Genomic DNA, 72,089 nt, shown 5'->3' with positions numbered 1-72,089 from the left:
AAATGGCCTTTAAGATTATATAATGCCGAGTAATACTGTCTGAAGCAATCAGTGATGCCCACCGGATCATGAACCTCACCGCCCGAGGGAGAAGTAATTTTAGGGATATACGACGCCTGGGTGCGAGGATGTAGTATCCGTGCCAGAGACCTACCACATTTGTCTGCAAATTCGTACGAATGTTTTCGCATCCGGTCCCTGAATCGAGCGTGTGACTGGTCTATCAGAGAACGCAAGGATTCTCTCGCTGTAGTAAGTTCCGCAAATATCTGTGAGGACAGAACACACTTATGACGGGATTCAAGGTCCCGTATCTGAGTAAGGAGCCGCGCAATAGCTACCCCTTTTTCCCGCTTCAAACGTGCCCCATGTTGGATCAGAACTCCCCTAACTGCACACTTAACTAACTGCGCCTCCCACTGTAATGGTAATGGGGTGGTGTCATGTGTATGCACCTCAAAAAAGCCGGTTAGCGAGTCCTTAAGGGCTGACACACACACTGAGTCACGCAATAAATTATCGTTACGTTAAGTTTCCAAGATTGGAAATTGGGTACCGAGCTAGGAAATGTGAGTGTCAGAAATACGGGGGCATGATCCGACCAAACCATAGGGCCCACCTCAGAGGTAGGATGCCAGGTAAGCAAATGGTGGCTAATAAGAAAGGCGTCCAGCCGACTGTACATATTATGTAGCGGGGAGAAGTAAGTATATTCTCTTACCTGAGGATGCAGAATCCTCCACACGTCAATCAATTGCATTGAATGCATCACAGTTTTCAAGGTTCCCAAGTGGGACTTCGTAACAGCAGACCTGCCCGAGGAGGTGTCAAGTCTGGAATCGAACGTCAGGTTAAAATCACCGCCCACAATCAAGACTCCCTCCGTGAACTCCTCCAATTTCCGCAAATACGCGCAGCACTGGATGTACAAATTTAGAAATGACTCAGATAGGAGGGAGATGAGGGGTCTTAACTTGTTGAGGCGATCATGGCCTGGGTCACTTCTTGGGGGGATTTGGGAGTTGTCTGAGAAGTGCATGAAACGCATTAGAGTCTTATAGCGCGTTCGGGCCATGACAGGAGCAAATACAGGGGTGCTGTGGATAGCGCTGGTAGCCCAGTAGGAGCGGATAGAAGGTTTTTATACTATCCCCATGTTTAGTGTAATTCCCCCAAAAAATTTAATCTCACAGACGGTTGTGGGGATCCATACTCTGGCATAGTAAAACCTGGGATTTTGGGTGACAAATTGCCTGGCGTATAAATTTGTCTGCAGGACCTGATCGCCTATAAACAAATTAAAAAAATTATAGGGGGTAAAATTTGCGACATCAGTGTTGATGCCTGGAGTCGCTGTAAATGGCGGAATTTGGGGGGGGAGAAAGAAACTGCAGGATCCCACATTGCAGGAGGGACTGCATTACTAGGCCCTGCTCCTGACCCTTCACCGGTGACAGCTGCGTCCACCACCATAGGGCTGGGGGGTCCAGTGGCAGAAGCAGAACTTGTGTCGCTTTCTGAGCCAAATTCTGCTTCTGACGCAGTGTCCGTAGCCCTCCCGGAACTGTAAGGCTGGGTTCACACGACCATGTTACGTTCATAATGTACGGAACGTATTTCGGCCGGAAGACCCGGACCGAACACAGTGCAGGGAGCCGGGCTCCTAGCATCATAGTGATGTACGATGCTAGGAGTCCCTGCCTCTGCGTGGAACTACTGTCCCGTACTGTAATCATGATTACAGTACGGGACAGTTGTCCTGCAGCGAGGCAGGGACTCCTAGCATCGTACATAACCATGATGCTAGGAGCCCGGCTCCCTGCACTGTGTTCGGTCCGGGTCTTCCGGCCGAAATACGTTCCGTACATTACGGACGTAACATGGTCGTGTGAACCCAGCCTTAGAGCACAGCATGGCGTATGCCTGCTCTGCAGAGAACATTCTGCGGCTTCTGCGGTTCATTTTTTTGTAACACTAAACTAACAAATACATTTTTTTTTTTGTATTTTACATTTTTGAGTATTTTTATATACAGTGAAGGAAATAAGTATTTGATCCCTTGCTGATTTTGTAAGTTTGCCCACTGTCAAAGACATGAACAGTCTAGAATTTTTAGGCTAGGTTAATTTTACCAGTGAGAGATAGATTATATTTAAAAAAACAAAAAACAGAAAATCACATTGTCAAAATTATATATATTTATTTGCATTGTGCACAGAGAAATAAGTATTTGATCCCCTACCAACCATTAAGAGTTCAGCCTCCTCCAGACCAGTTACACGCTCCAAATCAACTTGGTGCCTGCATTAAAGACAGCTGTCTTACATGGTCACCTGTATAAAAGACTCCTGTCCACAGACTCAATTAATCAGTCTGACTCTAAACTCTACAACATGGGCAAGACCAAAGAGCTTTCTAAGGATGTCAGGGACAAGATCATAGACCTGCACAAGGCTGGAATGGGCTACAAAACCATAAGTAAGACGCTGGGTGAGAAGGAGACAACTGTTGGTGCAATAGTAAGAAAATGGAAGACATACAAAATGACTGTCAATCGACATCGATCTGGGGCTCCATGCAAAATCTCACCTCGTGGGGTATCCTTGATCCTGAGGACGGTGAGAGCTCAGCCGAAAACTACACGGGGGAACTTGTTAATGATCTCAAGGCAGCTGGGACCACAGTCACCAAGAAAACCATTGGTAACACATTACGCCGTAATGGATTAAAATCCTGCAGTGCCCGCAAGGTCCCCCTGCTCAAGAAGGCACATGTACAGGCCCGTCTGAAGTTTGCAAATGAACATCTGGATGATTCTGAGAGTGATTGGGAGAAGGTGCTGTGGTCAGATGAGACTAAAATGGAGCTCTTTGGCATTAACTCAACTCGCCGTGTTTAGAGGAAGAGAAATGCTGCCTATGACCCAAAGAACACTGTCCCCACTGTCAAGCATGGAGGTGGAAACATTATGTTTTGGGGGTGTTTCTCTGCTAAGGGCACAGGACTACTTCACTGCATCAATGGGAGAATGGATGGAGCCATGTGCCGTCAAATCCTGAGTGACAACCTCCTTCCCTCCACCAGGACATTAAAAATGGCTCGTGGCTGGGTCTTCCAGCACGACAATGACACGAAACATACAGCCAAGGCAACAAAGGAGTGGCTCAAAAAGAAGCACATTAAGGTCATGGAGTGGACTAGCCAGACTCCAGACCTTAATCCCATCGAAAAATTATGGAGGGAGCTGAAGATCCGAGTTGCCAAGCGACAGCCTCGAAATCTTAATGATTTACAGATGATCTGCAAAGAGGAGTGGGCCAAAATTCCATCTAACATGTGTGCAAACCTCATCATCAACTACAAAAAACGTCTGACTGTTGTGCTTGCCTACAAGGGTTTTGCCACCAAGTATTAAGTCTTGTTTGCCAAAGGGATCAAATACTTATTTCTCTGTGCACAATGCAAATAAATATATATAATTTTGACAATGTGATTTTCTTTTATTTTTTTTATATAATCTATCTCTCACTGGTAAAATTAACCTAGCCTAAAAATTCTAGACTATTTATGTCTTTGACAGTGGGTAAACTTACAAAATCAGTAAAGAATCAAATACTTATTTCCTTCAATATATATATATATATATATATATAGACACAACACTAACAGAAAAAAAAAATACTGTAAACCGCAGTTAATAACCTCAACTAAAACGAAATCAGCGGAAAAAAAAAGGATTACGGAGATAACAAGTAATTACAGGTAATTTGGGGTGATTTACGGGTAATCTGGGATGTGATTACGGGTAATGTGGGGTGATTACGGGTAATCTGGGATGTGATTACGGGTAATATAGGAACGTGAATATCTGGTGTGTTTTTCACAGTAAGGGTATGTTCACACGAGGGCGTCCGTAACGGCTGAAATTACGGGGATGTTTCAGCCTGAAAACATCCCCGTAATTTCAGCCGTAACGGCATGTGCAGGCGCTTGAACGCCGCGTCCATTACGGACCTAATTGGCGCTGCTATTCATTGGAGTCAATGAATAACGGCTCCAATTACGGCCAAAGAAGTGACAGGTCACTTCTTTGACGCGGGCGTCTATTTACGCGCCGTCATTTGACAGCGGCGCGTAAATTACGCCTCGTGTGAACAGACAAACGTCTGCCCATTGCTTTCAATGGGCAGATGTTTGTCAGCGCTATTGAGGCGCTATTTTCGGACGTAATTCGGGGCAAAAACGCCCGAATTACGTCCGTAATTAGTGCGTGTGAACATACCCTGAGGCTGGGTTCACACGACCTATTTTCAGACGTAAACGAGGCGTATTATGCCTCGTTTTACGTCTGAAAATAGGGCTGCAATACGTCGGCAAACATCTGCCCATTCATTTGAATGGGTTTGCCGACGTATTGTGCAGACAACCTGTTATTTACGCGTCGTCGTTTGACAGCTGTCAAACGACGACGCGTAAATGGACTGCCTCGGCAAAGAAGTGCAGGGCACTTCTTTGCCACGTAATTTGAGCTGTTCTTCATTGAACTCAATGAAGCACAGCTCAAGATTTACGAGCGTCTCAGACGGCTCGCAAAATGCGAGGAGGAGCATTTACGTGTGAAACGAGGCAGCTGTTAACAGTCTGTCTTTTCACATGTAAATGCCTCTCATCGTGTGAACATACCCTTAAACAGCACAAGATTGGTATAGTAGTTCTCTCTCCTCTCACAGATCAACTACAGTGAGAGGAGGGAGGGAAAGAGCACAAATCCGGTGCTGTATTTTGTAAATATGGGACTATGGTCACTGTGATAGGTATATCACAGTGACCATCTGATCAGGGACCAATTATAAGGGTATGTGCACACACACTAATTACGTCCGTAATTGACGGACGTATTTCGGCCGCAAGTCCCGGACCGAACACAGTGCAAGGAGCCGGGCTCCTAGCATCATACTTATGTACGACGCTAGGAGTCCCTGCCTTGCTGCAGGACAACTGTCCCGTAGTATAATCATGTTTACAGTACGGGACAGTTGTCCTGCAGCGAGGCAGGGACTTCTAGCATCGTACATAAGTATGATGCTAGGAGCCCGGCTCCTTGCACTGTGTTCGGTCCGGGACTTGCGGCCGAAATACGTCCGTCAATTACGGACGTAATTAGTGTGTGTGCACATACCCTAAGGGTCCCTGATCAGTTTCTATTTACAGGCAGAATAGCTGCCTTACACTGACAGCGCATGCGTGCGCCATTTTTAGTTTTTTCCTTGTAGTTAGGGGTTGGGGGGGGCAAGGGGGGACAAGGGGGGGCACGATCGGTGGCAGCGGCGAGCTAACAAGTAGTTTTTTTATCTCCTCTCACTTAACATACATGGTGAGGAGATAAAAAAAACTCATTTACATCGGCACATACATTGTAACGGCGGTCGCCGGTATTCGTTGAAGAGCGGCGTTCGCCCGTATGGGGACCGCAAACAGCGGTCCCCAGTCACTGCTCCAAGCCCTCAGCTACCTCCGGCAGCTGAGAGCAGGGAGCTAAACCTCCCCCCGGCGGCGCTACTTTATTCCGATGCAGTGACGTAGAAAGTCAATGGCAACGGAATAAAGCCCGTTTGTGACCGACGTAGAAACACTATGGGGCGGTCACTAACGGGTTAAAATAACGTAAAAAATACAAAAACATAATTAGCATTGCTGCAACCGTGAAAGTCCATACTGGTACAATATAATGCTAGTTATCTTGCACGGTGAACACACCAAAAAAATACCAGAATTGCTGTTTTTCGATCTGCTTGGCTCCCACTAAATATGGAATTAAAAGGGATCAAAATGTTGTTTGTACTTCAAAATAGTACCAATAAAAACTAAAGCTTGCCCCGCAAAAAATCATGTCCTCACTTAGCTCCATCGACCATAAAATATATAAAAGTGATGGGTCTCAGAATATGGCGACACAAAACAAATTTTTATTTTTTTAACAAATTGTTATTATTTTATAAAAATAGTAAAACGTAAGAAAAACTATATAAAATGGTATCGCTAGAATCATATTGACCCGCAGAATAAAGTTAACATGTAATTTTTACTACATGGGGATTGCCGTAAAATCAAAACTCAAAAAACACTGGGGGAATTGCTGTTTTTTCCCAATTCCACACAACAAACTTTTTGTTTTAATTATTTAATGGATACTATATGGTTCATTAAAAAATACAAAAAACAAGACCTCATATGGCTATGTCAACAGAAAAATAAAAAAATTATGACGAAAATTAAAAAATGTAAAATGGCATAGACCATAATGGGTTAAACCAAAAAGCATTTACATATCATTTATATTTACTGCTTATTCCTTCTTATTTTAAAATTTCTGCTAAAAGCTTTTAAAAACAAAGTCATGTATCTGAGAACAATAACAAGTTCAGCTATAAGACATTGCTATTACATGACTGGCACAAATATTCCTGGTTTGCAGCTGGTCTATTTTTGAGATGAATTACTTGCAAACACAGCCAAAGTGTACAAGTTAACAGAGGACGCAACCTAGATCAAACACATAGTGAGGATGTTGATTTAACATTTCCCAGTAATTTCTTCATGTGCAACGGACATTCAGAGGTAGTAAAAAAATCGAACCACTTTAACAAAGAAAGCTTATAAAAATTTGAATCACTGATGGCCACATGCACAGAATAAGGTTGGGTTAAGATTTATTTTATACATACCTTTCAATACCACTCAATAACCCATTAAAATACATTCTTCATGAAAGCTCTTGAACTTGATCTAAGTTATTTGAAGAATAGTATATGCTTAATCAAGTCAGAGGTTGCTTTTCCTATCCATGACCACAGTATTTAATCTTTGAGAGGAGAAACCGCCTGGTAGTGACATGGTCATTGCATATTGAATTATTTCCATGTGCATCTTTTAACATCAATGGGTCGAAGTAAACAGACACATGTGGGAGCTCTAGGGCAGACTAAATCTAGGTCAGCATAGTTTTCTATACTGCCCTGAGCATCAGCCTGATTTTTTGTAAATATTATCTGCTTTCCCTGTGCTGTCCTTTCAAGGTTTCCTAAGTTAATTACAGACGGTAGTACTAATAATGTGGGATACAATACTGATACAATAGTTGCAAAGTTTATCTAAAAAAAATTGCAGCAAAGAAACGACTTTCTTCTTCTCTGTGCAGAATTGTAACTTTTACTGCCTGCTAAATGGATGTTTATCACATAAAAGCCAAACTCCTAAGGGCACGTTCAGATGTGGCGGAAATTTACTGCTGCAAACGGCAATTGCGTAACGAATCTGCATATATTGCATATTTGACAGTTGGTCCACACGTGGCGGATCTCAACGCAAACTTGCTGCAGATTTCAGCCTTTGAATTGCAAAGGCTAAAATCTGCACTGAAAATCTGCTGCTTCTCCACATGTAAATTCCACACTGTAAGCTGGTTTCCACCCTGTTCTTTTTTGCAACATCTGCACTAAGCTACCTAAATATAACTTAGAAACCAAAGGAAAAAAAAACTCTGCTGTGGATTTCCACTACAGCCTGTCCGCAGCGGAATTCCGCAGCAAATCTGCCACATCTGAACGTGCGCTAAGAAGTCCTGATCATCCAAATTAAATTAGTCTTAAATATCTGAGGAACCAAGTAGAGAACCATTGCTATATATAACATACAGTGTGCTCTCGCTAACAGCTTCTGAGCACTAAGTTTAATGTTCACAATATTTGTTTCATCATGATACCACAATATTTTCTCTTTAAAATCCATAACTACAATGCAGCGGCACCTAAATATAAGAAGCTGCAAAGTTCTTTTAAAGCAAAAGCTCGGAACAGCCTGTATAATTTCCACCCAGTAAAGACACTTCAACATTGAACGTAAACTGCGTTGGGGCAATAGAGTTGATAACTTTTATGAACAAAGGGCAATGTTGGATGTGGGCTTATTATACCATGATGTTGTTTTCAAGGAAATTTGTCCATTATGCATTTTTTTTGTTATAGTATATTGCCCTTTGTACAATAAAAAAGGCGCTCAAGAGAGAGCAATTTGTGATCTACTTATTGCTCACTTCCAGATAGGCTTCTGCAGGGAAGTGACTACCTTAGATTGAGCAAACTTAATAGTAGCTTTAGCACAAACCTAAATCCTGTCTCTGGTCATGTACCTACAGAATAACTTACACTCAATTCCAGGCAGCCAGTGATCAGTGGTGGACAAAGACTGCAGAGGGCCCCTGTGCAAAGAATGTGCTTGGGCCCCCCAATAACCTAACCATGCCCGCACGCATATAAAAATATACAAATCTATAGTGCACATTTTATTACTAGTTTAGAACACAAGTAACAAACATAAATAATGCAAATAATTTCCATATTTAACCCCTTAGTGACCACTAATACGCCTTTTTACGTGATTCACTACTGGGCTTTAGGCTAGGCTGACGCCTTTTCACGTCAGCCTAGTCTAAGTCCTGCACGGGTCTCCAACGCCCAAGTTTACTTCGATCGCGGCCGTTTAACCCGTTAAATGCCGCCGTCAATAGCGACCGCGGCATTTAACTTTGTTTACAGAGGGAGTGCGCTCCCTCTGTCACCCATCGGCGGCCCGCGAATGCAATCGCGGGTCTCCGATGGGGTGTCATGGCAGCCGGGGGACTGATAAAAGCCCCCAGGTCTGCCCTGGACATATGCCTGTTAGGACGCGCCGGAGGCACGTCCTAACAGATTGCCTGTCAGATTTACACTGACAGGCAATAATGCTCTGGTATACGAAGTATACCAGAGCATTATAGCAGCGATCGGAACATCGCACAGTAAAGTCCCCTAGTGGGACTAATAAAATCAGTCATCAAAGTGAAATAAAGATTATTAATAAAAAGTACAGTAAAAAAATAAATAAAACCATTTTTTTCCATAAAAAGAAGTTTTATTTAGTAAAAGTGTAAAAAAAAAAAAAAAGTACACATATGTGGTATCGCCGCGACCGTAATGACTCCATTAATAAAGTTAATATGTAATTTAAACCGCAAAGTGAACACCGTAAAAAAAAAACGCCAAAAACTATGGCAAAATTGCAATTTTTTTCCATTGCCCCCCAAAAAAGTCATAATAAAAATGAATCAATAAGTCCCATGTACCCCAAAACAGTACCATTCAAAACTACGTCTTGTCCCGCAGAAAACAAGCCCAAAAAATGACTACATTGATGGAAAAATAAAAAAATTACTGCTCTTGGAAAGCGACGATGCAAAAACAAATAATTTTAGTTCAAAAGTGTTTTTATTGTGCAAAAGTCGTAAAACATAAAAAAACCTCCACATATGTGGTATCGCCGTAATCGTACCGACCCATAGAATAAAGGTCACATGTTAATTACGTCGCACAGTGAACGGCGTCAATTTAAAAACGCATAGAACAATGGCGGAATTTCAGTTTTTTTTTATAATCCCCCCCAAAAAGGTTAATAAAAGTTAATATAAAAATTATATGTACCCAAAAATGGTGCCATTAAAAAGCACAACTAATCCCACAAAAAACAAGTCCTCATACAGCTATGTAGACGAAAAAATAAAAACGTTATAGCTCTTTGAATGCGACTATAGAAAAACGAATAAAATAGCTTGGTCATTAAGGCCTAAAATGGGCTGGTCACTAAGGGGTTAACAACTGAGTATAACACAAAGCACTTATGTAACTAACTTATAATGACTTTATCTTGCTCATTGCACTGTCACTTTCTAATGCCTTAGATGTCGTGGTCCCTATTAACCATGGCATCTAAGGGGTTAAACGAGTGGGATCCCAGTCGAGTGTTGGCTTTATTATACAGTGGACACCCCTGTTATATGGAGCGGGCTCAGCCCATGAACCCCTTCCATACTTACCCTACCCATCTATGATGTAAGTATACGTCAAATGTTGGGAAGGGGTTAATTACATTATTATGGGTGAAATGGACAACACCCTGAATAAGTGTATTTCTGGTGGTGAAGTGGGGGTGGCACCCCATACAGTTCTTGAGTAGGCCACCACAGTGTGGTGACCACACAATAAGTGAAAACTTTAAAGGGGTTTGCCCATCTTGGACATTTATGGCATATCCACAGGATATGCCATAAATGTCTGATAGATGCGGGTCCTAGCTCTGGGACCCGCACCTATCTCTAGAACAGGGCTCCCTAAACCCTGTTCTGCCATTCTCAGCTCCCACTGCTTTCCGGCCACTTCCTGATTAGATGGTCGTGCGTTACGAAAATAGCAAGGCTTGCTGAGCTACGCTGTTTGCGTAAATCCCATAGAAGTGAATGGAAGTTACGGAAGCAGCGTAGCTGCCGTGCTACACTGCTTCCGTAATTGCCATTCACGTCTATTGGTGTTAGGGAAACAGCGTAGCTCAGCAAGCCTTACTGTTTCCGGAACTCCCGACCATCTAATCAGAAAGTGGCCGGGAAGCAGCATGAGCTGAGAAAGGCAGAACGGGGTTAGGGGGCCCCTTTCTAGAGATAGGCGCAGGTCCCAGAGGTGGGACCCACATCTATCGGACATTTATGGCATATCCTGTGGAGATATACAGTAAAAGCACCGGCAGGCTCAGGGGGCGGAGCAACAAGAACCCTAACATTGATTGGCTGAGAGGCTCAGCTAACCAGTATTATGCTTAATTTTAGCAGCGCTGCTATCCCGGATCAATAACTGGTCCGAAGACAGCAATGCTGCTTGCTAGGTGCGGCATGCTCTATCTGGTGATCTTAGTCACCTAGTGAGCATCACTGTCAGATGTTGCACTGCATCTGACAGTGACGCTGGTTACTAGGCCCCTTCCCTCCTAATACGTTTTCTAAGTAATAGAGATGGAGGGGGCTCCGTCCCGCCCTGTGCACTTTCGGCAACTCACAGATTAATGGCATCAATAACATATGTGAAGGAAGGGGGCCCGATCTTTGAGTTGCCGAAAGTGCACAGGGAGGGAAGAGTGCCTCCCTTCGTCTGCCGCACAGCTGTGCCAATTTATGTGCCGATCTATGGGCACAGTGTTTAGGGCAGCTAAGCGGGCTAAACCGGCTGCACCGGCGATATGTCCTCCCCTGTAGTAGCTGCCTGTCTGGGAAAGAGCAACATGCTGAAAGCATGAAAATAGAGTAGTACATTGCAGACAGGTCCCCCTTAATTTAAAGGGGACCTGTCAGCAGGACCCTACTCTATTTTTTATTTATATTTAAAAAAGAAAAAGTATACATTTAAAGGCATTAGGCTCTGTACACATCTCATTTTTACTTTCGGTCAGAGGTATACGTCTGGATTATTTTTCATAGCCATACAGTGGCATATGCCGCCATTAGGTTTCTATTGTAAAAAAAAAAGTATATCCTGGTGGATATGTTTTTTTACTGTATGCCTTCCTATAGAAATGCATAGAAGACTACACTTTCCTGTACAGTGAAAAAAGGTGTGCCGACCCATAATGGCCTGGCGGATGACAAAAAGACACTCGTTTGGCATATGGCGGTTGCATGAGGCCCTTTGGATAGTTTGGAGTATGTGCTAAGAGCTTTTCTGACGCATATGCTAAGCGGAGTTAAAAACAAGATATGAACAGAGCCTTAAATGTATTATTTTTTTTTTGTAACATAGATAAACACTAGCATACAGAAATTCAGAATCATTAAGAAATATCTTTACTTTTAGGGTATGTTCACACTGGCTATTTTCAGCCGTTTTTTGGGCCGTAAACGTCCCGAAAAATGGCTGAAAAATCGGAAGCAGAACATCTCCAAACATTTCAATGGGAAAAACAGCGCTCTGTTTTGAAAAACGGCCGCGTAAAAAAACGCCCTCGAAAAGGAAGTGCATGTCATTTCTTGAGCCGTTTTTGGAGCCGTTTTTCGTTGACTCAATAGAAAAACAGGTCCAAAAATGACCGTAAAAAACGCAGCGAAAAACGCTAGTTTGATTAAAAAAATGGCTAAAATCAGGAGCTATTTTCCCTTGAAAACAGCTCCGTATTTTCAGCCGTATTTTGTTAAGCGTGTGAACATACCCTGAGAAGAGTTCACTTTGTTTTTATAACTATAACTTCACTATTAATGATTTATTATTCTCTTATCACTACAGCAGCCATTACACCAGTGACCATCTTTTCTATTTAATTTTTGACCCATTAAGGACCCGGCCTGCGCAGTTCGGAGTACAAATAAATTACTGTGTAATTCATGTAATTTATTTTTGCAGCGTGAATATATAAAAAAATGATTTTTGGCATTGTTTTTTTTTTGTTTATATTTTATACCTTTCAGGTTTCACGCTAAATAACCTGTTAAATTAATTCTTCAGGTTTTTAAGTTTGTGTAGATACCTAATATGTCTAGTTTTTCAGTTTCTGTATAATGTATGAGCAATCAAATATATTTTAGTATAAAATATAATGAAATGTATATATATATATATATATATATATATATATATATATACATACACACACACACACACACACACACACACACACACACACACACACACACACACACACACACAATGATCGCAGCACTCCAAAAATTGGTTTCAAACAGAAATGTGGTTTATTGTTCTATGTCAAAAAGCAAGCTACGTTTCAGTCCTCTCGCAGGACCTTTGTCAAGCAAAAGTGATATGTGTAAAGCAGGGTTTTATACATAATCAACAGTAATCAATGGCAAAAACATACGAATTCAGGCAAACATGTGGCTAAAAAAACATATCAAATATATGAAACTTTGTATATCGTTGTTACATATATATTGGACCCATTGTGACATAGAAAAAGTGATAAAAACGGTATAATATATTTAATTAATCAAATATCAATAAACATACATATTCATGAGGAGGAGGAGTTTAGAGCCACTCACCAATCGCCGAACCACGGACACATGTTAAAAATAACTTTCCTAATGATTGTCTATAATGTTCCGGCGTCTTCAACAACCAACAGCGCATGCGTTACTGAACGTAATGCAAAGCAAAGGCCGTAGGCCAATCAGATGGAAGCTGTTACCATGGTCGCCATCTAGGAAAGCCTATCAAAGCGAAGTGAAACACGTCGTCTAGACTACAGGGCCGCTCATTGCAACCGCACTTGCGAATTAAGCGCTAGCACACAATAGTTAAGATCAGATGCATACCGCAACCCAAATCAACCAAATTACGTCATCATACACCGAAGTGTCTATAATGAAAGCTCCATGCCTGGTATGGCATACCATTTACACTTCTGTGTGATGGTTATCCATTATAGGCATAACGGTCAAATATGCATATTTTTAGAGGGCCTATAAAAGTTACATCATCATATTGTAAAAAATTAGGCGTATATGTTAGCGGCACCAGACTGACGTGCTAAAAAGAAAATCGCTGGAGGCAATTCATCAATCCGTTGATCGTCGATAGACATTGAAGGAAATCACTATATTCATGTGTCATTTATAGTAATTGATAATGCTAAATGTCTGTTGTTCTTAGGTGGTGTGTGGCTCCTCCTTATTCAATATCCAAAATCTGTACGTAAAAAATAAAAAAGGAAAAAGAAACAGATATTAAAATGACTTTGATCATATCACAATTATATTTCACCATAAGTCGGCAGAAAAATTGTGAGGTTCAAGAGCAAACCCCCTCAAAAGCAGATATACATCCTCGAGAGTTTATCTAGACATCAGCCTAGACACTTGATAATCAACATTGAGACCTTTTAGTCTCAATGTATCTAATCTAAAAATCCATTCTAGTTCACGTTTTTTCAAAGCAGTGAGCCTATCACCTCCACGTTTTGGAACAGGGACATGGTCAATAATCATGAAACGTAGATCACGTTCACAATGTCCTTTTTGAAAAAAATGCTTAGAAACAGGTAAGTCCTTCCTTTCCTTACGTATAGTATACCTATGGTTGTTTAGGCATGTTTTCATGTCGCACATTGTTTCAGCACTATATAGAAGATTGCATGGGCACTAATCACATACACTATCCAATCTGAATTGCAAGTAAAAAAATGTTTGATATTTGAAAACGTTTGATTTTGTTTAGTATATGTGTGTACAAAAACCTTACCTTTGTTCATCAAAGAGCAGTTGATACACCCGAAGCACGGGAAACTACCCATGTTTGGGCATTTCAAATGTAATTGTCGTCTTCCAGTCTTAGTTTTGATGTCAGTCTTAACTAATCTGTCCTTTAAATTAGTAGGGCGTCTGTATGACATAAGAGAGCAGATCTTAAACTGCTCAATCTCTCTATGACATCCCTTACTACTGGCCAATGGTGTCTGATAATATTACCTATCTCATGGCTCAAATCATTATAAGTTGAAACAAAAGGCATCCTACTTAGACCATCCCTTCCGCGATTATTATGTAATGCTTGTTCTCTTGTATATTGATTTATCATTTTCCTATGCTTATTCACAATTCGTTGTGGATAGTCTCTTAACAAAAAATTGTTGATCATGATCCTCAAGGTGGGATCCACCTTTTGCTCCTGGTCAACAATCCTTCTGATGTGTAACATTTGTCTAAAGGGTAAGGAATCTATGATTCTTCTCAGATGACAACTATCATATTGAACCAAAGTGTTACGATCAGTAGTCTTGGTGAAAAGTTCAGTATGTAACTTAGTAGCAGAAATGATCACTTTGGTATCCAAGAATTGTGTTGATTCCCTCGAGAAAACCAAAGTGAATTTAATATCAGGATCTATCTCGTCAAGAAATTTATGGAAGTCCAAAAGTTGGGCTTCTGTACCCAGCCAAATGAGGAAGATGTCGTCGATGTATCGCCACCACCTCAGCACCAGGCTGAAGTGGTGGGACACATAGACCGACATTGTAAAGGATCTGCCAGACACAGCTTCTGTGTCGACGCCCGTGGTTAGTCAGTCTGCTCCTGCTCCTAAGTCTGATCGAGTGACCCCTCCTTCTACCAATCAGGCTGGGAGGCTGAGGAGTGGGAGAGCCTATCACAGCCTGGCCAGACGGAGCTAGCTCCCGCCCTCTGTCTATTTATACCTTCACTTCCTGCTCCTCCTTTGCCTGTGATTCTGTCGGTTTCCTGGCTCTGCTGCTGCTGCTTGTACTTTTGTCCTCTGCTCCATATAGACCCTGGCTTACTGACTACTCTCCTGCTCTGCGTTTGGTACCTCGCACACTCCTGGTTTGACTCGGCTCGTTCACTACTCTCCTGCTCTGCGTTTGGTACCGGTATGGAGAATGTCGTACTATTTTTCTTTTTTTGCGGCCCGTGTATGGGAGCACGGAACGAAAATGCGGCCCGAGACCCGCGGGTGTTGGCAGGGGGCAGGCCGTGATTACGGGCACAGCCGTGTGCATGAGGCCTGAGATTGTGTAGAAACTAAAGATTTCATACAAATATGTTCACTACTGTCTTGAGAATTGGAAGGTCCAGGTAAACATTTGCACAAGAGGATAAGTACATAAAAGTTTGCAGTTTTAAAAAAAAAAAATTATCTAAAGAAGCCCTAATTGGAGACTACAAATGCAGTAAAAAATAAAAAAAATAAAAAAAAATAAAAGCACGTTCTTACTAATTGATGTGTGCAAGGGTAAATATGTGCACTGTTTATTCAGCACCCCAACACACATTCAGCTGTAACTAGCACATCCACAGGCTATGGGTTGTCCTGAAACTAGCCTCTACTCAAAGCTCCCTTCACTTCCCTGTACAGCTTTCATAGCATGCACACTCTGGCTGCCCCTGTGAAGAAAACAGTATCCACATATAGCAGCCATGTCTGTTGGCATGATGGCATCCAAACCAAACACCATGACAGACATAGAAGGGTTCATATCCACTAAAAGATATTGAACCCTAATTAAGAGATATTGAAAAAATAATTATTTTACAATTTTAGATGAATTATAGGGGCTATTCCATACATCTATTTCGATTTAAGATGTCAGAACACGCCAGCATGTACATTTTAACAATTTACACCCTATTAAAAAAAAATCTGTGCTGAGATGTTCAACTTACTTTATTGCTATAGTGCCTTCTTGTGTTGGGTCTCCTCAACATTAAGTGCATCTACCTTCTGTAGTGGTGGCATACGCTGTGTGGCCTCTTCACTGAATCCATGGCAGTTGCGGAGGCATCCCTGTTGGTGAGCCGGCTATAGAATTAGGCTGTGTTCACACTGAGTTTTTTTGCAGGAGGTGGTTTGACAAAAATTAGTCAAAACACTCGTCGAGGCGTTTTTTCCCCGTTTCTGACTGATTGAAATGGGGTTTTTGAGGCGGAAACCGCCTCAAGATAGGTCATGTCGCTTCTTTTTACCGCGATGCGGTTTTTCCGCTCGTGGTAAAAAAACTCGTCCGCCTCCCATTGAAATCAATGGGAGGCATTTTCGGGTGGTTTTTGACGAGTTTTGTGGAGCGGTTTCCACGCCAAAAAACTCATCAAAAAACGCTGTGTGAACAGGGCCTTATAGTTGACTTCCTCTCTGCTTTTTAGAGAAGAAAATGAGCAGATGCAGTGGTATCCTCAGCTTCTCCGACAAGCAGAGAAGAACCAGAACCTGCACAGTAATTGCCTTTTTCTCTGTTTGACATAAAAATGAATGCCAATCTTCTACTACATGGTCCAGAGTTGTTGCCCGCCCACAAGCACAAACTGCTCAATGATTTATAGCCTTCCCTGTGTGAGTTTTCATACAGAGGTATCTGTCAATCTCTTTGGTCTTTGATCAACACTATCATACAGTCATGGGAAAAAGAAAGTACAATTCTATGTTTTTATTCATCAGGGCCTACATAACAATTGTGGGTCCTCACCAACTTTTGTAAACAAATAAACAACCTCTAGTGGTATAGAAAAAACACAATAGATTTCAATGTGTAGTCATTTTTTCCCAAAAGTCAATCAACATTTACAAACCAGGTGCACCCTATAATCCAGTAACATGCACAACGAACATTTTCTGTAGGAGTTTATCATTCTCTTACATCGTTTTACAACACTGTTTCAGTTCATTGATGTTTGACACCATTTATTTATGCTCAGTTCTCATCAAGTAGATCTGTCAGCTGAAGATGCAGCCCTAGGTAAGGCAGCTTATTACAGGGACAGGTCCGTTCTTCTATTAGCCAAAATGGCATGATAGTTTTGAGTCCAGTGTATTCATGAGGGAAGCGATCCCCCGCCTCTCTTACGTGTTGTTAACTGGCTGCAGTGTATGCATATACACAGCAGTCAGCCGTCAATTGCCGTTGAGAGGGGGGGGGGGCAGGCACTGTGCACAATGACCAAACGTCTCCACCGGGGTCTCTTCAGCCCATAGGATACTATTCCAAAACCTCGTTTTGAGATTAAAAAACTTAAGTCATATTCTTCAATAAAAGTCAAACTTGTTTAGTCTTTTTCCAATTCTGCTGTCATGAGCATAAACATAGGTCATGTGATGTAGCTCTTGGTTTTTTCTTTAAATCTCTGAGCATAAAATGGTTTGACTGTAGACTGAATTTGTTGAGACGCCCATACCTGGAAAGATTGGCGACTGTCTTGAAGGCTTTCTATTTGTAAACAATCCTTATCACTTTAGAAAGCTGAATTTCAACTTGTTTGGATATGGAGATTGATGAGCAGCAAAAATTTCTTCTCTGGAGTCAAGTCTTATGTCCTTTCTTCTTGGCATGATGTAGACGCACACAAAAGGCTATGTTCCCACAGGCAGGATATGCTGCAGGTTTTCTGCAACAAAAAATTTGAAGCAGAAAAATAAAGGCCGAAGGTATTTCAGTCACTGCAGCAAATAGTGCATTTTTGATGTACACATTGCTGTGGAAACGTTGTGTTTTTTCCGCAGCAGTTTAACCTGCGTAGTTAGTGTCAAGCATGGATTATAGAAAACTGTATGTACACCTGCGGATTTCCAGTGGTTTTTACGGCAATTCCGTTGTGTAAGGGCAGATTCACACGAGCGTTGCGTTTTTGCGCGCGCAAACAACGCGGCGTTTTGCGAGCGCAAAAACCATTTGACAGCTGCGTGTGTCATGCGTGTCTGATGCGCGGCTGCGTGATTTTCGCGCAGCCGGCATCATAGAGATGAGGCTCGTCGACGCCCGTCACTGTCCAAGGTGCTGAAAGAGCTAAATCTTTCAGCACCCTCGACAGTGAATGCCGAACACAACAGCGAAAAACCTGTAAAAAAAAAAGATTAAGTTCCTACTTACCGAGAACTTCCCGGCCGTTGCCTTGGTGACGCGTCCTTGGTGACGCGCCTCTCTTGACATCGGGCCCCACCTCCCTGGATGACGCGGCAGTCCAAGTGACCGCTGCAGCCTGTGATTGGCTGCAGCCTGTGCTTGGCCTGTGATTGGCTGGAGCTGTCACTTGAACTGAAGTGTCATCCCGGGAGGTCGGACTGCAGGAAGGAGACAGGAGTAATCGGTAAGTTAGAACTTCGTTTTTTTTTACAGGTTCATGTATTTTGGGATCGCAAGTCACTGTCCATGGTGCTGAAACAGTTTAACTCTTTCAGCACCATGCACAGTGAATGTCTCCCGACGTCGCGGACCGGAAATTTTTTTGCCGGGTTCGGCCAAAACGAGTTTGGCCGAACCCGGTGAAGTTAGCTTCGGTTGTCGGGGTTCGCTCCTCGCAAAGACACTCCGTTTGGATGCTTGGAAACAGAAAAGCACGTGGTGCTTTTCTGTTTCCATTCATCCTTTTGACAGCTCGTGCGCTGTTTCAGTCGGTTCGCACGGAAGTGCTTCCGTGCGACCTGCCTGGTTTTCACGCACCCATTGACTTCAATGGGTGCGTGATGCGTGAAATACGCAGAGTAAGGGGAGATTCACACGAACGTTGCGTTTTTGCGCGCGCAAACAACGCAGCGTTTTGCGAGCGCAAAAACCATTTGACAGCTGCGTGTGTCATGCGTGTCTGATGCGCGGCTGCGTGATTTTCGCGCAGCCGGCATCATAGAGATGAGGCTTGTCAACGCCCGTCACTGTCCAAGGTGCTGAAAGAGCTAAATCTTTCAGCACCCTCGACAGTGAATGCCGAACACAACAGCGAAAAACCTGTAAAAAAAAAAGATAAAGTTCCTACTTACCGAGAACTTCCCGGCCGTTGCCTTGGTGACGCGTCCTTGGTGACGCGTCCTTGGTGACGCGCCTCTCTTGACATCGGGCCCCACCTCCCTGGATGACGCAGCAGTCCAAGTGACCGCTGCAGCCTGTGATTGGCTGCAGCCTGTGCTTGGCCTGTGATTGGCTGGAGCTGTCACTTGAACTGAAGTGTCATCCCGGGAGGTCGGACTGCAGGAAGGAGACAGGAGTAATCGGTAAGTTAGAACTTCGTTTTTTTTTTACAGGTTAATGTATTTTGGGATCGCAAGTCACTGTCCATGGTGCTGAAACAGTTTAACTCTTTCAGCACCATGGACAGTGACTATCTCCTGACGTCGCGTACCGATAATTTTTTTGCCGGGATCGGCCAAAACGAGTTTGGCCGAACCCGGTGAAGTTCGGTACGCTTGTCCGGCTTCGCTCATCGCAAAGACACTCCGTTTGGATGTTCGGAAACAGAAAAGCACGTGGTGCTTTTCGGTTTTCATTCATCCTTTTCACTGCTGTTGCGCGAATCACGCTCGTCCCACGGAAGTGCTTCCGTGTGGTGCGCGTGATTTTCACGCACCCATTGACTTCAATGGGTGCGTGATGCGCGAAATACGCAGAGTTATTGAACCTGTCGCGCTTTTTGCGCAGCAGACAAACGCTGCGCAAAAAGCACGGACTGTCTGTACTGCCCCATAGACTTGTATTGGTCCATGCGTGCCGCGTGAAAACCACGCGGCCCGCACGGACCGAATACACGCTCGTGTGAATCCCCCCTTATTGAACCTGTCGCGTATTTTGGGGCAGCGAACAAACGCTGCGCAAAATACACGGACTGTGTGTACTGCCCCATAGACTTCTATAGGGCATTGCGTGCCGCGCGAAAACCACGCGGCCTACACGCTGCCAAATCACGCTCGTGTGAATCCCCCCTAAACGCTGTGAAAACCGCAACAAATCTAATCTGTTGGAGAATTTATGTTCCACATTCAAGCCTATGGGTCAAACATGCAGCATGTCCACACAGAACCCGCAGCATAAATTTAAATGTTGCAGAATTAAGAGTCGCACCGTAGAACACTTCCCTTACAACTTTTTTTGCTGTGTTTTCCGCAGCGTGTGGCTGCGATTTGCTAAATCTCATTCACTTTGCTGCTACTGTAAATTATGTGGGATTTCAGCATAGAATTCTGTTGCGGAAATACTGCAGCGTTTACGCTGTTTGGGAACCCAGCCTAAGGACTCCAGAACACAAAACTGCAAAAAGACCTGCTTTTAGGCCAGGATCACACACAGTCTTTTAGCTGTTTTATGTGCAGTTTTTGATTCAATAGGAAAAAAAGGTACTGTATAAAGAAAATACTGATGCCTCCCCTTTCTTTTGTGTCTGATATTGGGTTTGATTAAAAAAAACGGCACCAAAACTGCGTGTGTGATCCTGACCTAATAGAGGTAGTTACACTTCTTGATTATTAATACACCTGGCTGCTAATTACTCTCTTAATGATTGTGGAAACTAAGCCCTGTTGTGCCGTTGCAGATTTTCCCTGCACAATGATGTCCCCAGACACCCGCTGTGCAGGGAACTGCAACAAAGCCTCATTTACTTGAAGTGAGATGCCAAGGGTCCTCAATCCCTTAGTTCTCAGGATTGGCGGGGATCCCAGAGATTGGACCCCAACCGATCATTATGTTATAGCATATCCTATATATATGCCATAACATTACAAGCATCTGCGCCAAAGGCGAAACATGTAAGCTGAGTAAGTATAATAAAATAACAAAATATTATTTATTTATTCCTTGCTCTAGTGGACTTCTTCTAAGGGGAGTTCACACAGAGTTTTTTTACGCAGAAACCGCGTCGGAAAAGGCGCAAAAATATGGCTGAAAATGCCTCCCATTGATTTCAATGGGAGGCGGAGTCGTTTTTTTCAGCGAGCGGAAAAACCGGCTCACGGGAAAAAGAAGGGACATGCCCTATCCTCGGGCGTTTACGCCTCTGACCTCCCATTGACATCAATGGGTGGCAGAGAAAGCGTATTTCGCAGCGTTATTTGACCGTGGCGCTCAATGGCCGTGGGCGAAAAACGCCGCAAAATACGGCGTGCAGGCAGAGCAAAATCTGCCTCAAAATTCCAAATGGAATTTTGAGGCAGATTTTCCGCCTGCAAAAAACTCTGTGTTAACCCAGCCGTGTATGTTCACAAGGAGTTTTTTGCAGGCAGAAAATTTTGCCTGGAAAATCGGCTCCGGTTTTTTTAAGTGGTTTTTCACCACACGCGTTTTTTGCCGTGATTTTTGCCGTTTTTTTTTTTTTAAGCTTTTTTTTTTAGCTATCTCTTCGACAGAAAGATGGAATAACCACAAGCGTTTTTTTGCCGAAAAATGCATAAAAAATTGAGGCAAAAAATGCATAAAAAAAAACGTCTACCATTGATTTCAATGGGGTTTTTGAGGCGGAAAACGCCTCAAGATAGGGCATGTCGCTTATTTTTACCGCAAGCTTTTTTTCTGCTCGCAGTAAAAAAAACGCCTAAACCTCCCATTGAAATGAGAGTCAATTTCAGCCGTTTTTTGACGCGGTTCCTGCCGCGGTTTTTGCCGCGGTTTCCGCTGTAAAAAAACTCAGTGTGAACAGGGTAAAGGGAAATGTTTTGGATAGACTAATTATTTATCAATACTATACACAAGCTGCAAAAGAAAATCAGAATTGCAAATTATATATTTTAAAAATGGAAATATCAGACTTTATTGACAAATTCAGCAAATCCACCACCACCAACATTCTGAACGACTCTCCTATTTTAGCTGAGAAATCCAAGCGTGTCTATCTGAAAAGCCTAGTGAAAGAATGTATTAAAATTATATTTCAACTCCTCCAAAAGTTCTTCCAAGGATGCTGAATTACAGCTGTACCTAGTAATAATGGCTCACGTAGATTCTCACGCATCAGCATGTCTTTACCTTTCATAACATTGACTGCAAGTTACTCAGATACAAGATTAGCATAAAGTGTGTGTGTCAGAGACACTGACTAACCCCAGACATTGACTAACACAGTACAACAGCTGAAAACGACACTGATCAGAATTCAAAGGGGAGAAATGTGTGACTAACATGTGAACAGGGATACACACAGAAGAGCAGATGCTTATTTTATTCTGAAACCATAGTACTATAAAATGATATTGTTCACAGAAGTATCCCCTTCTTCTTACATGAATAGTAAGCTGGCAAAGCACAATGTTTTAGGTTGGGCAGCACTTTTGTGACAATGTGATTTTGAGAAATGAATTCCCCCAATTCACAAGCTGATTACCAGAAGAAACATGTGAATTAAAGAGGACCTGTCAGCTCTCTTGACATCTCTGCTTTATTAAATACCTGTAATCTTCATAAAATAACAATTCTGGATCATCTTTTCTTAGTACTCTGCAGTATGCTGTTCCTCTATTATTCCTCCTGAAAATTTATGAATACATTGGCAACTGGGTGTTACCATTCCCCTTGTTTATAGGGTGATACTGTCTGCACTGATTGGACAGTGTAAGACTATGTAGGGACACACTCCTTTGACAATCGGAATGGTAACACCCATGTCAATTTATTCATACATCTCCAGAAGGAATAACAGAGGAAAAGCACAATCCAGAGTTCTAAGAAAGATTCTCCCGAATTGTTATTTAATGGGGAATGTAAGTATTTACTAAAACAGTCATATAAGGAGAGCTGACAGCATTTTACTAATCGTAGATAAAGGTAAAAGATCATCTACAACAGGAAAAAATCATTCTAGCTGCATGTAAAATACACTATGATAGTAGCAGACATCAAAAAAAGAAACACGTAGTTTTGATGCTGGCAAAACCATGTGCCACAAACCAAAGATTCCTATCCAAACATCTCCTGGGATCATGGAGCTAGAATAATCATAGTAAAATAACCTACAAAAACACTCAAGAAATTACCTAAAAAACAGATTGAGCGTGTAAAGAATCGCAGTGGAACTTCGCACATGTTTGCTGAATAGAACCTCTGGTTTTGCACTACAACAGAGTGCTGCTGTTCTTACAATTTTGAATGCATAAAAGGTTGTTTGGGCTGAAAGTATACCGCGGGCATCCTCTCTCTTGATATTTAGTTTTGGGATTCCTTTATACAGTTGTGCTGCTGACCTTGGAAACTCTCAAAAACAAACCTGAGAGCAGTCATTTGCATTTACTGCACTTACAAATATCCAATATCAGAGACAGAGTGAGACCACCCTGGTCCCCAGATTGAGGCTAGTGAAAACTTATTTCCCATAGTAGCGACATCATTCAATAGAGAAGAAAGTTATATGTTCCCGCTGACCGCTTTAGGAAGAAGTTCCCGCTGACAGCTTTAGGAAGAAGTTCCCGCTGACAGCTTTAGGAAGAAGAATACCACAGGGCTCTATGTGCTTGGAGAAGGATCCTGATTTGCCATTGGTCATTGTCTGACTCAACGCCTTAGCCTTTGCCAAATAATAAGTACACTTCCAGAGGAACATTATCCTGGAAAGTTGTTCTTTGTAGCTCATAAATGCAACCCCTTCAACACTATGCAAATGAAAATAGACCCTTTTTTTCTTATTTTCTCCACAATCACAATTCAGTTTTTTTATAACTTCTCTTACAGATATAAACACGCTTCCCAAAACTCTGAACAGGTTTTCCTTTACAACATATTCTTTTATTTCTTTGCAACCAAAAAGCCTTGAAACTGTCCAACCACACAGAGATGGATTCTTACAAGTTACCAGAAGGACTTACACACCCTTGTAAGTATTATTGCCAGCTTACCAATAGTCTCCTCTCCTAACACAAAAAAGCGGCTTATCAAACTCCTAAGAGGACACATCTTCAGGATCTGTCCAATCGGTACAGACTGATTACATTTAACCTTGTACAATTCAGGCAGTCAATCTTCAACTATAATATATGTTTAATTATAAAAAAAAAAAAAGAAAATAAACTATAAAAATTGGGAATTATTATTGTGAAAATTTCAGATAAATATATATTTTAATTATTGGTCAAGATCTTTATTAACCAAATAATAGTAAAAAATAGTTTAACAAACAGTCCAAGACTTCTAGGAAATGATCTTCAATTTCTAATGAAATACTACATTTGTATTATATTGAGCAGAAACTTTTCCAAACAAGAATAATACAGCTTTATTTAATATTAAACTGAAGCCAATGAGACTTCACTTGTTTAATAGAGAGTACTTAATTACATTTCATAGCGGCCCCTCACTCTGTCGCCAATATTTTTCTGGCTCATGACAACCCATCTTAGCGGAGCCTTTAGGAAATTTGGTAGCTATAAGAAGCTTATTGAATTTACAGGGGCCAAGTAAACTCACATTAGCGTAAATGACTAAACCTCCAAGTGATGGAACTGTCAGCTGTCTAGAGGGATTGGTATAACAAACATACGTCTAATTCATAGCCAATATTTGTAAAATTCTCTGCAAATGTGAGTCACTAGAATAAAATACAAGTATGGGCAAAAAAGAAATATAAAATAAAAAAACACTCACATATTTTAAAAAGTATTATATATATTCCTTAAAGACCAAATCATCTGTAGGAGAATGCATTTAGCCTATATGTCACTTTCTGTGCTCGTAATATTAATTGTAATAAACATAAAGAATAATTAAATGGATGAGAAAATGCTCTTAAACTATTTTTTAATCTATGCAAATATATGCAAGTACGTTTTAAGCACACCTATTATTACAGCAAGGTTTGTCCTATGATGGTTATACTTTTTAGCATTTTTTTTTAAAGTGTACAGATAGTGCCAGGTTTATCTTGACTCTGATAACTTGTTGCAGCTTGATATCACGCAACAAAAACCATTGAAAAGTCATTGAAAAAGTCAAGTTAAAGATTCTTGCCACTGTGTATTTAATCCGTTAAGAGTCAAGATAAAGATGGCTACATCTGTAAATTACTAACAGCGTTTATATGAAGATCACATCAACAGCACAACCATATACACAGTTCATACTACCTACAGTTGCCTGAATTATTACTATGATTTCTGTAAAATAAATCATTATTAAATAATTTATTACGTTTATTGTATGTGTACAGTTAAATAGCCAATAGCATGAGCAGCTGGCCTACGTACACCCTACTGTAAACACTAATGTCAATATCTATGTAATGATGGGGAAGGGAGACAGACTGGTGAGCCCTAATCTACCCGCCACTCAGTCCCTGCCTACTTGCAACGGCCCATCCTAGGCGAAGGCGTACAACTGGGCGACGGTCCCTACGCTCAATAAGTGCACGACAGACAAAAAGACAAGGCTACACAGAAGCTAGGGAAATGGGGCAGTTGCCCACGGCAACACCGTGAGCAACAAGAGTAGTGAACGAGCCGATTCAAACCTGGAGTGTACCAGGTACCAAACGCAGAGCTGGAGAGTAGTGAACGAGCAGAGTCAAACCAGGAGTGTACGAGGTACCAAACGCAGAGCAGGAGATTAGTCAGTAAGCCAGGGTCAATATGAAGCAGGGACAAATAGTTCAAGCAGCAGCAGAGCCAGGAAACAGGAGAATCACAGGCAAAGGAGGAGCAGGAAGTGAAGGTATAAATAGACAGAGGGCGGGAGCTAGCTCCGTCTGGCCAGGCTGTGATAGGCTCTCCCACTCCTCAGCCTCCCAGCCTGATTGGTAGAAGGAGGGGTCACTCGATCAGACTTAGGAGCAGGTGCAGACTGACTAACCACGGGCGTCGACACAGAAGCTGTGTCTGGCAGATCCTTTACAGTACCCCCACTTTTATGAGGGGCCACTGGACCCTTTCTAGGTGGACCTGGCTTATTGGGGAACCGAAGATGGAACCTCCTGAGCAAAACTGCAGCGTGAACATCCCGGGCGGGTACCCAAGTCCTCTCCTCAGGCCCATATCCTCTCCAATGAACCAGGTACTGGAGAGAGCCTTGGACCATCCTGCTGTCCACAATCTTGGCCACCTCGAATTCTACCCCTTCAGGGGTGAGAACAGGGACCGGAGGTTTCCTCGAGGGAGCCAAGGACGGGGAGCAGCGTTTCAGGAGGGAGGCATGAAACACGTCGTGTAACTCCAGTCAGAAGGAGACAGGGTTAAGGACTTCAATGACCTTTTACGGCCCTATATACCGGGGGGCAAACTTTTTGGACGGGACTTTAAGGCACAAATTTTTTGAAGACAGCCACACCAGATCCCCGACCACAAACAAGGGGTAAGCAGAACGTCTTCTATCTGCCTGAGTCTTTTGTATGCTCTGGGACGCCTCTAGGTTCTTCAGAACCTGGGCCCAGACTGTGCACAGTTCCTGATGAACGACATCTACCGCAGGATTGTTGGAACCACCAGGAGAATTGGAGGAGAACCGTGGATTAAACCCAAAATTACAGAAAAAGGGGGAGACCCCTGACGAGTTACTGACCCGGTTATTAAGGGAAAATTCGGCGAGGGAAATGAAGGAGACCCAATCATATTGACAGTCAGAGATAAAACACCTTAAATATTGTTCTAGAGACTGATTAGTCCTCTCCGTTTGGCCATTAGTTTCAGGATGGAAGGCTGAGGAGAAGGAGAGATCAATCTTCAACTTTTTACAGAAGGCTCTCCAAAACAATGAAACAAATTGTACCCCTCTGTCAGAAACAATATTGACAGGAACCCCATGGAGACGCAGGATGTGTTTGACAAACAAGGTAGCTGACGTCTTAGCATTGGGTAGTTTCTTGAGGGGCACAAAATGGCACATCTTACTGAAGCGGTCTACTACAACCCACACTACCGACTGGCCTTGAGATGGAGGCAAATCGGTGATAAAATCCATGGAGATATGGGTCCAAGGTCTCTGAGAAATGGGCAAAGAACATAATAAGCCCGCTGGTCGGGACCTGGGAGTCTTGGACCTAGCACAAATTTCACAAGCGGCGACGTAGGCCTTAACGTCTCTAAGCAACCCAGGCCACCAATAGTTTCTGCCAATGAGATGCTTGGTACTCAGGATGCCTGGATGGCCAGATAGTGCAGAGTCATGATTTTCCCTGAGTACCCTTAGCCGGAATTCCAGGGGAACAAACAGCTTGTTCTCAGAAAGGTTCCCGGGAGCTGAACCTTGATCAGCCGCAATTTCGGAGACTCGGTCAGAATCAACAGAGGAAATGATTATACCTGGGGGCAAAACACAAGCAGGATCTCCCTCCGATGGAGGGCTTGCCATGAAGCTACGCGACATCAGCTAGTGCATCAGCTACGCGACAGTGCATCAGCTTTAATATATTTAGACCCAGCCCTATAGGTGACCAAAAAGTTGAATCTAGTAAAAAATAACGCCCATCGAGCTTGTCTCGGGTTAAGCCTCCGGGCAGATTCTAGGAAAACCAGATTCTTGTGGTCGGTAAGGACCGTTATCTGGTGCCTAGCCCCCTCCAGGAAGTGGCGCCACTCTTCAAATGCCCATTTAATGGCTAAGAATTCGCGGTTGCCGATATCATAGTTACTCTCAGTGGGCGAGAACTTCCTGGAGAAGTAGGCACAGGGACGGAGATGGGTGAGGGACCTGGTACCCTGGGACAAGACAGCACCCACTCCCACCTCGGAGGCGTCAACCTCCACGATGAATGGCTCCATTTGGTTAGGCTGAATCAGCACTGGGGCCGAGATAAAGCACTTCTTAAGGACCTCAAAAGCCTGGACCGCCTCTGGAGGCCAGTGGAGGAGATCAGCACCTTTGCGAGTAAGATCCGTAAGAGGCTTAGCGATGACCGAGAAGTTAGCAATAAATCTCCTGTAATAATTAGCAAACCCCAGGAAGCACTGTAACGCTTTCAGGGAGGCAGGTTGGACCCATTCAGCCACAGCCTGAACCGTGGCAGGGTCCATGCGGAATTCATGAGGAGTGAGGATTTGACTCAAAAATGGTATCTCCTGCACCCCAAACACACATTTTTTGGTTTTAGCAAAGAGTTTGTTTTCCCGAAGGGCCTGGAGCACCTTCCTGACATGCTCAATGTGGGAGGACCAGTCCTTGGAAAACACAAGTATGTCATCAAGGTACACTACAAGAAATACCCTCAGATAGTCTCTTAAAATATGTATCTATGTATTCATTATTGGACATTAACATTGGCTGGCATACAGGAAAGTGCCATATACCTTGTTTCCTACACCACCTTTACAGATGAAAATATATTCTCCTAAATACCAGCTTGCATACTTCTTAATAAGCTTTTATTTGTTCAGTTACAGTAAATGAAGGGAATGCATTTCACTAACTGCAAAAGACATCAAACAGGGCAATAGATTTCCAATTTTCCAATAAAGTCAGAGTTAATTAAAAGAAATAATAAAATAAAAAGAACACATGATAAAACAAATGTACATTAAAGCAACACTCCAGGAAGAAAGCATCCACTGTGTCAATCCTGATGCAGGGCCTTAGAGATGGTGCATGACACAGGGATTCTCTCTTGGGTCTTCATTGAATCCATGTCCCGCTGCACCACCCCCTAAGGCCCCGCCCTAGGATTAACACACCAGATCAGTTTTGTATAGTGTTCCCTTAAATTTTAATAAATTCTGAATGTAGTTTTGTATGTAAAATACAACAAAAAATGCCATAGATCAAATTGCAATGTGTCTAATTACTGCAAAATATGTCAAATGATAATATGAATTATAATTTTTTGGGGAGGGACACTAAGGATTTTACCAGGTTATATAAAGCTCGCTATATAAAATGGTATGGTTTCTGTTTCCTTAGGTGACTCATAATGTGTTATGTATACACAACAGAATGTAATGTAAACTTTTTATTTAACAATTATCAACTCTTCATGTCTCTTTACAGAGTATATGAAAACGCTTTGGCTCAACACATTTATTATATTTGCCGAGCAGTGAAATTGAGGAAAAGTGGACTTTATGCTATGACCTGCATTAATTCTAATGTTTCGTTAAACCTGAGCTAAGTATCCACAGGAGGTTTTGGCCAGAGCTGAGGTAGGACAATAGTAATGTGCCAGACATGTGCTCACCTTTTCATTGTTGTACTTTTAGAGTGCTTCGATTAGTCTCAGTACATGGATACTGGTGTTTACAATAAGGAGTTCTATGTAAGCCTGACAAAAATCTGTCACATTTCTAACTGTTCACAAAATAAATGTGCATATAGTAAAGAGGACGGACAGAGGAAATCAGACACCAGAAGACAATGTCCTACACAATGGAGAATAATGAGAATATAACAATGCTCTAAAACCCATATATAAATATCCAGGGATAGTGATATTAATCCACCATAACAAGCTTTCCTGTGCGATGGAATATGTTGTACAGTAAAAATAATCAACGTTAAACCACAAGTAAAATTTCCCTGACAGTTCACTTTATGCCAAACCCATCTACGTCTTCTATCATGCAGGAGAATGTTTGATATACTACTGCTGTAGAGCTGCATTATCAATGTCTGTATTGCTGAATGACTGGATATCTATCTATCTATCTATCTATCTATCTATCTATCTATCTATCTATCTATCTATCTATCTATCTATCTATCTATCTATCTATCTATCTACAGGGTGGGCCATTTATATGGATACACCTAAATGAAATGGGAATGGTTGGTGATATTAACTTCCTGTTTGTGGCACATTAGTATATGGGAGGGGGGAAACTTTTCAAGTTGGGTGTTGACCATGGCGGCCATTTTGAAGTTGGCTATTTTGTATCCAACTTTAGTTTTTTCAATGGGAAGAGGGTCATGTGACACATCAAACTTATCGAGAATTTCACAAGAAAAACAATGGTGAAGAAGAAATGCCTCCCGATCGGACCCCCTTAGACTTTTATCTTTGGGGTCATTTGAAGGCAATTGTCTATGCTGTGAAGATATGAGATGTGCAGCAACTGAAACTACGGATACTGGAAACCTGTGCTAGCATTTCTTCTGCGGTGTTGCTATCAGTGTGTGAAGAGTGGGAGAAGAGGGTTGCATTGACAATCCAACACAATGGGCAGCACTTTGAACACATTTTATAAGTGGTCAGAAACTTGTCAATAACTCATGAAAGAATAAAGTAACGTTAAAACCAAGCACACCATTGTTTTTCTTGTGAAATTCTCGATAAGTTTGATGTGTCACATGACCCTCTTCCCATTGAAAAAACTAAAGTTTTTTCTTTTACATAAAAAACAACTTTATATTACTAATTTTTACTTTTTTTATTAGTCCCCCTAGGGGACTTCAACCAGCGATCGTCAGATTGCTTGCACTGTATACTGCAATACTAATGTATTGCAGTATAATGTTTTTTCAACAGGCTTCTATTAAGCCCTGCCGGAGCACAAAGATGGCGGACCTGGGGCCCTTCATTATGCCCCCAGGCAGCCATAGTAACCATCGCCACCCCACGATTGCATTGCGGGGCATGCGATGAGCTGTTAGAGGGTTCTCCCCCCTCTTTCTAACAATTTAAATGCCGCGGTCGTTATTGACCGCGGCATTTAACGAGTTAAATGAGCAGGATCGCGCTTGAGCGCGATCCCGCTCGTTACTCTGAAGTGTCGGCTGTAACATACAGCCGACACCAGCATCGTATGGAGCGGGTTCACTCCGTGAGCCCGTTCCATACTTCCCCTACCCGACTTTGGCGTATGGATACGTCAAATGTCGGGAAGGGGTTAAAAACGTATCAACTATTCAGTTTTTCATGGGCATTTTGCATCAATGTGTCTCCAAATTTTCATCCATTTCCAGTCCATCTTTTAGTTTTTAATGGCTGTTTGACATAAAGTGATGAATTTCATTTGTCAGACAAAAAAAGTCCCAACGCCCTGAAAACACACAAAGGAAGGTCACATGTTCACCTAGACACTATTTACAGCCTCCCTGTAGATGATGCCACACAGCCTCCCTGTAGATGATGCCACACAGCCTCCCTGTAGATGATGCCACACAGCCTCCCTGTAGATGATGCCACACAGCCACCCTGTAGATGATGCCACACAGCCTCCCTGTAGATGATGCCACACACCTCCCTGTATATGATGTCACACAGCGTCCCTGTATATGATGCCACACAACCTCCCTGTAGATTATGTCACGCAGCCTCCCTGTATATGCCACACAGCCTCCCTGTATATGATGCCACACAGCCTTCCTGTATATGATGCCACACAGCCTCCCTGTAGATGATGCCACACAGCCTCCCTGTAGATGATGCCACACAGCCTACCTGTAGATGATGCCACATAGTCTCCCTGTATATGATGCCACACAGTCCCCCTGTATATGATGCCACACAGCCTTCTTGTATATGATGCCACACAGCCTCCCTGTAGATGATGCCACACAGCCTCCCTGTAGATGATGCCACACAGCCTCCTTGTAGATAATGCTACACAGCCTCCCAAAAGATGATGCCACGCAGACTCACTGTAGATGATGCCACACAGCCTCCTTGTAGATAATGCTACACAGCTTCCCAAAAGATGGTGCCACACAGACTTACTGTAGATGATCCCACACAGCCTGACTGTAGATGATGCCACACAGCCCCCCTGTATATGATGCCACACCGCTTCACTACAGATGATGCCACACAGTCCCGATGTAGATAATGCCACACAGCCACCCTGCATATGATGCCACACAGCCCGACATTTATTAATAAACTTTCGGATGAATGCCTTACACACTCACCGATGCAGTGCCGTCTGCTTGAGATGTGGCCTCTAGTCTTCATGGGATCTGCCTTCGCAGAACCCGCGAAGACTAGAGACCACACCTGAAGAAGACGGCGCTGCATCGGTGAGTGTGTAGGGCATTCAGCATCATCGCGCTGCCAATAGCCAGCAAGAGAACCAATAGTTCCCTTGCTTCTTGAATCCCCATGTCACAGATCCGTTTTTAACGGTTGTTACATGTATTGACGGTCGTTAGAAACGGATCCATTGACTTCTATGGGGGCCGTCTGAGGACATGTCCTATTTTTTGATGGCAAATATTCAGGGGGCCGTTAAAAAAACAGCCGTGTGAATACATCCACAGAATTCTATTGTTCTAGAAAGGGTCGTGTGAATGTAGTCTTATACTGCCTTAGTACTGTGCCTCCGCTGCTGCAGAACAACAAAATACACACCTCAGATGCTGCAGACCTTGTTTTTAAAAAGGAGAGTTTCTTATATATCAATCAAGATAGACAAAAATCTTCCCACTTAGGGTATGTTCACATGCGGCAGATTCATTGCAGAAATTTGTGTGACTAAGGCCGGTTTCACACGTAGTATAAATACTGCGCATTTTCCGCAACAAATTTAATTGCGGAATACCCGCAGCATAATACAGTAGCAGCAGAGTGGATGAGATTTGTTGCCTTTTTTTATGGAATTTTTTGCGGCGTTTTTTTTTCAGAACAAATCATGTGTTGCAAAAAGAACTCTTTGAGTCACATGATCTTTAAATCGCATGACTTGCAATGTGAAAAACAGCACCTAATAAAATGCAGGTAGTGAAACACACTACTTGAAAAAAATGCCATAAAAACCGCCATAAAACATCGCATGTACCATTTTACTGAAAAAAACGTTGGCCAAAAAAGCGCACACAATGCTTTAAAACATGACCATTTGCTTTGGGAATGAAAATATACGTACAATTTTACATGTTATCATCAGAAAAAACTAGAGAAATGAATAAATAAATGAAAATGAGAAGCATGAGCATTTTAACAAATGAGAAAAGAAACATTTTGTTGATTATGGACTTTCACTTCTCATAATACTGTATATACATATACAGATATGATTCATTTTTTAAATGGCTATAACTGTATATAATATAATTTGTTTTTTTAAATGGCTATATCTGTATAAAATATGATTAGTTTTTTTAAAATATCATGTCGTTATACGTACAGTGCTGTAGTTATATGGCTTACAGAATGTAAATAAACTCTTTTGTTTGTGAACCCAGAGGCTCCTCTGTCACAATAAATGGTTGCTGTGCCATTACAAGAGCAGAAAGCAACATCTGACATACATACGGTAGCTTGAAATTTGCAAGCCATGGACACAAGGACGCCGTAATAACTATCAGTAAGCAACCCGTCATGCCGGCTCCTCCTTGACTGCATTGATTGCTCAGATTCATTGCTTGTAAAAACAGGCTTTGTCACCACATTATAAGTGCCCTATCTCCTACATAAGGAGATGGGCGCTGTAATGTAGGTGACAGCAGTGCTTTTTATTTAGAAAAACTATCTATTTTTACCACGTTAGGAGCGATTTTTAGCTTTATGCTAATTCGTTTCTTAATGCCCAAGTGGGCGTGTTTTTAATTTAGACCAAGTGGGCGTTGTACAGAGGAGTGTATGACGCTGACCAATCAGCATCATGCACTTCTCCCCATTCATTTAGTCCGCACATAGTGACACTGAGGGAGGGGTGCTGGAGAAAATACTGCCTGTTAGGCTAAATTCACACGAGCGTATCAGATTGAAAAACGCGAGTGAATCTGGTCCGTGTGTGTTGCGTTATGCATCAGTGTGCTTTGCGAGTGGCATGCGTTATTCGCGCACTCGCAAAGCACATGTTTTTTTTTAATTATTTTCAATTGAATTGATGTGCAAATCACGCACCGCACATGCATGTGCATCCGTGTGCGGGGCGTGGTTTTCACGCACCCATTGACTTTAATGGGCGCGTAGGCACATGAAAACGCACCAATATAGGACATGCAGTGAGTTTCACGTAGCGGAATCTCGCTGTGTGAAAACTCCTGCATGTGTGAACGGCCCCATTGAAATCAATGGGTCCATGTGCTGTGCGTGATTTCTATGCGCAGCACACGGACGTTATTCACGTTAGTCTGAATGAGCCCTTAGCTTTTGCTGCTCATTCGTCTACTCTACTGAAGACAATGGACATGTTACAAACATATGACCATGTCATTAACCTATTCATTTTTTGTTTCACGCTTAATGTTTTCCTGTACATAGCAGCAGTTGTGATCAAGTTGAACAAAAGGAAAAGTGGTTATTTTCATATGAATGAGCACAACATTTTATAAAGCTTTGCAATTGACACTATATTTCAATGCAGTCCCCAAACCAAGATATCAGGTATGACATCTGTACAGAGTTGCTGTATATTGCTTGCACATGCACCTCTGCACTGGTAGTCTATAGGTACATAGATGTCAACATGGAATACAACCTTTTTGATTGTCAAGATGGCTACCAATAACAGGCCAAAAGACAAATTTCCATATAGTATTCCCACAGGTATAATGATAGGCAGCAGCTTAATTTCCATTAGTTGACAAAATCCCTAAATTCAAGTGTATGTTATCAAATATAAAGAGATCATCACATCCATGGAATTTCAGATATTTTCTTTTCTTTTAGCTTGCATACCTTCTTTTGAATGTTGCAATTTTGCTTCAGGGTTGAAAAGTAATTTGTAAAATGTTAACTAATGTGTAATACTGTAAGAGAAAGTGTCAGCAGGTTGACATAATCACTCATAAGCACACACGCTCAGCGCACCCTTACTCATTTAAGCCATAATGATAAATTTGTTATTTTACCACAGCTCACTTATCGCTAACAGTTGTTAGACAGCACTGATGACACGAGTTATAATCCGATCCGGGTAACGTGTCAAATTGTCTATTGATTTCTAGTGAAAAAAGTTAACACAACATCTGCAGGAAACAAAAGTAAATATGGCATGTTACTGCAACTTCTGGCCATTTCTTAATGCATTGTTTACATTGGTTTGTTTGCTGAATTTATCATAGTGTAAAATATACAATTTGGTAGGTGCAAAAGTTTTTCCATACTATTATAAAAAAAAATAGTAACACCCACTTTGGCAGAAATCACAGCTTCAAAATGTTTCTTGTGGTTGAGTTTGAAGTATGTTTTGAATCATTATTATTTCCAACTACATTTAGCTTCAGTTTCTTCACTGACCCTAGAAAACGGACTTGCAGGATTTGTTGATATTCAGTAGAATCTTTTCTTCTCACTATCAACACAATATTTCCAGTGCTACTGACTGCCACCCAACCCCAAACCATGACAAAAGTACCAGAAGCTTAAAGAGGATCTGTCACTAGATCATATAAGTTGAACTGGTTACCTGACCTAAATAGCACTGTCTCCCTAATTCCAGCACTGTTTTTCTTTTTTTCCTGAACCCCCCTGTTCCAGAGATATGGCCCACTGCTGTGTTGGCTCACTGCACAGTCGAGTCACATTATTATGACCTCCTCCTACTTTTGACATCGGCAGCGCATAGCCCATGAAGGAAGTGATGTGGCATGGGCTGGATTGGTGGGTATATATGGTGAGCGATAGGCTGTCTGAACACGTATCATTCGTTGTTGCCATGGGTGAAACAGGCGTTTTATCAGAGTTGGAATCAATAGTGCAGTTGACTGCGCTATTGATTCCGTCAAAACGACGGAACCCCTCAGCGGAAACTAGCGCTGATGTGGACACACCCATACATGCCCAATTTGTGGTGTTCATAGTTTCAAATTGTTAGGGTATGTGCCAATATTAGAGCAGTGCCCGTCGGAGGTAGTATATAATGTACTGTAAAACAGGAAAAAAATTATTTGTGGAGTGGAAAAAAACAACAGCAATTCCTCCATTGCCTTTTCGGTTTTGTTTTTACGGCATTCACCAAGCGGTATATATGATGTGTTAACTTTATTCTGCGGATCAGTACGAATATGGCGAAATCAAAATGATACCGTTTTTTATACGTCTTACTACTTTTACAAGATAAAAACAATTTGTAAAAAAAAAATTGTTATGTGTCACCATATTCTGAGAGGCATCATTTTAAAATTTTGAATAATTAGCTGTGATTATTATTATAATTTTTTTAGGGGTATACATTTGACTTTTTATCACTTTTAAAAAAAATAAAATAATAATATCTGGAGACTAAAAAGCATCAATTTATTAACTTTTTTTTTTTTTTAACAGTGTTCACCCTGTGGGTTAAAAACTAAATAATAGTTCAGACTTTAACGAATAAGGCAATCCCAATTAAATATATATATATATATATATATATATATATATATATATATATATTTATTTATTCTTTTTATTTTTTATTTTTACATTAAAATGTGAAGAGGGATTTTTTTGGAACTCTCAAAATTAGTATTTTTTTGTATATTATTAAAAAAAAAATTACCTTTTTAATTTGTCCTACTAGGGCACTTGAAAAAGCGATCGTTAGATCACTGGTACAAAACACTGTTAAGTAATGCAGTTTATTGTGCTTTTGGCATACTCCTATTAAGCTCTGGCAGTGCTTAATAGGGGGACCAGGATGGCAGAGCTGGGGGCCTTCATTAGGCCCCCAAGCTGCTATGGCAACCATCTTTAGTGCCTTTAGTGCAAGTGTCAGCTGAATACACAATTTTAATGTTAGCTTCCTTTCACTGTAAAAAAGTAGCTGAATCATTGTGGCTATTTAGAACTTTTTTAAGTAATCTCAAAACAAAACGGAGAGAGATCGTTTGGTAAATGTTTAGTCAACATCCCATCCACGCGCTCAAAAGATTTTATAGAAAAGTAGAGCGTGACTCTGAATCTTGTGCAAACACTACAGCAAGGATGTTCTGCAGCAGCTCGGTACTAGAGTAGTTAATTCTTGTGTCATAATTCTATTCAACAGAAATGAAAAGCTATGGCAGGCAATCTTTACGTAAACTATAGCGAAAAACACCTCATAATTAGCACCTAATTTTGTAAGCTCACACAATGTAAGTAGATCATGGTGACCCAGACAATGAGAGAACCATAAGTTCTTGCCAACTCAAGCTTAGTGTGTGTAATACGGACATGGAAAAGAGTCACCATAGATAATACTGATAAACACCTCAGTGTACAAATCACAGGGACATTCAATAGCTTGGTTCATACCTAAGTCTTTTATAAACAGATGGTGAAGAACTCATTGTTACACCATGTAACCACTTTTGTTCATAATTGCTATTGAGCAAACATGTCAAACAAGTTCCAACAAGTGCGGCTCAATCACTTGAAAAGAGCTATCAGGTCACAGTGCTGAAATCTTGTCACACCAAATACCTGAAGCCACTGTAAAGAAATCGTTGCATGTTAGTGGCCAGGCCAAACAGGCTTCTTAAAGAACAAAAGGAGCCTTGTCTTGCAATAAGGTGACGATTCCTAATTGAAATCAATGATTTTTATTGTGTCTCTGATAAGTCTGTTTGCATAGCTGCACACTCAGGGAAACGGTTAGACGTAACCAGGAACATTTAGCCATAAGTTACACTCTTAGGCCTTGAACTATGGCTGGGCGCTTGCACCATGTTTACTCTTCATCATCCTTGGGGGTAGTGTTGAAAGTTTACAACACTAATGAATATATTACAATAGAGCCAGGCGATTTCATTAGGTCTGAATACATTTATGGAAACGTACTCAAACTGCCCAAGTTGTCATTTTTTCCTTGAGCTTCTGCCAACACATGCCCTAAGGAAGGCATCCAATGAGAAGAAAACTGTTAAAACAATTGTTTTATTCAGCTTACTTATTTCCGAACATATGGGGAATATTAAAATATTATGGCCCACAAAACAGACCTATAAAAGGAAATTTTTAGCAATTTGAAGAAAAAAAAACATAAACTTATAAACTTTTTTTTAAACTGACATTTTTAGAAGTATTTTAATGAGTTTTCAATCTATTACATGAACACTGTCTAATGGCTAATTGTGAAAGAAAAGTGCACTGAAAAAAGCTTTAACAGCTTCAATAATGTAATCACAATACTTTTTTTTCTTTTAAAAAAAAAAAAATATATATATAGTAACAAAGCATTGCACCAAAAATCTCAAGAATATGTTTCCTATTTATTTATTTTGGCACATTGTGATCAGTCATTGTGATGTGGAACTAGATATATTAGTGTAAACAAAAATACAAGCGTAAAACCTAACTAATAATTCCATACAGGGCCAGCTCCAGGTTTATGTGGACCCTTGGGCGACAGAGCCTTAGTGGGCCCCTTTGTAAAAGTTAGGCCCCCAGTTTGAGCCCCAATATAGACATTAGGCCCCCAGTTTGTGCTCCCATATAAAAGTTAGGCCCCCAGTTTGTGCCCCCATATAAAAATTAGGCCCCCAGTTTGTGCCCCATATAAAAGTTAGGCCCCGAGTTTGTGCCATCATAAAATTTAGGCCCCCAGTTTGTGCCCCCATATAAAAGTTAGGCCCCCTTTGTGCCAATAAAAGTTAAAAAAAAACTCACCTTACCCGTTCTCACAAAGAGTTGGTGGGTCCTGTCCTGTCTTCATTCTGATACCCGATGCAGTGACGCAATCACCTGCGCCGGGATGCTAGCATTGTGTATGTGAGCGGCGGTGCACAGAGTCTTCTCTGAATTAGTATACTAAGCTTGGCACACGGGAGGATCCTCCGATGGGCCAATCTTCCACCACACCTTGCCGCTATATTAAATGTAAGCAGCTGGGCAGCGTAAAGCACCCGACTGCCAAGTGAGACACTACAAGAGCAGTGGGCCCCGGCACTTGCCCGGGTTCACTGGGTACTGACGCTGGCCCTAATTCCCTATATATTTTATTAAAGAACCCAGCAATATACATAATGGCTGACATTCTCAATCTGGCAGAATTCAGCATCAGTTTTGGCCCAGTAGTAAATTTCAGCTAAATGTAGAAGATAGCCATGATTCAAACTTACACTCGGAAACATCCCCATAAGATTTTGAAAGTTAAAGGAATACTCCAGGACAAACTGTTAGTCTATGTTATGCCCTATGCAGGGCCCGAAAAGGGTGGCGCATGACTATTATCTATTTGAAATTCTGGGTCATGCACCCCGCCCTCAGGTCCTACACTAGGTTTAACATGTGTATCAGTTTTTCCTGGAGTGTTCTAATTTAAGTTGGAAGGCTACCCCTGTAAGATCAATCCATTTTGGGTTTCAGGAAAACACAACATTTATCAATATCTCATCTTAGCCTTCTGAATTTATAACTTATTTTATGTTTGTATCAACAAAGCAGTACTTTGCATAAGTACCATTTTGGAGTATGTATATGTTAGAATTTCATCTTTGGGAAGAGAAGCCAAAAAAGACAAACCTAAAAAGAATTCTGCCATTTTTGTTCCTAGTTTGTCACTGACCTAAAATAATATTTATTTTAATAGTACATGTTGTTATAGTTTTAGGGATACCAAATATGTGGAAGTAATTTTATTTTATAAAGGTTCCATCAAATAAAATATATGCCTGATCAAGCATTTACAAGTGACATCCCTGGGGGATCATTGTCAGGCCCCAGGTTTTCTTCATAGTGACCAGTGATCACCAATACAAGGGGCCCTCTTTAGAACAGTACTGCAATCAGGTTTGATTGTGGAACTGAAGGGGTTAACTGTCGGGATCAGCGTTATCCCTGATCCCAGCAGTTGTATTGGAAGTGTGTCTGTGCATTAAGACCATGCTCTAGTCTGTAAATGTGCGAGCAGAGTGGCAGTACTGAGTGATCACTTTGATGTAAAAGTATGTTAAAGTGCCAAAACTACCTGTAGCCCTTAACATTCTATTACATCAAGGTGAAAAGTTGTGGGAGGGGGTTCAATTACAATAATAATAATAATAATAATAATAATAACAATAATATTATTGTATTTGAAATTAAAAGTATATGAACCATTTAGCCATAACATTAAAACTACCTACGCTAGTGAATAAATAACATTGATTATCACATTAAAATGGCATCAATCAAGGGGTTGGATGCTTTATATTAAGCATCAAGTGAACAGTCAATTCTTGAGGTTAATGTGTTGGAAGCAGGAAAAATGGGCAAGCTAAAGAATCTGAGCGACTTTTACAAGAGCCAAATTGTGATGGCAAGACAACTGGGTCTGAGCATCTCCTAAATGCCAGGTCTTTTGGAATGTTCCCGGTATGCAGTGGTTAGAACTTACCAAAAGTGGTCCATGGAAGGACAACCAGAGAACAGGCGACAAGGTCTGGCAACATCTTGTCTGATCCCACAGAATAGCTACTGTAGCACAAATTGCCAACAAGTTAATGCTGGCTCTGATAGAAAGGTGTCAGAACACACAGCTACTCGCAGCTTCCTCTGTTTGGGTGCTGCATAGCCGCAGACTGATCAGAGTGCCCGCGCTGACCCTTGTCCACCACTGAAAGTGCCTACATCAGGCATGTGCATCAGACCTGGACCATTTAGCAATGGAAGGAGATGGCCTGGTCTGATGAATCACGTTTTCTTTAACATCATGTGGAGGTCCAAATGCGTGTGTGTCACTTCCCTGGGACAAGGATTTGGCACCAGGATAAACTATGGGAAGAAGGCAAGCAGAGGAGGAAGTATGATTCTCTGAGCAATGTCCTGCTGGGAAACCTTGGGTCCTGGCATTCATGTGAATGTTACTTTGGCACATACCACCTACCTAAACATTGCTGCAGACTAAGTACACCCCTTCATGGAAACGGTACGCCCTAATAGAAGTGGCCTCGTTCAGCAGGATAATGTGTCCTTCCACACTGCAAAAAAATTTCAGGAATGGTTTAAGGAACATGACAAAGATTTCAGGGTGTTGACTACACCTCCAAATTCTTCACATATCAATCTGATGAAGCATTTGTGGGATGTGCTGGAAAAACAAGTCCAATGCCACCTCGCAACTTACAGGACTTAAAGGTTCTGTTGCAAACATCTTGGCGCCAAATACCACAGAACACTTTCAGAGGTCTTGTGGAGTCTATGCCTTGACTAGTCAGAGCTGTTTTGGTGGCATGATGGGGACATGCACAATATTAGGCAGGTGGTTTTAATATTATGGCTCAACATTGTAAGCTACAAGAACACTGACATACTTTATAAAGTGTTTCAACATTTTCGATGCTTGCACCAAGGGCAGCGATTTTTGAACAATACCAAGTTTGCTAAATTAAGTTTAAGACATTGAATTTTGGCAGCTATCCTTCTCCAAGGCCATCTCAGTCACATCTGGAGAGGATTTCTGAGCTTTCTATCAGGCTGCCTTCCCATTTCTAGCATGACTGTCAATCACAAAATTTTCTTTGGACTTTGTCCTGTCTCTGTTTTTTCATGTACCTTCACCGATTCATAGGCCCTAGTGTCTCATGGGGTTAGAAGTTGTGATGCATTTGATACTTACCAGATGTTTAAGCAGTGTAATTTTCACTCCTGATGGACAAGAATGATATTAAAGGGAACTTTATTTATTTAATCATTCCAAGTAGATCAGATGAAAGGCAAAATGTTATATTTTGATCTACCTAGAATTTTGAAAAGAAACGTCAGCAGCAACTACAAATTTTTTAAAGATTGGACAGGTATTATTGAAACCAGACATGCATTGCTGTGCTTAATCAGAGAACAATTCATGGGGCATTTGTTTAAGGCTTTAAATCTACACCAGGGTTCACCACTTATCTAAACACTAGTGTATGTATTCAAATAAGTATAACCAACAGATATTTCTACCTTTCATCTGGATTCAGTCACGGAAGCCAGAAGATGCTTTGTGCTAATGTCATCAAAGATGCCCTTAGCCTCTAACTCATTTAGGATCAGTTTCACATTCTTCATGGAAATACATTTTTCTTACCATGTGATTTTTTTTTTTAACTCTTAAAGGCTATGTACACCTTTCACATATTTTATTTTTCATTGCTCATTTGCTTCTTAAATGGAAAATTAGGCAACTTTATAAATAGACTTTATTAAAAAATGTTTTACAATTTTGCTGCTGTAGAGTCTGTGCAACGCCTGTATATAGGTGGATGTGCTGCTGTTTCTGATATCCTACAGAACACTGCTCCTATCAGGGCTGACGTTATTTGCACTCTATGCCCTCCCCCCTCCCTTCCCTCATTGTGAGAGACAGCAGCAAGGAGGGGTGGGAGGTTGTACAGATCAGAGTTTGGAGAGGGGGAAAGCATCCAAGTGTTCAGGAAAGACAGATCACACTGATGGTCAATTTCAGAGTAAAGATAGTAAGGAAAACACACACGGCAGTCTGCAGGGAAATAGATCACACCGATTGTGTAGCACTCAAACGCTACAGTGGGAGGAAGGAAAATGGGGAAACACATACCTCTCAGCATTAATGTTTGTTGTACAAGGGGCAAGAAATCTCTCATGGGCTGTAAAAGGAGAAAGCAGTACAGGAATGAAGCTGTGCTAGTACATGAAAGCTAGTGAAGGCGGCAGAATCCTGGACTCACAGAACGTACATCTAGCATGTATTACCGGGCGCGACATATGAGAAAAGTCTGAAACTAGGAGAAGGTTGCAAACTGAATATTAGGGGGTCTGAAAATAAATAAAGGAATAGAGATTGCATCTTGAAACAGTGCACCTTTTTTTTTTTTTTTTTTTTTTTTTTTTTTTTAAATAATGGTAACCACTAACATATGATCATTTTTTACATGTCAAAGGTGTTCATAGCCTTTAAAAGTTTATTTATAGAAATATTTTTAACACTCAGAGAAAAACTATATAGGAGGAATAGTAAATCACAGTATCGCCCACAGTTTGAGATCAGTACTATAAATAATGCATGATAATTATGGGGCCCTGTTGCAGATTTTGCGTTTAAGTCCAGAAGATTTAATTTATGCCTCTGGATATGATACCCTAAAATACTATTTAGCTAGCACTATAGTGGCCGTTAGGCTAGCTAGTAAATAACAGTAAGCACTTCTTATCTCTGGAAGCGGAGTCAACTGTGTCTGCAGCATGTAATAGGTATAATAGGAAATCAGGACACTGGAATAAAAACATAAAATCTCTGGTGGCGATGAACAATGTAAGCATTTGAAACCATTTGCCAAGGTTCTAGAAGGCAAACATGTCATCTAAAACACTGCGCTACATATTATTATATAAGAAATACATGGTGAACTTTCTAATTATGTTAAATCTCAGTACCAAAAACACTTCCATGGACTTTTTACTAAGTGCTAATGCATGTTCAGATTTTCTAAATAACTTTGAAATGTCTGCTGGGGTTTTTGAAACGAAAAACTTGTGAAAAACATTTTCCATGTGAACATAAGAAGCCATTTATGCAAGTTCTATTACTGAATATTTATTTGTAGCATACATATAACAATTATTTTATATTAAATTAATTTATCCAAGGGCATTGCTAAAATGGGGTGCAAAATTAGTAGTCACTCCCATGGCCATGTAACCTGGGGAGGCTCAAAGGCCCCTTTGACACATAAGAAGACATCAGTATTATATACGTATGGCACATAGTTAGTGGGGGCCCTATAACGGGCTTTGCAATGGGGCCCAGAAGTTTCAAGTTGCACCTCTAGAAATAACTGCTGGATTATTAGACATATATATAAATATATATACTGTATTTTTCTTACATGTTTTCATTATACTTAAACTATTATTAGGTTATAAGAATTTCCTACAGGAGGTAACGCAATAGGACACATCTAAGTTTTTCACTTTACTCCTATAAATTACTTCATGTACTGTTATTATATAACCAAATCATATTAAAATGATAAACTCGCAAACATTGCACAGTTCCTTTTTTCTACTAATTAGGCCTAGTGCCCACTTCAGTTTTTTTGTCAGGGTGCTATCCATTTTTTTAACTGATAGCCCCCTGACACATTCATTTCAATGGGGCCATGCAGACTTCCGTTGTTTTAACTGAACCGTTTGGCCGTTCCGTCAAAAGTAGTGCAGGTCCTACTCCTGCCCGTTTTTGACGGAACAGTCTCGGCCTTTTCATTGAATTTGGTTCATGAAACAACAGACTGCACACGGAAGCCTTCCGCGTACGGCCTGTGTTTGACGGAACCATCATTAGCGGCCGACGGAAGTGTGCATGAGGCCTTATAGATTTGATCATCCTTATCTATATAAATGTGTAGCTACTACACTATAAAAGTGCAAACCCTATTGTAATTTCCACACTAATAAAAACGACATCATTCCAGAAACACTGAGAATTTGTTCTGCACAAGCACATATTGACAGAGTTTCCATGCCAAGCTCACAATGACATAAACTCATAATTGACACAAAAAAATGCCCCCAAGGCAGTTTAGATATTATCTCACGCTTGTGATTACTTTTCGACACATACACACATATATATATATATATATATATATATATATATATACCTACACGGTATATCAGCATTTTAGTGTGAAAGAGTAAAAGGATTATTCTTAAAGGGGTTTTCCGACTTATTAAAAAAAGTAGCCATGGAAGAAGGGATGCATTAAAAAAAAAGGAGCATTACTCACCTGACAGATCCCCCAGCATTACAGCGCTGCCACTCTGGTTCTCCCTGCCACTTTTTATTGACATGGCTGCAGCGATGATGTGCTTGGATACCCACATGATCGCTGCAGCCAATCACTGGTCTCAGTGGGTATACGGCACTGGATCGCTGAGGCCACTGATTTGCTGCAGTGATCACGTGGATATACGGGCATGTCATCGCTGCAGCCTTGTCAATAAACAGTGGTGGGTAGGACCGGAGTGGTGGCGTCTGAACTTCGGCGGTTCTGTGAGGTGAGCAATGCTTTTTTTTTTTTTTAATGCATCCCATTTTCCTTAGCCACATTTAATAAGTTGGAAAACCCCTTTAATGGGATGGTTAAGAATAAAGGGTCTGTTCAAGTGACTGGCGATGAGTTGCAATACCAGACACAGCCCAGGGACAAACATGGTGTTATTTCTGAAAAAAAAACTGCTGGGCTTCAGCCGGCTCCTAATTCTGGACAACCCCTTTAGGCCTGATTCACACGAACGCGTTAAACATCCGTGGGACGGCCGTTGAAACAGCGGCCCCCCCCCCCGGACCTATGTAATTCAATGTGGCCGTTCACACAGCCATTGTTTCAATAGACCGTGTGAAGGGTCCGTGGGAAAATAGGACATATCCTATCTTTTCACGCATCACGCATCCCTCCATAGACTCTCAACTATGGTGGATGCGTGACATCGCGTCCCGCAGCGCTGAGCACGGATGTACCTCGAACGTGCAAAACGGTAGTATTTCACATCCGAGATGCGCATCGTTCGTGTGAATCAGGTCTTAATGTGAGTCTTGCATTATTGTTCTGGCAGGATAAACAAAGTTGTCAGCCGAGTAAATAATGTAGTCAAAAGGATTTGACTAAATCAGCATTATTATAACATTGCTTTTGATGATTACCTTCAAAACTGTGGTGCTCACTGCTATTCTATATGCTAAAGGATGTGGGTAAACTATAATCCAACTACACAATGCATTTTTTTCTTATAACTATATACAAGCTTACAAGCTTAGGTGCGTACATGAATCTGAAATATGTTGATATTATGATGACAAACTTACCGTGCATTTGTTTGGTTTCTCTCCAGAGTGGACCCGCATGTGAATGAGAAGTTTATAACGAGCATTAAATGGCTTGTATCTTCGGGGACATCCGGCCCAAAAACAAGCAAAATCCTCCCCTTTCCTTTGATCTATATGAACCTTTTCTATATGCCGTACAAGTTCCTCCTGCTGATCATATAAAGCACTGCAGTCAATCCACCTGCAACAATGCTTACCATTAAAATCATCTATTTCTCCTTCTTCTTCGAGTAAAGGGACCTGTCCAGGAGGTGGGAGTGAGAGTTGGTGGGACTGGTTTAAAAGTTCATGTTGGTGCATGTGTTGATGGACATGGTAAGGTGGTGGTGGACCTTGATGAGCAGCAGGTGATGTGAGAGGAAGGGAAGACTGTGAAGTTATGTCAATTGCTCTACCTGGAAAATCATCCAACCTTTCACTCTTTAAGACCCCAATTCTTTGTCCTTCATTTAGTCCAATGTTGTGTCGGACTACCATATTGTTCATGGCATCAACCTGCAAACTATTTTGTTCCAACTGCTGCATGCGCTGATATTCAGTCATATTCTCAGGAAGTGACACGTTATCATGGATAGCAAGAAGACTTTTCTGGGAGTTTGATCCAGCACATGTTGGAGGAATACAGCTGCCTCTGACTCCTAAAAAATGCCCATAAACTTCTGGTTGAGGTGAGAAGTTTGCCGGGGAAGCTCTTGACCCATTGATATAGGCAACTAATGAGGTTGGTGAAGTGCGGATAATAGTATTAAAGTCAATTCCTACACCATCAGATAACGGAGACAAAGAAAGAGCTCTTTTCTTTGATCGTGCTGAATGTGATCTTGGAGAAGAATGCCTAGGACTAGGATAAGGAGAAGAGTTATTCTCTATGCCAAACAAATATGAAGGCAATGAATTTGAGACACTGTTATTGGACATTGAAGTTCCTGGGAGGATGCCTAGTAGATCCCCAGGTTCGCTACTGTTTTGAGATCCATGGTTAGAGGCATGAATCCTATATCCGTGCGACCATTCTTGTTTAACACTCATTGTAGAATGACTCTCTGTTAGGCTTAAAGTTGTGGAGGCAAGGGACTCCCGTGACATAAGAGATCTGAGTGGAGGAAAATGGGAAATATAATAAACAGATTGATAAAGTGCTAGATTCATGAAGCATAGTTATAAAAAGTTTTTTCTCAATAGGACTGAGTATTGTTTGAGCTCTGTCAGATGGGGAAGTGTTTGTTTCTCATGGATCACAATACATATTAAATTAGGTGAAGTGGCAGAGAGAACAATGTGTGCATACCTATAAATTACTATCAATTAATCAGTCAGTCACGTTAAATAAATTCTTACTATACAAACAACCACAGTGTTGATTTAACCCTTTCCTTGTATTTTTTTTTGGCAAGACAGTTTTGTTATTTAAACAGTGTAAGTAAGCGGTGTTCTAATGTAATATTTTGCATAGGTGATCAGAGAATAGAGGCTGATCACCCTAAAGGCAGCAAAATACAGCAAAGGCTCAAAGTGGTTGTTGGTTCAGTTCAAGTCAGTGTCAATTTTCTTAACCGTGAATTCTAAAAATGTGATCACATGAGAATGTATAAATACAATGAAACCTCTAAAAAAAAACCTCATCTTCAAGAAGATCACCACTGATCTTTGATCAGATTTTTTTTGTTACTGATTTTCAAATCCCATTCATCTTATGTATATTGCCCCTTTTCTATGAGAGGTCCATCCCTCTAAAAGACCATTTTTCACAGAGATTTTTAATAGTCATCTCAAAGAGGTAAGGGAAATTCATAAATAAATACATAAATAAATAAATAATGCATTTTTCATAACCATTCCCCACATAAGTACTATTCATAAGTACTATTAACGCCTGTTCACATCATCGTTGGCTTTCTGTTCCGGGGTTCCGTCGGAGGTTTCTGTCGGTTGAACCTCGCAACGGAAAGTCAATTTGAAACCACAGCTTCTGTTTCAGTCACCATTGATATCAATGTGACGGAAACATTGCTAATGGTTTCTGTTTGTCACTGTTCCGACAGGTTTCCGTTTTTCCGACGGAATCAATAGCGCAGTCAGAAAAACGGAAACCATTAGCAATGTTTCCGTCACCATTGATATCAATGGTGACTGAAACGGAAGCTGTAGATCCAGTTTGACTTTCCGTTGCGGGGTTCACCCGACGGAAACCTCAGACGGAACCCCGGAACGGAAAGCCAACGCTGATGTGAACAGGCCCTAACACTGTTATTATTAAGCTTCAGAAGTAGTCCATTCATCTTTTAACATGCATTATGGATTCCATAATCCTCCTGAAATCAGACAGAATTGACCAGAATTCACCTGCCTGTAGTTTCTGGAAATTGATTGTCTGACAGCCACTTCCTTTCAGCCATATTAGTCATTCATAACAGTCACTTCTTTTCAGCCATATTAGTCATTCATAACAGTCACTTCTTATCCGTCATATTTGCTCTCATTGGTATAATGTCTCTGTCACTTTTTCACCCTACCCGTCACAAAGTCAATCACAATGAGAGTACACTCACCCACCCATTTCTATCAATCCACAGAGACATGTTTTATTGAATCTGTGGATGTGCATTAGAATGCGACACATATGATCTGGTATCAGTGACCAAATGTTTTATTAGAGAAGTATCAGGCAGGGGCCTTTTTTTTTTTAAAATGGACTGTTGTGAAGTGTAGTTCAATAAGGACTGGAATAAGACTGGAAGTAAATAGTTTCTCCTTCTAGTTGAGTTTCAATAGAAACACTTATGAATTTTAGTCTGGGTGTGCATGAGAAAAAGGTACAGCTCGCCATAGATCCAAAGATTATTATTACTTACAGAATCTTAATGACTTTACAGGAATTGCTATGTCTATGGTACTAAAAGCGTTCTACTAAATGTCATTTTACACGTGCAGATATTCTTCCCATTAAAACAGCACTGATCGACAATGAAGCATGTTGATCGGCGCTTGTTTATTCCATTTAAAATGAGAATTGATCGCAAGTATAGGGACAAATGATTGTTAATACGTTCGTTCGTCCCCATACATTTTGTCGGCAGCACATCTCCTGTTAACACAAGAAGATGTGCTGGCAAGTGACCATCTTTCGGTTTGCGTGAAAGATGGAATCAGCCGATGAATGAGCGTTTGCTGGTTTGTCGGCTGATCGTTGCCCTGTTTACACAGGACAAGGATCGGGAACAACATTCATATGAGCAATCGTCCGATCATTGGCCCGTGTAAAAGGGCCTTCAGACTACTTAGTAGTAGATTGTAAGTTTGGTGTCTCATGCTTGTAATGGTGTGTAATAGTTGGGAACCACCTCTATATATTTTTGCCAATATAGCATACATATAAACAAACAATGTAATAAGTTATGGACCTGGTATCAGATGGAGGTATAGCTAAGTGCTGAAGATTCAGATTCCTCTGTAAGCTGGGGTTGATGTGGTTGCAAGCTGTTGCTGCCTGATTTGCTGGAGGGGATATAGGACCCAATCTTTGTACCATCATGGGACTGCTTGTGACCATAAGATTGTTGCAGCTGACTTTTCCTTGTGGCTTGTTCTGCTGACCAAAAGTAACATTCCCTGTAAATACAGACGACACAGTAAAGCTGTGGTAGCCAGATAATGTCATTTATATTAGTATGACCATGTAAGTAATTTATTGCACCAACAATTAATGTTTTTGATTCAGTGAGGCTGGGTTCACATGGTGCATTCTTATTCTTGCATTTTTGTGTTTTTAAAATGCTGCCAAAGTACTTCATCTTAAAAACGTCACACATTTTTGTAAAAAGCGGATGCGGTTTTTAAATTGCAGTAGTTATCTGCAAATTTTTACAAAGTGTTTTAGCTGTAAGCCTATAACCATTAAAGGGGATGTCCAGTCCCTAAAAATTGATGGTCTATACTCAGGATAGGCCATCAATAGCTGATGGGTCGGGGTCAAACTACTGGGACGCCCGCCAATCAGCTGTATTGATGGTGGTGCAGCGCTCATACGAGCACTGCTTCCCCTTCGTTTCTACTTGCTCACTGTGAATCGTCGACACGTGTAGCTGCGATTCACAGGTATTGCAGACTTCTTCTCCCATTGAAGTGAATGGAAGAAGGCAGCAATACCTGTGAGTCGCCGCTACATCCTTGTCGACGATTCACAGTGAGCAAGTAGAAACGAAGGGGAAGCAGCATTCATATGAGTGCTGCACCCCCTTCAAAACAGCTGATCGTCAGGGGTCCCGGGAGTTAGACCCCGACCCATCAGCTATTGACGGCCTATCCTGAGGATAGGCCATCAGCTTTTAGGGACTGGAAAATCCCTTTAAATTAAAAAAATAGACTACAGCTGAAACACTTTGTAAGAACGTGTTATTACCGCATTTTGAAAAAGGCATGCATTTTTTTAATAACACATGCATTTTTTCAGATGCATATTTTGGCAGTTTTAAAATAGCAACAGAAACAAGAAAATAAATGCACGGTGTGAATCCAGCTTAGGACACATCATTTTCCTACCTAGTGGTCATGTATAATTTCACAAAGAATTGTATTACTGTATCATACATACTGTGCTGCTGATGTTACTATTACAGCTGTCAATGATTGTTACTCAACTCTGGATTGGATTTCTCAAAAGTACGTTGTCATATTGCAGCCGCCGCGCAGATGACAAGCGGCCACGATGTAATTGAAAACTATGCGGACATGCTGTTCGGTGCGGTTTTCAAATAAATCATAAACAGCAGTTTTACTCACAAAACTACATGTCTATTAATAATCTATTTGAAAACCAGACTGGACTGTATGACCACATGATTTTCAACTGTAGTGTGCCCAATATGTGAGACAGTAACCTAACTGAAAACAGGCTAGTGTACGCTAATAACCATCTTAATATTGACTAGATAAAAGTATTAAATAAATGCTAAGAAGTCATGCTAGCATAAATTCAATATTAGTGTATGTGTGATATTTCTAAAGTCTTAGGCCTCATGCACATGACCATATTTTTGAGGCCGCAATTTATTAGCATTTTTGCGGATAAATTGCGGACCCATTCTTTTCTATGGCCCCGTGCACACGACCGTGATTTACATGGATCGGTGTGGGGGCCACAATTGCGGACCGCAAAAACTCAGGACAAGTCATTTTAAGTTCCGCAATTGTGGATTCACCAATACTGGTGAATTATTGTGGATCCGTGAGTCCGGATGACACACGGATGCACAACAAGGGTTTTTTGCAGGTCCGATGGACAGCTTTGGACCCATGGATTTGCGGACCACAAAACCAATGCGGTTGTGTGCATGAGGCCTTAAAGGGTTTTCCCCCTTCTGACAACTGATGACCTATCCACCAGATAGGTCATCAGTACATGATCTGTGGGGGTCCGACACCCGGCTGGTCAGGTGCCTCCGTGCACTGGGGGTACATGCCGGAAGCACTTCGCTCCGGCCACGGAATAGCGGCCGAGCTGCAGTACTTCAGCTCTGCTCCTATTCAAGTGAATAGGAGCAGAGATTCAGTTCTGCAGCACGGCCGCTATGTCTTGTACGGAGCCAACTGTTCCGGGCTCCGTACATAGCATTATGTGCCATAACATCCGGTGCCCGCAGGCCACTGGAGCAGCGTATCGGTGCGGGGCCCATGTGTCGGACCCGCACCGATGATATACTGATGAGCTATCCGGTGGATAGGTCATCAGTTGTCAGAAGGTGGACAACCTGCTGTGTATCCTCATCTAAGCTCTGTCTGGGTAATCAATAAAGCATCTTGAAAACAATTGATAATTCTTAAATATGAAAAAAAAAACAGAACACTCAGCTATAATGCAGACAAAATCATCCATTCGTTTTCACATTTTATACCTACAATTTACACATATAAAAAGCAAGTGAATTTTTACACATACCAAAGGAGTAAATAACAGCAGCCAGATACACATGGGCAGATTTAAAGAGGCTCTGTCACCACATTATAAGTGCCCTGTCTCCTACATAAGGAGATGGGCGCTATAATGTAGGTGACAGTAATGCTTTTTATTTTGAAAAACGATCTATTTTAAACCACTTTATGAGCGATTTTTAGCTTTATGCTAATGAGTTTCTTAAAGCCCAAGTGGGTGTGTTTTACTTTAGACCAAGTGGGCGTTGTACAGAGGAGTGTATGACGCTGACCATTCAGCATCATACACTTCTCTCCATTCATTTACACTGCACTAGCTATATAGCTATATCGCTAGTGCAGTCACTTACACAAACACTAACATTACTGCAGTTTCCTGATAATGAATATACATCACTACCAGCCTGGACGTGATGTTTATTCAGAATCCTGACCACTTCTGTGAGATTCCAGCAAGGCAAACGTAATCTCACTTGAAATGACAGGTTACATCGTAATCTCGCGAGATTACGTTTGCCTTGTAAATCTCACAGAGACGCTACAGACGTGTCAGGATTCTGAATACACATGACGTCCTGGCTGGAGGTAATGTATATTAATTATCAGGAAACTGCAGTAATGTTAGTTTGTGTATGTGGCTGCACATAGCGATATAACTATATCGCTAGTGCAGTGTAAATGAATGGAGAGAAGTGTATGACGCTGATTGGTCAGCATCATACACTCCTCTGTACAACGCCCACTTGGTCTAAAGTAAAAACACGCCTACTTGGGCACTAAGAAACTCATTAGCATAAAGCTAAAAATCGCTCATAAAGTGGTTTAAAATAGATCGTTTTTCTATATAAAAAGCTCTGCTGTCACCTACATTACAGCGCCCATCTCCTTATATAGGAGATAGAGCACTTATAATGTGGTGAGAGAGCCTCTTTAAAGTGAATGTCTGGACACCAAGAATGAGATGATCTCCTACTGCAACATTACTTACCTCTGGTCCTGTATAAATGACATATTCAGGCCTCTCTCTGCCTGTTTAGTAAGGTTATGAAACAAACAGCAGCAGAATTGAATGGTGTCAATGATATGAAGAAATACTCATTTTGATAGCTATTGCCAGGGAGGGAGTATTTCCATAGCAAGGTAAAAAAGGGGTAATGTCATTTAACTTTATTTGCATTTATAAAATAGGATAAATTATATACATTTTTGATTTTACATGTTTTAAGTATCCTGTGGTGAGGTTAGGAAAACTCATATCTGGATCTTCAATATGTACCATACAATGAAAGTATTTGTCTTCTTGTGTGATTTTACAAGACAGTCACATGATTTAATGATTGGTCCGTAGAACTATGTCTCCACTTTTTGTATACACTTCTGTGGCTTAAAAAAACAGCATAAAAAACTGCAATGAAAACTGCATCAAAAACGGAATGTGTAAATCTACGCAGAGTTCATCCAGTTTTTAGTACAGTTTTTGGCTACGTTTTCTGAGCCAGAGTTAGAAGTGAATCCAACAGAAAGGAAAGGTATGAAAAAAAAGACTGTTACTTCTCCTTTCTTTTATGTCCACTGTGTTTCCAGAAAAATGACCCGGTAGGTGGTGGGCAATAATTTTAATCAATTAGAAACGAATTGCCGTAAGAAAAATAATACCCTGATTTCCACTCTACTCATTTTCATAGTGAATTATAAAATATAGCTTTTATTAGGTCGCTGAAAGTTAGCCACACAATTTATATTGACTAGCTATTGGTACAGGAAAAAAGAACAAAGTAATCTGACTGCAGTTCACCTTCCCTGGTCTTATTATTATTAGGGCACATTCACACGTGGCGGAATTGCTGTGGAATTCTCCAGCAGCCGTTTTTTAAATTTGTTTCAATACATTTTTAGGTAAGTTAGTTCAGACGTTGCGGAAAACTCCGCTGCGGACCATAGGCTGCGGTGCGGAATTTTCAATCCGCAGCCTGCACTGTCTGTTACGGAGAAGAAGCGGAATTTCACTGCGGATTTTGCAAAGCAAAAACTGAAATCTGTGGCAAGTCCGCTGTGTTTTCTGCAACGTCTGAATTACCTGTCAAATATGCAAATGTTGGTGCAGATTCGTTGTGTAATTGCCCCAAATCTGCATCAACATTTGCAGCGGAAAAACTTTGCCACGTGTGAACATGCCCTTAGGGTTGTGTGTTGTCTGAATTAAAAAACATATAGTAACAGTGCCCCCCTGACATGTTTCGGCGAGAACCAGCATCTTCAGGAGCTATGAGGTAATCAAAAATGCTGCTCCAGAGGTTTTTAATAACTCGTATCTACATCACAATGATTCTCCAATGGTATCAGCCAATCAAAGAGTAGATCGTCGTACACCTCTCAAATTAATTGATTGGCATATTTTTCAGCCAATCAGAACATACCTCCCCAGTAAATTAAATGGTGTACTTATGGGCCAATAGAGAGCTCAGCAATTAGAAGACGGTATAATACTTACGTGCAGGAATTCTTGATCTAAGTTCCAGAGGGCATGCTGATGGACTAAGTCTAAATTATAACTGCGGATAAAAGTATTTTAGAGCGCATGCAAAAAAAGAGAAGACTGGAGCCAAAGAACTGCACAGATTCCCAGACTTAGCTAGAATAGCTCAATATCTATGGGCAAGGTAAGTCTATTTAAGGTCTTCGTTTTTTAGTATTAAAGGACATTAGTATTGAGAATGCCTATGGCTTTGGTGCATATATTCAAAAAGGTATTAAAAACCTCTGGAGCAGCGTTACGGACACCATTGCCCTATAGCCCTTGAAGACGCTGATTCTCGACGAAACATGTCGAGGAGCACTGATCCTATATGTTTTTTAATTCAGACACTACACTACCCTAATAATAATAATAAGACTAGGGAAGGTGAACTGCAGTCACCTCCGTAGATTACTTCTTTATTTTTTCTCATAGCAATGCTGACTGGTATGGAAAAATAGCTAGTCAATATAGCCTTTGCTTGAGGCAGATCTAGCTGGTAATATAGTTTATTAGCTTCTAGGCTGTGTGTATGTCAGATTTTTAAATTGTGTGACTATTTTTTAGCGATCTAAAAAAAACTATATTTTATAATTCAGTTCAGAAAATTTTAAAGTAGAGTGTAAATCAGGGTTTTCTCTAAATCTGAGCCAAAAACTGCACTAAAGATGTAGTTATAGAAAAAAGCAGTATAATCTGTTCCAAACAATGAAAATATATGTATGCTGCAAACATATTATGTCAAAACTGAGTTACACTGTCACAGGTTGCCAAGATGTGGTTGACCAGCCACACTAAAATCAGGCTTGAACACTGCCAGAACATTTCTAGTGAATAACTAGAGTAATTTTTTTGTGTTTATGCTTCATTAGAAAGAACAATACAAACTCACAGCAAAACAGATGTACCGTAATCTGTAATGGTATTTTGAACATTAAAAAACTATATTCAAATTAACATTTATCAGAAATTGATCTGCAAACTGCAAGTGATGAGAAATATATCACTGTTAATATCAATAAATTAAATTTGTAATAAAAAAACAAAACTGAGCTTTAAACTTTTCAACAGAAAATGTTTTTAAAATTGTAAATGTAATGGAAATACCATGATTTGGTAGATCACCTCCAAAGTAAGATGGTTTGGGATGCTATTCATACTAGTGAAAATGACCACCTCGTTGATTCTCAGAGGCTTTCTTTACTAACAGAATATGGTATCGACATGAAAATAGGTATCCACACTTCACATGGAGACAGACGTAACTCACTTACAGCAATGCTGATGCCATTCCTTCACACTATACTACTCTCTGCATGGTACACGCACTGTTATGAAATAGGAGCCTGTGCTCATACCTAATATTCCAAAAACCCACAGAAACACGCGGAGAAGATAGAAACGCCATGTAGAAGTAGATGTTCCATGAGGAATAACCAGGCGCAATGTAATATTTGGTCCGGTTACAGTCAAAGTGTCACGGTGCAGGGTGTGGACCCACTGGGCCGTACTGCGTAGCGGGGTAGCAGCTGGCCAACAAGGTACAAAACAATGTCTATAGTTCAGAACGAGTACCTGAGGCAATGTAGAGAGTAGCGGAAGCAGGACTTGACTTTCACAGCAGGTGACACCGTGGATGCAGCGGGAAGACACGACTTCACTTTCACAGCAGGTGACACCGAGGATGCAGCGGAAGGCACAACTTGACTTTCACTTGTAGATACGATAGCACAGGATACAGGGTACATGCAGCAGGAACGGGTAACACTGGGAACTGGAAAACACTGGGAGACCATTTGCAAGACAAACTAGGGTATACAACAATGCTCAGGCAAGGAACCAGTGGGCAGAGCCCCTTATTATAGTCCAGCAGCCATTGGGCTGATAATTGATGTTTGACAGCTGGACGCGTACTGGCCCTTTAAGGCCGTGCACGCGCGGGCGCGGGCTCCCTGCGGGGAAACAGACCGAGGACCCGGAAGAGCGTGCCGGCGTCTCCCTGGAGGGAGCTGACGCCGAGAAGAGAGATGTCCATGGCCGGGATTGTCAAGGGGTAAGTCTGAATGAGGACCCCCGGTCATAGATGTAACAGTATCCCCCCTCTTACGCCCCCTCTTCTTGGGACCAGAGCGGGAAATAAATTTCTTCACAAGGACAGAAGCATCGACGTTCTCCTCTGACTCCCAATACCTCTCCTCTGGACCAAATCCCCTCCAATCCACCAAGTAAAACGTCCTGCCTCCTACTTTCTTGGTGGCCAGGATCTTCCTCACTTCAAAAGTTCCGGATGAACCGCCAGGAGCCGCTGCGGAACTAGGAGTCCTGGAGTAGCGGTTCAGAACCATGGGTTTCAGCAAGGAGACGTGGAAGGAGTTAGGGATCTTGAGGGTAGGAGGCAGTCGAAGCTTGTACGACACAGGATTGATCTGTAGTAGAATCTCGAAGGGTCCAAGAAACCTGGGAGCAAACTTGCAAGATGGCACACTACGCCGGATATTCCTGGAAGATAGCCAGACCTTTGTACCTGGAAGAAACTGGGGAGGTTCTCGTCTTCTAGTGTCTGCCTTTCTCTTCAAGCGGTCCACCGTCAGCAGAATAGAAGATCGTGCCTGCTGCCATATCTGCAGAAAGTACCTGAAGGTAGAGTCGGCTGCAGGCACCTGAGACGTAGTAGAGCCGGGCAGGGGTATTCGAGGATGTTTGCCGTAGACTATGAAGAACAGACTGGAGGTGGTGGACACACTGGTATGGTTATTATAAGAGAACTCCACCCACGGGAGCAGCTGCACCCACGGAAGATGTGTTGCATGAAGAGATCAGCCAGTCGAGAAGCAGAAGGCAGACCAGTCAGAGGAACAAAATGAGCCATTTTAGAAAAACGATCCACCACCACCCAGATCACACTGCATCCCGCAGAGAGACGCAGATCTGTGACAAAATCCATAGCAATATGCCGCCAGGGGGAATCGGGCACAGGCAGTGGTTGGAGCAGACCGGCTGGTCTGGAGTGGGCAACTTTGTTGGCTGCACACACCGTACAGGAGGAGACAAAGTCCATGACATCTTTGGGCAGCGTGGGCCACTAGAACTGATGGGCAATTAGGTCTCGGGTCTTACGGGCACCCGCGTATCCTGCCAGCTTGGAATTGTGACCCCAGCGAAGGACCCTTCCTCTGTCTGCCAGCCGTACAAAAGTTTTTCCTGGAGGAATGTCTCTAACCTGCAGAGGATTAACAGAGTAGAAGCAGGAAGGATCGATAATATTCTGTGGGGACTCCACAGTGTCCTCTGTCTCAAATGACCTAGACAAGGCATCGGCCCTCACATTCTTGTCGGCAGGTCGGTAGTGGAGTTCGAACCGGAACCGTGCAAAAAACAATGACCATCTGGCTTAACGAGGGTTCAGCCGTTGAGCCGTCTGTAGGTAGGTCAAGCTCTTGCGGTTCGTGAAGACCAGGATAGGATGAGCTGCGCCCTCCAGTAGGTTTCTCCACTCCTGCAGGGCCAGCTTGATGGCCAGTAGCTCCCGATCTCCAATCGAGTAGTTGCGCTCTGCAGAAGAAAACAGCTTGGGGTAGTGACCACATACCACCGTCTTGCCTTTCGAACCCCTCTGGAACAATAGTGCACCAGCACCAACAGAGGAGGTGTCCACCTCTAATGAAAACTGTAGGGATACATCAGGATGGTGCAGAATGGAGGCAGACGTGAAGGCCTGTTTTAAGGTTTCAAATGCGACTTCCGCCTCTGGAGTCCATACCTTGGCATTCATACCCTTCTTAGTGAGGGTGGAGATGGGGGCTGTCAAAGAAGAGAAGTTGGGAATGAACAGTCTGTAGAAGTTGGTGAATACCAGGAAGCGTTGTATGGCCCTTAAGCCTTGGGGACGTGGCCACTCCAGGACAGCCTTGACCTTTTCATGGTCCATCTTGAGACCCTGATCAGAGATGATATAGCCCAGGAAGGGTAGAGACTTCTCTTGGAACACGCACTTCTCCAACTTGGCGTAAAGATGATTCTCCCTTAATCTAAGCAACACCTGGCGGACATGGCCCTGATGAGTCACAAGATCTGGGGAAAAAATAAAGATATCATCGAGATACACCACAACACAGACATAGAGGAGATCACGAAAAATGTCATTCACAAATTCTTGGAATACTGCGGGAGCGTTACACAGGCCGAAGGGCATGACTAAATATTCGTAGTGTCCATCACATGTGTTAAATGCAGTCTTCCACTCGTCTCCCTGATGGATCCGGATTAGATTGTAAGCCCCCCGCAGGTCAAGCTTGGAATTTTTTTTGCCCCCCCGTATACGATCAAAGAGCTCCGAAATCAACGGCAAAGGGTACCTGTTCTTCACCGTGATCTGACTGAGACCTTGGTAGTCAATGCAGGGTCGAAGGGATCCATCCTTCTTTTTGACAAAGAAAAACCCGGCTCCGGTCGGGGATGAAGACTTTCGTATGAAGCCCCACTCCAGATTCTCTTTAATGTAGGCCGACATAGGCTGGGTCTCTGGTAAGGAGAGAGGGTATACTCTACAGCGAGGAGGGGACGAATCAGGAACCAAGTCGATAGGACAGTCGTATTCTCGATGTGGTGGCAATATCTCTGCCTCCTTTTTGTCGAAGACATCAGCGAACTGAGAGTAATAAGGAGGCAACCCTGTCAATGACTGATGCGGAGAAGGCTGGAATGGATGGACATGAACCAGACAGCGGGCGTGAAGACGGAGCCAAGGCAAACCTAGCAGCACAGGGTTGACGGCCTTGGACAGGACATACAGGGAGATAAGCTCAGAATGAAGAGCTCCCACTTGTAGTCTCAATGGCTTGGTCACAGACAATACTGGGTCAGGCAATGACAGTCCATCTACCGAGGCAATGATCAATGGTCCCTCCAGCAAAACTTTAGGCAATTGAAGAAGATCCACAAGGTCTTGACAGATGAAATTGGCTGTGGAGCCAGAGTCCAGGTAGGCACAGACTGGATGAGGTCTCTCGTCAGCGACGATGGTCACAGGAATAAACAGCTTGGACGAGAGTTCTCTATTAAGTGCAGTAGCGCCCAGGGTTGTCTCTCCAACCAATCCCAGGCATTGGGGTTTCTTGGGCCTCTGGGAACACAAATGCACGACATGGCCAGCGAGGCCGCAATATAGGCAGAGTTCAAAGGTGCGCCTGCGCTGTTTTTCTTGATCGAACAGTTTAAGCCGATCCACCTGCATCGGAACCTCGGGCACAGCAGAAGAATAAGGCAAGAGGGGTTGCTGGAAGTTGGGCGCCAGTCTAGGAAGCCGTTTCTCTTGTAGAATCTCTTGGCATCTCTCTCCTAGCCTTATGTCCACACGGGTAGCAAGTAGAATCAGGTCGTCCAAGGCAGCTGGGAGATCTCGAGCAGCCAGTTCATCCTTGATCTCAGGCGATAGGCCATGCCAGAAGGATGCTACTAAGGCCTCATTGTTCAAGGACAATTCTCCTGTCAGAGTTCGGAACTGGATGGTGTATTCGCCCATGGAGATAGCAGTGGCTGCCGATGAGGCTCGTCCAGGCTCCTCAAATGCGGAACAGAAAACACGCACAAACCCCTGGAAGTCTCGGGTCCCTGTCGTTCCCATATTGGGTTCGCCCACGCCAGGGCCTTGCTGGCGAGTAGGGATATAATGAAGGCGATCCTGGCTCTGTCCGAAGGAAATGCTTGGGCGTACAGAGTGAAGTGGATTTGGCATAGATTCAGAAGCCCCCTGCATGAACTTGCGTCTCCATGGAACCGAGGTGGCAATGGCAGCGAGAACCGAGAGTCCGAACTGGGGCTGCCAGGAGGTGTAGCAGGAGGGTCAATCGGAGGAGCTTGAATAGAAGCGGTGACGGAAGTAACTAGCGCACCTAGATGCTATGCCATGGAGTCTAATGCCACAAAGAGTTGATCCTGTCGTGCTTGCCGATCCTGCAGGTCCGCCTGAATGGCTTGGGAGGATGACAGGGTCTTAACTTGGCCAGCGGGGTCCATGGGCCGTACCGCGTGGCGGGGTAGCAGCTGGCCAACAAGGTAGAAAACAATGTCTATAGTTCAGAACGGGTACCTGAGGCAATGTAGACAGTAGCGGAAGCAGGACTTGACTTTCACAGCAGGTGACACCGTGGATGCAGCGGGAAGACACGACTTGACTTTCACAGCAGGTGACACCGTGGATGCAGCGGAAGGCACGACTTGACTTTCACTTGTAGGTACGATAGCACAGGATACAGGCAGCAGGAACGGGTAACAGTGGGAACTGGAAAACACTGGGAGACCATTTGCAAGACAAACTAGTGTATACAACAACGCTCAGGCAAGGAACCAGTAGGCAGAGCCCCTTATTATAGTCCAGCAGCCATTTGGGCTGATAATTGATGTTTGACAGCTGGACGCGTACTGGCCCTCTAAGGCCGTGCACGCGCGGGCGCCCTGCGGAAAACAGTCCGAGGACCCGGGAGAGAGTACCGGCGTCTCCCTGGAGGGAGCTGACGCCGAGAAGAGAGATGTCCATGGCCGGGATCGTCAAGGGGTAAGTCTGAACGACGACCCCCGGCAATAGACGTAACACAAAGCTTTACATCTGTCATATGATCTTTATATCAAGTGTTAGAATAAATAAACTCTAGAGCATTAGCCACGTTATTAGAAGCCAGTGTATACATCTATGCACAGTACGGCTATGGCTACTTTTGTTCTAGCCTTGTTTCTCACTACCCCTGCTGAAGATAACCTTGAGGCATACTTGCTGAGAACTAAAATAATACCACATATTCTGTGTCCAAACTCTTTTCAACAATGAAGGCTAAGAATTCTGCTCAGAACATATATGCCTGCAAGGAAAAAAAACATCAGCACGTTATGACAGTATTGTCATCCTCTTTTATATATGGAAAATGATGGTACTAGATTTATCATCCAGATAACATTGTCTGAGTACAGCGGGTAGAAGCATTTTTTAGATCTTTGATTGCTAACATTGAGGCTTTGTCACCATATTTGCCTTTTAGGGACAAGCATCTTAATAAATGACTTCTGAGATGATCGAGGAGGCAGACTGACTGTCTATGACTTTAGGTTTGAAGTAAATTCCCTAATCTGACATAACATCAAGGCATGAGGTTAAACAACTGGTACTACTGTATATTGAGATTTAAAGGTGTATTTCCATCATATAATGTTATGGCATATCACTAGGATATGCCAGAACATTCTGATCAGTAGGGGTCCGATCTCTGGGACCCCTGCAGTGCAAGTATTATTATTGTACTATACATATTATTAAACAGCATTTTTCCCTAAATCCAAAAATGGCCTTAGCTGTCAATTTCTGTCACAACTTTAAACATAAAAGTGTATTGGACATAACAAAAGTGAGCGTGCTCAGCTCGTTCCATATCTCCTATAAGCCTCAATGGAGAGTAACAATGCATGCATGTCCACCTCTGCACCAGGAATGGGGGACCAGGGATCTCATATTATTGGATTATTGGATCAGATTGCCACAGATCAGACATTTATGGCATTCAATATCTCTAGTGAAAAAATCCTTTAAATGGACACTAACTTTTCAAACAAATATTTAAGATTTAACATTTAATCTAATAGCATATCTGATATACACTATATGGACAAAAGTATTGGAACACACCTCTTAATCATTAAATTCAGATGTTTCATTCCGTCCCATTGCCACAGGTGTATAAAAATCATGCACCTAGCCATGCAGTCGGCATTTACAAACATTTGTGAAAGAATGGGTTGTTCTAAAGAGCTCACTGAATTCCAGGATCGTACTGTAATAAGATGCCACAATTGTCACAAGTCAGTTTGTGAAATTTCTTCCCTCCTAGATATTCCACGATCTATAGTATTATTGCAAAGTAGAAATATTTAGGAATCACAGCAACGCTGCCACGAAATAGCACATTACGTAAACTTACACAGCGGGGTTGCCGAGTGCAAAGGCGTATAGTGCATAAAAGTCACCAACACTCTGTTGACTCAAAAACTGCAGAGTTCCAAACCTCCTCTGGCATTAACATCACCACAAAAACTATACCTCTCAACGGTCCCGGATTCAGTGGGACAGTCCCGGATTCCAGGCAGTGTCCTGCTGTCCCGGGCGGCCGTAGGTATGTACTGCAGATACAGTTGAAGCCAATTCTGAAGCAGGGAAGCATCAGCTCCCTGCTTCAGAATGAGTTCAGAGCGGAGGAGCAGAGGGAGCTCCACCGCTCGCCGAGGACTCCCTGGGCACAGCGCTACTTTAAGCTCTGTGTTCAGGGAAGCCCTTGATGTTACTGTCCATATATGCTGATGATCTAGCCAAGGATTCCACTCCTAGAGGAAACCCCTGAGCAAACTGTCCATAAATGGACATTGACGTCAGGGGCTCCTCCTGAAGCGGACGCCACGGCCAGAGTCGGCAACGGGGATTCCGCTCAAGGAGTAGCCACTGACGTCACTGTTCATATATGGACAGTGACACCAGGGCTTCCATCTAGGATCGGAATCCCCAGCCTATGATTTGGCTTGGGATTCCACTCCTAGAGGGAGTCCCAAAGGAGCTATCTACCAGGGACTCTGTTGATGAGGGACACCTCTGATTACGTATAAATGTAACATAAAATTATATTCTAAAATTTTACCACCTATATATGTTTCTTAGATGATTATATATATGAACATGGTTTGTTCATTAAATTACTTAATATTTCTATTGGGAATGTATTGTGGAAGGAAAAGAAGAAACAGAAAAGAAACATGTATATATATTTAAGAAAGTTCTTCTTTTGTAAAAGTCTGATTGTAGGTTTTTGAACAAAAAATGTTTTTGGGACATGTTCCCTTTAAGCCTGGCACTATAAAGATGCCATATCTCTTTGTAAAGCTCGAATAGCTCTGAGGAAATCCTGATTAGGGAAGAAAAGCGTCAGCTGAACTGCTACTCAGATGCTTGATGCAGGTAGTGACATCAACCCTGCCTAAGCTACTACGATGTGGTGGACATGCCACATGGAAAGAGCTTGATATGATGCGGAACTTTTCTGACCCTGCTCACCTCTTATTTGAAGGATTGCTCACTGGATTTGATCTCCCGAGAAACCACTGAAGTGTTCCAGATGAAGATGGACTAGACCGGGCCCGGTCTCAAAATTTGAAGGATAAAAACCTGTTGATCCCAGGTCCTCCCTGGATTTGAAAGCAGCCTGAAAGGAAAGTGCTTCTTGGGAGTGTCAGAAAACGTAGTTGTAAACCATAACCCTGGATCAGATGAGTACACCTGGTCACTTTCCGCTTTTTACAATTATATACTTGTGCTTTGCTCTAAGACTGGTCGGCTCTGTGTCACAGTTATATACAAATCTACGATTTCAAAAATCCATTGGTAGATGTGAATGAAGGGCTATATCTTTTGGTAAAGGAGTGAATAAATGAGAACTTATCCTTTGTATTAAGCTATATTCCTTAAGATATATTAACAGATAAAATCCCCAATGCATCCTTGATGGGTGTGCGGTGTACTTATATTTAATTATTGTAGAACCTGGCCAGGTTACTTGCTCTGTTTTAAGAAAGGCCCCATGGAGTAGGGCTGAAACGTCGCAAGTGGTGATTAAAGTGATCCTATTTTCACTGAATTTGGAGCGCTGTCTTGTATTTTTGGATTCTGCTATATATATTTATAGATAGACATATATAATTTATAGCTATTCTGGAATTAGTAATTATTAGCAATAATAAGATATAAAGTATGAACCCAAGGTCCGAAACAAAAACTTTAAGGTATAACAATATGGCCGTTTTTGTCTTATTTTTTTTTTTTTAACCAAAGCCACAAGTGGATCCAAAAGGAAGGAAAGGCATAAAGAAAAGACTGATGCATCTCCTTTTTTTGTGTCCATTCCTGTGTTTAGCTAAATATACTGAGCCGAAAACTAAGCCAAAAACGGCATTAAACTGTGTGTGTGATCCTGGTCTAACACTTTTTATGAACATTCACAGCTGACAAACGATAGGTAGAATTTTCTGCTACTCTAAAGCAACATCGTTTTAAGTAAAACAATTGTAAAGTATTTAACATGTTACAGAGGTAAAGTAAAAACTATCAGTAATCTACATTAGCCATCTTGTGCTGACAATACACAGAATCGAGAAATAGAAAAACTACTCTCTACATATTTCAATAGCCCAAAGTTGCATAAAAACTTCAGGCAATTGGTTTTATTGCATTTCCTATAATACTCAGCATTTTCAACTACAGCTTGTATATTACTGTACCACATTGATAACTACGTAAGAAGTCATTACTCAAAAGAATCTTGTGCTTGATGCAAACAGTTTTTTTGTTTTAAATTTGCCTACACAATACGTCTATATGGTTCATATTTCCATAAATAACCCTATACCCGGCTTTCCGCCCCAATTATTCCCTAACAAGAGATATAATAGGCCATATGTAATCCAATGCTATTAAAGTAACTCACATGAAACAATCATTAGAGCCCTGCTAAAAAACAAAGGAGTCTTTGCAATGTAATTTATCTTCTGTTATAGCAACTGAGCACCTTTCCTTTCTATGGCAACTGTGCATATCAAAACAAACGAAATTTTCCAAAACACAACAGTACTTGGTAATGGATTCTTAACGTCCAAGGATCACTACACTTCAGTTAATTTTTTACACACCAGTAAGAAGTGATTGCTCTGGCTTAGACAAATGTGTGCTAGATCTTCTTTGCATAAGTCATATGTGAAAGGCTTATTGGTAAAACAAAAGAAGTGTCTCTAGGTTCTTGACATCTGAAACACATATTATATTAGGAGAAGTCTGACCTACAACTAAACTACAACACTTCAGTTATATTCTTCCTCTTCTGGCTGATCAAAGTGGGTACTATACTTTTTAAGAACATTAGAACACTATCTTTTCATGATCTTAGTGTTCAAGGGTTTGTACACTTTGGATCATCCCTTTTTGTTAGAAAGGTCCCCCAAAAAATAAGTTAAAAAGCTAATTTCATTGTGTGCTGCTACTGCGAGCCCTATCGATTAGCTGTAATCTGTCAGGGAACCTGGCAGCAAGGGTTCATTTCCCTTGCAGCATCTCCATAGGGCAATTATAGCATTACATGCTGCTCATTGAAATCAAGAGGCGGTCTCTGTCATGTACGAACGTGCTGGGTCCCCAGAGACGTTCAACACTCTTTGTAGTAGCTTTAAATACTGACTAAAACCTGCGGGTTCCAAAAGAGGGACTTTCTTAATAACATAATTGAAAATGGGTTTTCTAAACCTGACAATTACTTTAAGGCCCTGTTGATACAGATTTTTTTGCAGGCAGAAAATTCTGCCTCAAAACCACCTTTTCTCACCAATTTTCTTGGATTGCTGTCACTTCATTTTTTTGGGATTATATATATATATATATATAGATATAAGTCTATATATATAATGCAGCAGCCTGGAGGGGATTAAACTGCAGTAATGAGCAGTAGTGTAGCTGTGAATCCAGCACTATGGTGGCAAATAACTCTTACCAAAAGCTGACACATTTCTGTGTGTGTCTTTATTCACTCTACTCCTGCTCCCTCCTCCTTCTCCCCTCTCAATAGACTTCTATGGGCAGCAGCATCTGTGTCTTTCTCTCTGCACCTGCTCCATTCTCCTGCTTCCCCTTCCCTCTTCATAAACTAATATATGGGCAGCATGTCTGTGTCTCTCTCTCTCTTTCTACTCCTGCTCCCTCCTTTTACACTCTCCGTCTTCTCTCCATAGATTTCTAAGGCAGCGTTTGTGTTTCTCTCTGCTCCCTCCTCCTCCTCCCAGCTCTCTATAGACTTACTGCAGTCCGCCTCCTCTGCTGTGTAACTAGAGACGGATTTTGCAGACAACAGGGGGTAGACAGCAGATTACAATAAGGGAGACACCTAGCAACAGTAAATTGACACAGAATTTGCATGGATAAAACAACTAAATATGAATAGTATGAAAATTACAAAGTTGATATATACAGTTTCAGGTATACTATTAAATTAGAATAAGTTGTTTGAAAAGTTAGCGTCCATTTATTTCTCATTTTAACCCCTTAATGACCGCCGATAAGCCTTTTCACGGCGTTCGTTAGTGGGCTTTATTTTGATGCAATAGCCTTTTCACAGCGCTGCATCAGAATAAATAAACAGAGCAGGGAGCTGTTAAATCTCCCTGCTCTCAGCTAACAGAGGTAGCTGAGGGCAGGGGGCATCCCTGCTCGAACAGATGAGATCGATATTAGTATCGATTTCACCCGTTTAACCCCTCAGATGCGGCGCTCAATAGTGAGTGCCGCATCTGAATGTTTTTGGAGAGAGGGAGGGAGCTCCCTCTCATCCCACCGACACCCGGCGATAAGATTGCCGAGTGTCTGTGTCTCCAACGGCAGCCGGGGGCCTAATAAAGGCCCCCAGGTCTGCCTGTAGCGAATGCCTGCTAGATCATGCCGCAGGCATGACCTAGCAGATGCCTGTCCGTGTTAAACGGACAGGCAGTAATACACTGCAATACAAAAGTATTGCAGTGTATTATAATAGCGATCGGATGATCGCATACTAAAGTCCCCTAGTGGGACTAGTAAAAAAAAAAGTTTAATAAAGTTAATTAAAAAAATGTGAAAAAAAAATGAAAAACCCACTTTTTCCCCTTACAAAATGCTTTGCTATTAAAAAAAACAAAAGAAAGCAAAAGAGTTACACATATTTGGTATTGCCGCGTCCGTAACGACGCCGACTATAAAGCTATTACATTATTTAACCCGCATGGTTAAATAAAATAAAAAAACAATGACAAAATTGCTGTTTTCTGTGAGTAATGACTTAAAAAAATGTGACAAAATGGTGCTATTAAAAAATACAACTTGTCCCACAAAAAACAAGACCTTATGCAGCTATGTCGATGCAAAAATAAAAAAGTTATATCTCTTCCAATGTGACGATGGAAAAACTATAAAAATTGCTTGGTCATTGGGGTCCAGAATGCAAGCAGGGGGAAGGGGTTAAAATATACACTACCGTTCAAAAGTTTAGCGTCACTTAGAAATTTCCTTATTTTTGCAAGAAAAGCACAGTTTTTTCCAATGAAGATAACATTAAATTAATCAGAAATACACTCTATACATTGTTAATGTGCTAAATGACTATTCTAGCTGCAAAAGTCTGGTTTTTAATGCAATATCTACATAGGTGTATAGAGGCCCATTTCCAGCAACCAACACTCCAGTGTTCTAATGGTACATTGTGTTTGCTAACTGTGTTAGAAGGCTAATGGATGATTAGAAAACACTTGAAAACCCTTGTGCAATTATGTTAGCACCGCTGTAAACAGTTTTGCTGTTTAGAGGAGCTATAAAACTGCCCTTCCTTTGAGCTAGTTGAGAATCTGGAGCATTACATTTGTGGGTTCGATTAAACTCTCAAAATGGCTAGAAAAAGAGAGCTTTCATGTGAAACTCGACAGTCTATTCTTGTTCTTAGAAATGAAGGCTATTCCATGTGAGAAATTGCCAAGAAACTGAAGATTTCCTACAACGGTGTGTACTACTCCCTTCAGAGGACAACACAAACAGGCTCTAACCAGAGTAGAAAGAGAAGTGGGAGGCCCCGCTGCACAACTGAGCAACAAGACAAGTACATTAGAGTCTCTAGTTTGAGAAATAGACGCCTCACAGGTCCTCAACTGGCAGCTTCATTAAATAGTACCCGCAAAACGCCAGTGTCAACGTCTACAGTGAAGAGGCTACTCCGAGATGCTGGCCTTCAGGGCAGAGTGGCAAAGAAAAAGCCATATCTGAGACTGGCTAATAAAAGGAAACGATTAATATGGGCAAAAGCACACAGACATTGGACAGAGGAAGATTGGAAAAAAGTGTTATGGACAGACGAATCGAAGTTTGAGGTGTTTGGATCACACAGAAGAACATTTGTGAGACGCAGAACAACTGAAAAGATGCTGGAAGAGTGCCTGACGCCATCTGTCAAGCATGGTGGAGGTAATGTGATGGTCTGGGGTTGCTTTGGTGCTGTTAAAGTGGGAGATTTGTACAAGGTAAAAGGGATTTTGAATAAGGAAGGCTATCACTCCATTTTGCAACGCCATGCCATGCCCTGTGGACAGCGCTTGATTGGAGCCAATTTCATCCTACAACAGGACAATGACCCAAAGCACACCTCCAAATTATGCAAGAACTATTTAGGGAAGAAGCAGGCTGCTGGTATTCTATCTGTAATGGAGTGGCCAGCGCAGTCACCAGATCTCAACCCCATAGAGCTGTTGTGGGAGCAACTTGACCGTATGGTACGCAAGAAGTGCCCATCAAGCCAAACCAACTTGTGAGAGGGGCTTCTGGAAGCATGGGGTAAAATTTCTCCCGATTACCTCAGCAAATTAACAGCTAGAATGCCAAAGGTCTGCAATGCTGTAATTGCTGCAAATGGAGCATTCTTTGATGAAAGCAAAGTTTGAAGGAGAAAATTATTATTTGAAATAAAAATCATTATTTCTAACCTTGTCAATGTCTTGACTATATTTTCTAGTCATTTTGCAACTCATTTGATAAATATAAGTGTGAGTTTTTATGGAAAACACAAAATTGTCTGGGTGACCCCAAACTTTTGAACGGTAGTGTATATGACACCATCTAATGGTTTTGCCCTGAGTCTTAAATATGTATATTGTTTTAGGAAATGAGTAAAAGTTTGAAATGCGGGCATCTGAATTAATTTGGGGATCTGTTCCGGGGTCTGAAATTATTTTGGGCTCTGATTTGAAGTCTTGAATAATTTTGGGGCTGGCGTGTCAGTACTACAAGTGTCAGTATCATAATCAACTTTTGATAGTGTTGCGTACTGGAGGTTCACACAATTTTTTCATTTTTACACCAGGACCAGATAGAAATATTCAGTATTGTTTAATCTACATCTTTCATCCAGCAGTAAGCCTAAGAGTATGTTCACATATAGCAGATTTATTGCAGATATTTCCATCCCATACATCCAATCGGGTTACTTTCTGCAGCATGCAAATATATTTCTGCAAGCCACGTTGTATGGTACAGTTTGGGCATGACCACACGTGGCGGATTTCCTCCGCAACTGTCCGCATCAATGCCGCACAGAATCTGCGTTGCAGATTCTGCTGCGGATCTGCACAAAATGTGCAGTAAATTGATGCGGACTAGCTGCTGCGGACTGCAGTAAAAGTACTTCCCTTCTCCCTATCAGTGCAGGATAGAGAGAAGGGACAGCACTTTCCCTTGTGAAAGTCAAAGAAATTCATACTTACCGCCCGTTGTCTTGGTGACGCGTCCCTCCTTCGGCATCCAGCCCGACCTCCCTGGATGACGCGGCAGTCCATGTGACCGTTGCAGCCTGTTATTAGCCTGTGATTGGCTGCAGCCGTCACTTAGACTGAAACGTCATCCTGGGAGGCCGGACTGGAGACAGAAGCAGGGAGTTCTCGGTAAGTATGAACTTCATTTTTTTTTACAGATAGATGTATATTGGGATCGGTAGTCACTGTCCCGGGTGCAGAAACAGTTACTGCCGATCGCTTAACTCTTTCAGCACCCTGGACAGTGACTATTTACTGACGTCTCCTAGCAACGCTCCCGTCATTACGGGAGCCCCATTGACTTCCTCAGTCTGGCTGTAGACCTAGAAATACATAGGTCCAGCCAGAATGAAGAAATGTCAAGTTAAAAAAGCAAGACGGATCCGCAGCACACATAACATGTGCATGACAGCTGCGGACTTCATTGCGGAAATTAGAATCTCCATTGAAGTCAATGGAGAAATTCCGCCATGAGTCCGCCACTGCTCCGCAACAGACAGAGCATGCTGCGGACACCAAATTCCGCTCCGCAGCCTATGCTCCGCAGCGGAATTTTACGCATCGTCTAAACGAACACTGCTAAATTAAAGTGTAAGTCAATGGACAAACGGCTCCGCTGCGGATTAACGCTGCGGAGTGTCCAAGCGGAATTTAAGTGAAATTCCGCTACGTGTGAACCCAGCCTTATAAACATTTCTGAAACAAATTTGCCACCCTAACTGAATCAATACTACTGTGAATGGATGCATCAGGAACATTGATTATACCGTACAAAAAGCACATTACTAAGGCTCCATGCACACAACCATATTTTTCATCCGTAATTACGGACCCATTCATATCTATGTTTCATGGATGGGTGTCCATGCCGTAGAAATTATAGAAAATGTCATTTTTTATGTCCGGAATTACGTCACGGCTACGGATGGCTACGGATGTGCATCCGTAGCTGTCTGTAATTACGCAAGCATTGCTATGAGACGCCAGTGGATTACCCAAGATTCCTCCCTGTTTTTTTGTAGATCTGTAAATATGGATGCATTACGGGTGCACTACGGACCGTATTTACACACACCCTTCCGTATATGCGGATGATTTATGGATGACTATAAATGACTACTGATCCGTATTTCTGGACAGTATTTAAATATGGATGAAAAATACAGTCGTGTGCATGGGACCTAAATAACAATTATCAATGCATTTTCTATACATCAATAGATCTGGTGTAATGATTGGGGTAGGGAAACGGACAAGTGAGCCCTAATCTACCCGCCACTCTGTCCCTGCCTACTTGCAATGACCCGCCCTAGGCGACGGGGTACAACTGGGCGGCGGTCCCTACGCTCAGTAAGTGCACGAGACAAAAAATACAAGGGAATATAAAGCAAAGGGAAAGGGGCATTTTCCCACGGCAACACCGTGAGCAACAGAGTGGTGAACGAGCCAAGTCAAACCAGAGGAGCACGAGGTACCAAACGCAGAGCAGAAGAGTAGTCAGAAAGCCAGGGTCAGAATGGAGCAGGATCAAATTGTTAGGAGCTGTAGCTGGGCCAGGAAACCACACGGAAAGAATCACAAGCAAGGAGGAACAGGAAAGGCAGGTATAAATAGACAGAGGGCGGGAGCTAGCTGAGTCTGGCCAGGCTGCGATAGGCTCTCCCACTCCTAAGCCTGCCAGCCTGAGTGGTGGAAGCTGGAGTCAGTCTCAGAGAGATAGACTCAGGTGAAGACTGATTACCTAAGGAAGTTAACCCCGAAGCTGTGCCTGGCAGATCCTTTACAGTACCCCCCCCCCCTTTTATGAGGGGCCACCGGACCCTTTCTAAGTGGACCTGGTTTACTGGGGAAACGAATGTGGAACTTCCTGACCAATACCCCAGCGTGAACATCCCCGGCGGGTAGCCAAGTCCTCTCCTCAGGCCCGTATCCTCTCCAATGGACCAGGTACTGGAGGGAGCCTTGGACCATCTTGCTGTCCACAATCTTGGCCACCTCGAATTCCACCCCCTCAGGGGTGAGAACGGGAACAGGAGGTTTCCTCGAGGGAGCCAAGGACGGGGAGCAGCGTTTAAGGAGGGAGGCATGAAACACGTCGTGTATACAAAAAGATGGGGGTAACTCCAGCCGGAAGGAGACAGGATTGAGGACTTCAATGACCTTATACGGCCCAATAAACCGGGGAGCAAACTTCTTGGATGGGACCTTAAGACGCAAGTTCCTAGATGATAACCACACCAGATCCCCGACCATAAACAAGGGGTTAGCAGAACGTTTTCTATCAGCCTGATTTTTTTGCACGCTCTGGGACGCCTCTAGGTTCTTCTGAACCTGGGCCCAAACTGTGCACAGTTCCCGATGAACGACCTCTACCTCGGGATTGTTGGAACTACCAGGTGAAACGGAGGAGAACCGTGGATTAAACCCAAAATTACAGAAAAAGGGGGAGACCCCTGACGAGTTACTGACCTGATTATTAAGGGAAAATTCAGCGAGGGGAATGAATGAGACCCAATCATATTGACAGTCAGAGATAAAACACCTTAAATATTGTTCTAGAGATTGATTAGTCCTCTCAGTTTGGCCATTGGTTTCAGGATGGAAAGCAGAGGAGAAGG

The 72,089-nt window shown here is 42.1% G+C and overlaps 1 protein-coding gene across 1 annotated transcript; it reads right to left on the bottom strand.

Annotated features, from left to right (window-relative positions):
- Window positions 1–15,702: 15,702 nt before the first annotated feature.
- Window positions 15,703–49,227, bottom strand: GLIS3 (GLIS family zinc finger 3). Its single transcript, XM_075860328.1, has 5 exons — window positions 49,040–49,227; window positions 45,618–46,731; window positions 42,351–42,399; window positions 40,441–40,564; window positions 15,703–15,877 (listed from the first exon to the last, which is right to left on the bottom strand). Exons 1-5 carry the CDS (start codon window positions 49,186–49,188, stop codon window positions 15,703–15,705), a joined length of 1,611 nt encoding a protein of 536 aa, XP_075716443.1. The 5' UTR covers window positions 49,189–49,227.
- Window positions 49,228–72,089: the final 22,862 nt, after the last annotated feature.

The sequence above is a fragment of the Rhinoderma darwinii genome, chromosome 1, assembly GCF_050947455.1.
Source record: "Rhinoderma darwinii isolate aRhiDar2 chromosome 1, aRhiDar2.hap1, whole genome shotgun sequence".
In the NCBI taxonomy this organism is placed as follows: Eukaryota; Metazoa; Chordata; class Amphibia; order Anura; family Rhinodermatidae; genus Rhinoderma; species Rhinoderma darwinii.
The sequence above is the reverse complement of the archived record's forward strand: the minus strand, read 5'-3'. Positions and strand labels throughout refer to the sequence as shown.

What these genes read in the sequence shown, in the direction of transcription:
- GLIS3 (XM_075860328.1), bottom strand. Translation starts at nt 49,188, where the DNA reads ATGGTCACAAGCAGTCCCATGATGGTACAAAGATTGGGTCCTATATCC. An exon ending in ATACCTCCATCTGATACCAG is followed by an intron (nt 46,732 to 49,039) that starts GTCCATAACTTA and finishes TCCTCCACTCAG; the next exon opens with ATCTCTTATGTCACGGGAGT. An exon ending in AGAAACCAAACAAATGCACG is followed by an intron (nt 42,400 to 45,617) that starts GTAAGTTTGTCA and finishes CTCCTTTTACAG; the next exon opens with CCCATGAGAGATTTCTTGCC.